This window comes from Corvus moneduloides, chromosome 2 (genome assembly GCF_009650955.1).
Source record: "Corvus moneduloides isolate bCorMon1 chromosome 2, bCorMon1.pri, whole genome shotgun sequence".
In the NCBI taxonomy this organism is placed as follows: Eukaryota; Metazoa; Chordata; class Aves; order Passeriformes; family Corvidae; genus Corvus; species Corvus moneduloides.
In genome coordinates, this window is record NC_045477.1 from 5,921,167 (window position 1) to 5,992,827 (window position 71,661).

At 42.8% G+C, this 71,661-nt stretch overlaps 1 protein-coding gene across 3 annotated transcripts; it reads left to right on the forward strand.

The window, feature by feature from the left end:
- Nucleotides 1-564: 564 nt before the first annotated feature.
- Nucleotides 565-28,023, forward strand: VGLL3 (vestigial like family member 3). Of its 3 annotated transcripts, none has more exons than XM_032096851.1 (4): nt 565-705; nt 9,774-10,026; nt 15,216-15,716; nt 22,084-28,023. In XM_032096851.1, exons 1-4 carry the CDS (start codon nt 613-615, stop codon nt 22,125-22,127), a joined length of 891 nt encoding a protein of 296 aa, XP_031952742.1. In that variant the 5' UTR covers nt 565-612; the 3' UTR covers nt 22,128-28,023. The 3 variants fall into 3 exon arrangements, with proteins under 3 accessions (XP_031952742.1, XP_031952735.1, XP_031952750.1); XM_032096844.1 differs by having other exon boundaries at nt 566-705; nt 9,771-10,026; XM_032096859.1 differs by lacking the exon at nt 565-705 and adding an exon at nt 779-929 and having other exon boundaries at nt 9,771-10,026.
- Nucleotides 28,024-71,661: the final 43,638 nt, after the last annotated feature.

Sequence of the window (71,661 nt, forward strand, 5' to 3'; positions counted from 1 at the left end):
TGCACTTAATTTTTTTTTTTTTTAAAAACATTTTGGACCAAATGGGGGGAGGGAAGAGACATTCCGGGCCAGTTCAACCTGCATCCAACGTGCATCCATCCTCCTATGGAACACGTAGGTTCCTCCTTCCTCCCAGATGAATTTCCAGGATAAATCCCTGGGGAGCTGATACAGGTGACACCTATCCAGGGAGCCCTCGCTGCTTAGGCTGGGCTGAGCTCCTCACGGACCGCAAAGCGGCACCGGGGCGCTTCCCGCTCGCAGCCGGGAGCGAGGGGGGCCCCGCTCCGAGAGCCAATAAATGTTATCCGCGGGGCGCTCGGAGCGGCGGGCGGGGCCGGGCAGGTGCTGCGCGCCCGCGGACCGGGCGGGCGGGGCGCGGTGCCGTCCCCGCCCTCCCGGCGCTGCCGCTGCCGCCGCGGCCGCCGGGGCGCCCCGCGCAGCCCCGCCGCGCTATAAGTGCGGGCGCGGGGCGCGCCGGCCGCCGAAGATGCGCTGGCAGCCGGGGCTGCGCGGCGCCTGGCCGCGGCCGCCCCGCGCCGGGGAGCGGGAGCAGCAGAAGGAGGAAGAAGAGGAAGGGGGAGACGGCGGTGGCGCGGGGCGGCCGCGGCCATGAGCTGCTCGGACGTGGCCATGCAGCAGCCCGCCCCGGCGGCGTGCGGGGCGCCCCGCTATCTGGCCGCGCCCGCGGCGGGCTGCGCGCAGGTGAGCCGCGGGGAGGGCGGGGCTGCGCGAGTGGCCGCGGTGGGGAAGACTGGGAGGTGCGGGGGCTTTTTGGGGAGGCCCCCCCTCAGCGGGCTGCATGGCGCATCGCTGGCTGCCCTGGGCGGAGACCTCCGCCCCGGCCAGCCAGCGATGCGCTCCGCAGCCCCCGGCCTGATTTGGAGATGCGGGGAGCTGGTGAGGCTGCCCCAGAGCAACGGAGCCTGGTAAGACCTCTCCTGACAAGAAAAAAAAGATTTCCCCCCAAATTCTTGTGTCTGGCGGGTGGATGTTGGCTTGCTCAGCTGGAGTGGGGCAGGGGGAAAAAGTTATTTCCTTACTTCTCTCCCCCTTCTGTCCGCCGTCGTTCCTTACTTGACGACTCTCCCCGCTCGCCCCGTTTGCCGGCACGGAGCAGCGCCTTCGCCCCGCGCGGTGCGCTGCGGTCCGCGGCCGCGCACACGGGCGGAACCTCCGCCCGCCGGCGGGACGGACCCGCGCCACTCCCCGCGGACGGGGCGCGCCGCGCCGCGCCGCGCCGCTCTCTCCGGCACTCCTGGAAGATCGTCGTCTCCGGCGAGTTTCTAGCTGAATTTGGTGATCAGATGTATTTTTTTTTTTTTTTTTTTCTTAAGTGAATCAGGAAATTCTTATCAGGCTGACAGCATTTTTAGACTATGCAGTGCGTGGGTGAAGTGGGACTAATATTGACTTGGCCCTGGTGTAGTCATCTGAGAATACATTTTTTGGTTGTTGCTGCATTCCATAAGGTTTTATCATTATTATCCGTGAAGATTGTTTTCTCCGTACATGGGAAGTGACCCCTAGTATCAACTTGCCTGGGAGACACGAGTATGGGCTAAAACATTAAAATTCCTATCGTGTGTTGCTGCTTTTTTCCTTTATTGTTGGGAGATAGAGCCCGTTTGCAGAAATGATACCCTAGTGAACTTATCCAGGTTGCTCATGTTCACTCTAAACGCGAGCTCTGGAAAACTTGTGAGTTCTGCCTCTTGCAAAGTGCCTTTGCTATTATTTCTCTCTAATCTAGGTCACAGCTTGCAGAACCTTCCATCTGTTCAGTAATTTTGCTTATGAAGTTTGTCTTTGGATATCTGGAGCTCCAGTTCGTAGCCTCTGTGATTTGGAGGGAAAAATAAATAAAGAATCACTAATAGCCTGATTCTCTGACTGAGAGACCTAGAAGTAGAAAAGCACAATTGAAAATTTGCTGAGCTTTCTGACGTTTAACTCTGGAAGTGATTGTCTGTATTTCTCTTCCAGATCTGTAGAACACTTAGTATGGGGAAATCTATTAAGTGATCATGTCATGTTCAAGTGCAAGTGATTTTTCTTTTTAAGAATAAGTATGAAATTTCTTCCTCATCCAAAAAACAGGGACATATGTAAAATGTCCCAGAGGCACTCTAATGAGCAATGAAGTTTCTTGAAATTTCGTTTTAAACAAACTGAGTTCTTTTGGGTTATGCTGTTTAACAAGTAGAGGTAGATAAGCAAGGCAAGAAAAGTAGATAGCCCTGATGAGCCAGTACAGCTCATGAGTCTCTCCTGGCACCAGATACTACATTTCCACCTAAAAGCTTTTTACACATGGCTGTCCTACACCTTATTGTCAATTTAGTTTAATTAATCCTGATTGCACTGGTTTTCCTGGCACACTTGGAGCTGAAGGGTCCTCACGAGCTTGTTTGATGCCAGACTGAAAAGCTGAGCTCTTGTTGCTGGAGAAAGTGTTACACCCTCTAATTCTAACAGCTGCTGACTTTAGAGCGGTTCATGTATTTTCTCTGAATCCAATGTTTTCTAAATTAAAAAAAAAAAAATAGTAAACATAAAATGAGCTCCTCATGCATCTGCAGTCATAGTGGAAAGATTTATTGTTTGGGTAACGAATGACATTTTTGCAAGTCTCTGTTCCTTGAGAATAGTCCTGTCAGGGATGTTTAATCAACTGGTAGAGAGCGTAAGAAAGAAATATGAAGAATCTGTTGCCAGGTTTTTGGTTCTTACACATGTGTTCAACATGTAAAACACTCCTGCACTCTTTGTGAGGATGATGACCATTTTAAAGAATGTTCCTCCTTGCTGGAATTAAAACCGTGGTTTAAAAATAACACTGAGGGAAGATGAATTAGTGGGATATCTTAAAAATAAGTCTCTGCATTGGAGATGATAAAATGGAGCTCACCCTTAAAATATCCGAGGACTCCACCGAAGCATTTTTCAGGGTTACTGTACTATGCTGGTGTCTTTCAGTTTGTTTTCTGAGAGAGGAAGCTCTTCCATGCTGTGCTGCTCTTGGCTTTCCTTTTCTTCTCAGGGCAAGGAGATGTAGGTGTGTTACTCTAACTAAAGCCTGTGCATCTCCACAGGTATTTGTAGCAAAGCCATCTCAAAAGTGTAATTGTTATGCCAGCTTTGGACATCAGTTCTGTGTGCTTTAAAGAGCCAAGCAGCTCTTTAACTGTGGAGCTGCCATTGCAGGCTCAAGTTCTGGGCCCTAGGGTCTCTCTGGAGAGCCAAACCCGTCGTGTTTCTGTGGGTCAGGGCCAGTGACTGCAGCAAGAGGAAGGGGGTTCAAATGGTTGTTTCCTTTTTTTTTTTTTTTTTTAAATTTTTTTAATGGGAAATCTCAGGCTGCTTTAAAATGATGGACTGGTGTGCACCTGGGTTGTGCCGAAGTGGTGGTGTTTTTTTAGGGGGTGGTCCATCATGCCTTTTTAAAGTTTCCCCGCCCTAAAGTTTTATTATATATTATAGATCATAAATATAATATAATATAATTTTTTAAAATATTTATTATATTTATTCCCGCGTTTCTGTGTCTGTATTTTTTCCTCCCTTAAAATCAGGACAGAATTGATTTTTGCCTTGCACAGAAAGGCAGAATTTCTGGAAATGTAACTTTCACTGGTCCTTAGCCAGGAAAGGACTTGCTGGCAAATTAATTTAGATGGGATTTTTTTTTTTTTAAAGCTCTTAATGGACTGAAGCCTGAATTCCTCTTGAATGTTAATGGGAGTGGAGGCTTAGCACCTTAGATCCTTGAGATTGCTCAAGTCCAGGGTGTTTGCTGGAGGGAAGTAAGCAAAACATGGATGTATGCATGCTCATATGGTGCCAGAATGAACTGATGAAAGTGGGGTGTGTCCCTAATTTTACAGATAAATCGGGATTTCCGTACTCCTTTGCCAAAAGACGGCGCGAGTGTGTGCCGGTGTTAGGATACGAACGTGTTTCCGTGTCTGGTGGGAGCCATGCAGGCGTGAAGGTAAAACCCTGCAGACTGGCAAAATTAAAATGCTTTCTGCTGTCCACTTTCCTGAGGGGCTGTGCAGCTGCAGGAGGGAGCTTTGGCTTTCCTATGGGCTGGGTGAGGAATGGGTGTAACGGAATTCGGAGAGGCTTTGGGAACACGTAATTGGAGCAGAATCCCATTGTATTCCCGGCACACAGGGGCGGCTTGTCCTGTCACGTCAGGCTAGGCACAGCAAGCTGCAGGGCTGAGGCTCAGGTGGGACTCACCCTGGCTCTCTAACACACCAGCTCAAGACCTTTGAAATGGGAAGTTCCAGTAAATGGTAGTTTTGGAATTTCTCCATGGTATGTAGAGGCAAGCCAACATCTAAGCCAACACCATCCTTGCCTAAATCAAGTCTTGCATAAGGAGTTGTGATACACTCAAGTCAGACTTTTTGCTGGCAGTGCTGTAGACAGACTTTGTCCAGATAAGGGCTTGTCTTCATTAGCAATTTAGGTCACTAACTCGGCTCTTCCTTCCAAACTGACAGAGTTGCAGACAAGGACAGGTCGCATTTGATGCTGTGTCAGCTGGCTGTGGCTAAACCCCAGTCACATACTGTAACTTGTTTTGTCAGTAAAGTTCCTTGCATCATGGGCTCACAACTTTTGAGAATGGGCTTATACTGCTTATGCTGCGTGGCAGTCCGCAGATAACAGCAGAGCATGGCTTCACATTCAATTTTCGCAGTTCAGCTTCTTTCTCAAGGCTATTCCTTTGCTGTTTGCTCTACTGGCTTCTCTGGAAGCTGTATGACCCATATAACTCACCTACTCTCTGATTTACAGGATGTAAAACCTGGGTTAGGTCTTGCCCTGTGTGTGAGGTTTTGTTTGGTTCGATCCCATGAGATACCACTGATTTAAAAAGTTTGGTTTGCTTCACTCTATCATTCTGACTGGGACCAAATTCTATTTGATATTCTTCTAGCTACATAAAATTAGACCTTTACACTTTAAGGGTACATCTCTGTTTACATGTACAGCAAAAGATGTATAAATTCATTCTTTTTTCACCATTTCCCTCCATCAGCAGAGCATAGCAAGATTTCCAGGCTCTACTGCTACAAATCCAGTGGCTCAGCTGGAAACAAGCTCTCACCTTGCTCATTTGTGTGGGTAGAAGATGTTTCATGTTTTTAGGGCAGTGCCATAAATACATCTCTCAGGCCCAGCATTCAGTGCCCTGATTGCTTGGAATGATCTTCTTCTTTGAATACTTTCTGTGTTATCAATCGGAGCCTGCTTGGCAGACAGCTCCACAAATGGAGGCCTGTCTGAGGATTTGCCTCGAGTTTGTTGCTGGAATTCCTTCTCAGAAGCTTATGTCAAATGACAGCCTTTTTCTCAGGATAGGGTCATATAGTGTTTCCTCAGTGTAGTTATTCTTTATTTTTGGTTCCTGTTCTTTTTCTCATAATGGAAAATCTGTAACAGGTGGCCACAGGCACACCAGACTTTCATGCTTGGGAGCGTAAAGGACCATATGCTGTATGGTGGCATGTATGGAGATAACAAATTGTAGGAACAGGCAACCAGTTTATATGAAAAACAAGAGCTGGCCTGAATTTTTGATTCAAACTTGGCTAAAGCAAGATCTTCTCTGTTCTCAAAGTGTGGTTGTTTTGGGGGTTTTTTGTTGTTGTTTTGCTGGCTACTAGCTGTTTTCTGCTGGAAGTGAATTTTTTCGGTTTGTGAAGAGGAATGTTCTGACATTTTTACCAGACACTCTGGGTGAGACCCGGGACCCTTGAAGTCAGTTGGACTTTTGCCACACGCTTTCATGTGGCCAACATTTCGCTGCATGAGAACCGTGTTGCTCGGTTCTGGGTAGGGTATGTCAGAAAATAACAGGAATCTTCGAGGCGGGGATTTTGTGCGAGATTTTGGACTACACGTTTTCTTGGTCTAAAAGCGCTTGGGGAGACAGGATAATGGTTGTTCAGAATAAACTTTCTCTTTAGTATTCCCATATCAGCAGTGATACACTGTTGACCTTTAGTTTCCTTTTGTTGTACGATTTGAAGTGAAGGGTTGAGGTTTTCTTTGGAATTGCCTGTTTGTGAGTATATAAAATAAAAAAAAAAATGCAGTGTTGGTTGAAGCTGAATTCAGCCTGGACTGTACTGCACTATTTACCCAGAGACTGTGCCATTTCAGCCATGAACTAGGATCTGTTATCTAAGGGATCTAGACACTGAATTTCACTGTTTTCCTTTTAAATTCTGTATTCTGAATTTAAATTCTGTATTCTGCATCTTGGCCAAGAGAAGATTCTGCGTGTTTGTTTTGTTTTGCTTTTCAGAGGCTGCCTAATGTCAGTCTCTGGTGTAAGGAAGGGAGAGGTGTTATTTCATGAATGTATTGAACAGTGACAAGAGATAACACCGTGTTTGGTCAGAAAATACTCTTTGTAAAGATCTTACTGAGGTTATTGGGTGCTTAAATACATGCCAGAACTGTTCAGATGAAAAAGTACAAGTGAAACTGGACTAGCTGAGGTTAGTTAACATAAACCGAACTCGGTGGTTGTGGATTTTTTTGTTTTTGTTCCCTCGCTCCCCGTGATTGTGGGACAAATTCATTTAGCAGCTGATGATCTTGCATAGTTTTCCACTCACACAACTGCAGTCAGAAATACTATGAGAAGATTACTGTTAAGGTCAGAACAAAAATTAGGGAATTCGTGTGCAAACAGGGTATTTTAGGTGATTTGGGGGGAAAAACCCTCACATTATCAAAGAATGTATACAGTGGAAAGGATATATATACATTGCATAAAAGGAAAACTTGTTGAGTCACTTTCTCTCACTGTAATCTCTTATTTAAAGTGTTTTGCAATTACAGGCTGATAATTTCTTCCTGAAATGCAAATTAATTAGATCTTTGTCTGATCACGGGCTTGCTGCTTTGAAAAATCTTGTAATATAGAACTCTCATCCTTTGCAGATAACTCACTGCAAACCACAACTTTGCACCGTAAGTAACTTCAGTCTGCACACAAGGCCTTGTGCTTGTCCACCAGTCCTACTGTCTTTTTTTTTACATTAAAAAACGGGTCAGATTTAGTGTTTTCCAAAGGAGCAAGTGCTCAGAGCATCTTGTAATGACTGCCCATGGACTGGAGGGGAGGGAAGAGAGTTGAAATGGAAAACGAATTAGATTCTTAAGCTGTGGAAGGGAGAACATTCCTGCGCAGAGAAGCGACTCTGGAGATAAGTTTTAATTTCCTGAGCTCCAGTCCCTGTATAGGAACATTGAAAGACTTCCTTCCTGATCACCGAGTCAAGCCAGGGGCTGTATTAGCGGCATGTGTCTGTCTATAATTGCGTGCTTGTGCATGCATTTGCATAACTGCAGCATCAGTACGAGCACCTGTAGGGATGGGAGTCAACTTTTAACATGTGCTGCCTGTGTTCAAGGTCTGGCATGTAACAGACCTATTTAGATTTCTCTAAAGGATCTCTTTCATGCATTGTCTCTACTCGAAACGCAAAGCCCAGCCGAAATCAAAAATGAGAAAAGCACCCTCCCCAGCCACTTGCTTGCCTTTTTAAGAGGATCTGAGTTGTGGTACAAATCCAGGAGTGGCCAAGTCACTGAGGTAGATGCGTTGCAGGTTTCCAATGTCTCCTGTATGTGCAGTGTTGCTAGAACTGTTTTTGTCTTACCGAAGTCTCAGTGGTCCGTGGTTACTCGGGCAAAACCATGAAGCTCACTTTGAGTGATATCCTAGTTAAATGTTTGGGTAACAAATATTAGGGGACCTCTTCTGAGACATTTGTTTGTTTACAAAAGGCACAAAGCATTTCCAAAAAATGTACAGGTTACCCCAAATTCTGCCTTTGCAAAAATATGTTTACAGCCTCTGTTTCATTTTAGCAATTCTAGTTTCTAGTGAAACTGCACCGTTTTGCTGTTTCCGTGTTTTTGTTTGTTTTATTTGTTTTTACAAGTGAATCCCAGCGGTTCTCCCCTAAGTCTAAGTAAGTAATATTGTGCTAAAGTGAGCCACAGTATAACTTGCTTTGTGAAGCACAGATTTACTTGAATTCCAGGCCATTGCCTGGATATCCCCAACTGAAATAACATTGTGTACGTCCCTCACTGCAGTTTGTGCAGCAGCATCTGAATTAATGGTATCACTGAGATGTTTTACATTTATCAGTTAACCCACTGGAATGTCAGATTAAGTTGCCATGAGCTTTTAGTATAATAGGTTTCAATACCACTTGTCAATAGCTCTTTCTTACAGTTATTTTTTAAAATAACCGTTCATAATTAGGACTTCGCCCCAGAGCATTTATTTCGAATTGCAGTGAGAGAGTTCATATCGGATTATATGATTTTAGGAAGCACCGAATTTAAGTGTATTGACGGTACACAAGGTCAGAAAATGACTTTCAATTATTTTTAAAATGTACAAGCCTATTTGCTGTAAAAATGAAACTTTATAGACTGTGTAGTTGTTTAACTTTTTCTATAGAACTTCTTTGGAAAAAGGGTAAAAAAGCCATAAACTTAAAGAGATTCTGATGGCGCTAGAGTGTTGCCAAGCAAACCATTAAAGATAAGTCAAACTGTAATTCTATAGGAATGCTATGAAATACTTCTGCATGTGGACTGTAGTTGTTTTTGGGTTCCTGAAAGTGCTTGTGTGTAAAGTCAGCTGTGGAAATGGCTGGCTAGCTAAAAACTGTGATTCCTGCAGCTTGACTGTTCTGGGGAGAGGGTTTTTTTCTGTGAAAACTGTTGTAAAGTGGAACATCTGAAAAATATGTTCCATGCAAAATGGATCTTCACACACATTTATTTTGACATTTAGGTTTGATTTGAGAGAGAGAGAGAAGATTCTGAAATAGCCATTCACAGATGGCTTGTGAGGGTTTTACTTTTTTATATGCTTCTCCGTGTTTTTGGTTTGGGGTGGATTTTTCTGCATGTGTTTGCGGACTTGTCAATCCCCCTCTTCCCCCAGATCACGTGTTTAATTTTTTATGACTTGAATTTTTTGTCCTTTTTCCCAAAAGCTGGTGTTAAAAAAAAAAATAAAAAGGAAAAAAAACCCTCCCACCCCAAACCAACCAAAAAACCAAGATCTCAAGCCCCTGATCAAACCCCAATCACCAGCCCAAGGTATAACTTCCTGTGATAAAAATTCTATTGTCAGTGAGTGAAAACTTACGCATTTTCTGGAGTTTGATAGAACAGCAGAAAATTTTTCAGGAAGCAGGAAACTCTCCCATCTTTACCACTCCAGCAGTAAGTGTGGGGAATCCAGAAGGGCCCTGTACACTCAGCTGGAGGAGTGTGGCAGGACAAAACCTGGTGCTCTGGATGTGTGAAATGCAGATGCTGAGTGTCTGGCCACCCTTCCGCAGGGCTGGGCTCGACCTCTGTACCCTTTATTGATGGGAATATCCTCTCCAGGTGGGAGTCAGGAGGGAATTGTGTGCCTGTCTGCTTTCTTTTGAAAGTATTGAGTGAAAGCTGGTGCTGATAAGTGGTGGTTGTGAAACATGCCTGAGAAGCAGGTCCATGTGTGTGAGAGGAATAGAGACTCTTAAGTGGGCACTGGTATTCTCTTCTTTGTGAAATGCCAATGTGAAATATCCTGGTAGCCCAACTTAAATCATGTAATGAATATTCAATGTATTCAGTTATATTTTGTTAAGGAAGCCATATGTTGAGCTTCCACTGAATGCCATCACTGATACATCTCTTGTTTGTTTTGTTTCTGATCCCAGAAGAAGTTAGCTGTGTACAACAAGATGCAGGAGTCTCTGGAAGTGACCCTTCCCAGCAAGCAAGAGGAGGATGAGAAAGACCAGCCTGCGGAGATGGAGTACCTGAACTCTCGCTGCGTCCTGTTCACTTACTTCCAGGGAGACATTGGTTCAGTGGTGGATGAACACTTCTCAAGAGCTTTGAGCCAAGCCAGTAGCTTCAATTCAGAGACTGCCCTTTCCAAGAGCAAGGCAGGGCTGAATCCTCTGTGGAGAGGTAAGACTTGGGCTGCATTGCAGTAACAGACATTGCATTGCAGCTGAAATTTTACTTCTCTGTGGAGGTGGAAAAATCCCCCTCAAATCTCCAAGAACCGAGGAACTTCTTGGGTTGAGTGATCTGAGGTGTTAAAGGGGGAGAGAGCAGCCAAAGGCATGGAAGGAGCAGGCGTCTCCCGCTCCTGCCATATCCTGTCTCTGCCAGGGGCTGGATGGGAGGGGGCAGAGCTCACGTGGCTTCACAAACGTCTGCTGCAAGGTTGGAGGCTTTTTTTTTTTCGAGCTCCAAGTGTGAAACTTGGCCTGTGAGGCAAGAGCAAAGCTGTTTGGGATCCTGGCCTTGGACATGAAGGAAACCTTCTTGAGTGACTTTGCCAGGTGATTAGGATTTGTCCACGGCTGCTTTCCAGGTGGGGAGGAGCCAGCACAGGATGGAGTAGGCTGAGGGGCAAGCCCTGGCTCCTGTGGCTGCAGCCACGTGGTGCTTTCCATTGCAGCCTGCTTGTGGGAGAGGTACAGATGATGTTATGGCTTCCTGGGTGTAAAATGGGGTTGACATTACTCTGCCTCCAAGCAGGGAGCAGAAATGTGGTAGGTTCTGTGAGGCATTTACTCGCTGTCCCAGCGCCTACCTCTTGTTATGCACATAAATGCTTGTATACGTTTCATGTATTGATGTGACAAAGAGCAGATCTTGCCAGAGGCACTAGGTCGCCCTTACAGACGAGATTTCCGAACTGGTGACAGGAAAAAGTGTAACAGTGAGATGCTGTTTCCATTTTGTTGGATGTGGCAGTCTGGGTGTTTTTTCAGTTACCCACAGCTGCATTATTTCTGGTCACATCCTTATGTGGACTGGCAGAGGGATGCAATCTAAGCATGGTGAGCAATGGCCTTACACTGGGTTGGTGAGAGAGATACTGGTGGGATCTGAGCAGGAGCAGTGGTGTTCCTAGTCAGTGATGTGGAGGTGAGACTGCGTTGATGAAAGCCACGGATCCTAAAGAGAGATGGGATTTTTGGAAACAACTGTGAAGAGAAAAATAGCACAGAAGGATTTGCTTTCCAGAAGGATGATGACAAATCCGAGGAAGTTTAAGCAGAGGTCAGTAGAAGTGGCTGGGGAGCTAGAGGAATTTATGGCTTGAGCCGGGACCATTAACGTTAATGGGAAATTTTCCGTTGACTCGACTGAGAGCAGGATTGAACCTATGCTTACTAAAAAGGAGACTGGAGCATTTATAAATGGCCCAGACAGGCTATAAATGTTTTAGCAATGGGATCAAGGCAGTCCCCAGAGACCCCACGCCCACAGCAAGCCCTCTTCAGCAAGCTTGGGGACGTTCCGTGGGTGGGGTTGCGCGTCTCCCCTTTGGCCTCAGACATACCCTGTTGTTTTTCCCTGTCTCCCCCTGTGGTTTCACAACCATGCCCAGAGGACTCTGCGGGGGACATGGGTGGCCTGGTGTGAGGGTTCTCCAGCCATGCTGCCTCCTAACCCCATGTGCCCCATGCCCTCAGTGGGGAATGGAGGTCTGCGTGTCCTGAACGTCTTCCGGGAATAAAGTAAGGAGATACGCCCTGTGCCTCCCCTGCACCTGCTGAAGGGTCATGGAAATCCCTGGGGAGGCTGCTGGGTGCTGAGAGAGCTGAGGGCATTTTCTGCTTCAGAGAAGAGAGCTTTATCAGGCCCAAATAGGTTTCTGAAATATTCCTGCTTGAAAACAATGGAGAAGGAACAACGCTGACAGCTTGGTCTTCTGGTTTACGCACGGTGGCAAAGGTGCTCAGTTACAGCACACGAATGTGAATTTGTATCCCATTACCTAAAGAAGTTAAAGTATCATTAGCTTGGAGTTCTTCCATAAATAACCTTCATGGGTAGTCAGAATTGCTGTCAGTTTCTTACTCAGAGATAAATGAGAAAGAAAAACGCTTTTGCAATCGCTGTTTTGGGAGGTACAGGTTTCAGTGGAAAATGTGTGAGCATGAACTGGCTCCCCAGCTCACTGCATTTTCTCCACTCTGAAAGGAGGGATTAGCAATGATTTTAACTTTTTTTTTTTAATCTTTTTGTGCTTATTTTATTTCTTTTTTTTTTTTAAGGTGTTCTCATGAAAGTGCAAACTCTGACTTTATCATTAAGGTGATATTTCAGGGGGTTTTTTTGTTTGTTCTGAGGAGGGATTTTGCTTACGTGCAAAAAGTAGAACCTGTTGTTCTGAAAAGAGCAAGTTTTCATCATTTGTATGTTGAAACTGCTGATCAGTTTAGGCTAAAATTAATTTGAAAACTGTTTTTTTAATAAAATAAAAAAGCCTTATGACAGGCTCAAGTAATATGAATATTCAATTGTAGGTGTAGCTGCCTGAAATCTTTTGCAGGTGCTAATGATACCTTGACACTAATGTTACCTTAATGGTATTTTTATAAACATGTTTTTCCTTGCTGAAAGCGTTGGGTTGTTTTTCTTTCTTACTTTTCTCCCCTCTTGCCTTAAGTGAGAGCTGATGTTGTACTAGAGAAAGCTCTATATGTTCTATCCCTCCCAGTGTGCACCTCTGGCATATTTCCAGTGTGTGTTGTGAACATTTGGGTTGGCCACCATGAACATTTGGGTTGGCCACCGTGAGCATTTGCATCAGCTACAACTTCGTGGTCCCTGGGATGTTGCCTTGTCCCAGCCTCCCTGTACTTAGGGTAGGAAATTGTGGTAACTGTATTATCTTTCTTGGCGGACAGTTTTTGTTAAATGCCTCCCGAAAGGCCATGGAAGCACAGAGATTTTTTTATTTTTATTTTTTTCCTTGCTCAAGGACAGTGTGGAAAAGGCTGTTTCAGCATGTTCCATGGAGGCCAGGTATCCCTGAACACTCGGGGTGGGTGAAATCTTCCTGCATGTTTGTATAACCTGGATGGAGCCTGTATCTCCAGTGGCAGAACTGACCTTTCCCCAGTGAGGGTGGCCACACTCAGTGATGCCAGTGCGGGCTGGTCCGTGACAGAGCCAGACAGCACCGATGGCTTTGTGAAACCTGCACAGGTTTGAAAAATGGAGATGACCAAAAATGTTTTCTGTGGCCTAGACCTCCTGCATGACTGGCAAAGCCAAGCTGTTATGCAATCTGGGATGAATTCATGTTGGCAAATTCGGTGATTTAAAGTGCTCTCTCCTGTTATTAAAGCTGTCCTGCAGATACTTTGTGGTTTTCTGTGCCTTTTTGAAGTGCAGTGCTTTGGATTTAGGGCTTTTCCATGTAGATAACAGCCAGATAGTTTTCAAAAACTTGATTACAGAGGTTAATTTTTCAGAATACTGGCAGAGCATTGTCAAGCTGTGCTCCTCTGTTAAGCAACAGACTGGACATGAAGTTGGCTTTTTATTTTTTTTTGTGTTGGCCCTGCTGCCAACAGCACAAGCCATACACACTCGCCATCTCAGTGTAATCCCTTTTTACAATGAATGGTTTACAAACAAGGAACTATACCAATTTTGGAGGAGTGCTGGGGCTTCTATAAGATGCTTGAAGCTCTCTCCAGTTTCCAAGCATGAATTGCAATAGAAATACATTGCTAAAAACAACACAACCTTTTGAAGAAAACCATGTTGGGGTGCAGTTTGCCAGATAAGCTTGCAGCCTCTGAAGCATTTTGGCACAAAGCATCCTCTGCATTTGTCCATGGTACAATTGCAAAGTTTGTTTCCAATATTGGAAGTTAATCAGAGTCTATAAACTGCCTAAATCAAAGCCAACTGATGTGTGGAAGAATTTCTGTTTTAGTGGATTTTAAAACAGAGACATGGGTGTCCTAGTGATGCAGTCAGAAAACACTTTTAAGTTTTTTGTTCCCTAAATATTTTTGTATAAGCAAAGTTCAGAGGCAGGCAGGAGTGTTTGAAGAAATCTGTTCATTCTCAGTGGTGTCTTCACCCAAGTCTCGTTCCAGCTGCTTATTAAACAAAGCAAAACAAAAGGTGATTTAAAAAAAAAAAATACTTCTACAAAAGTTATGAGGAGCAGAGGATTCCTTGCCTCATCAAATATTAAACTTCCCTGGCTTTATTTCTCCATAGGCTATTTTTATGACTGTTCTTTCATCAGAGGCGAAGTTCTGTATTTTTATGTTTCCATCTTTGACCAAAAAAAAATCCTGTTGGAGCTGAGACATATTGCATGGAGCAGCACTTTCTAGCATGAGCTGGCCAAGAGGATTGTGAGAATGGAGATGCCAAGACTTTCCTACACATCAAAAACACTAACTGCTTCTTCAAAAGAGGAATTTTTAGAATGTGATTTCATAATGTAGAGGTACTGGAATCCATTTAAATATAAGCTGAGTCCTAGCTGTAAGAAGCAGCAAGTCTTATTTCTGACAAAAACCTGTTTGAGCTACAGAGATGGTTCTGCTTGTATGCTCCTATTGGGTACAGGGCATCATGGTGCATTCTGTAAGGGACTACTAACATAAGCTGGGTTAGATATGACCTTTATCCCATCAAAGCATGCAGTTAGTTTGAGAAGATCAGGTATTCTTTTAGCCAAATGTTTCTTGTTCTGCAGTGTGAGCTGGTTCTCTCTCCTCAGAAGCATTTGCAACCACAACAGCTGCCTTTCTAAATGATGTGCTAAATGATGTGCTCTGCTCTGGGCAGGAGTTAGCCTCTCCTCACAATTCCTGTACCAAGGTCCTGAGAGGGCTCTGACTCTATGGCCTGAAGAAGAAAAGTCTTCTTGGAGGGGATCTTATGTTTATAAAAACGTGATGGGAGGGAATGAAGATGGGAGAGCCAGGCTCCCTTCAGCAATGCTTGCTGACAGGACAGGAGGCAATAGGCAGAGATTAGAAAACAGGAAATTCCATCTGAATACAAGAAAACTTTTTGTTTTGTTGGGGTTTTTAGGCTGGTTTTTGTTTTTGGGGAGTTTTCTTGAGAGGCTGTGGTGTTTGGATCTCACTCAAAATCTGACTGGACATGGTCCTGGACAACCTGCTCCAGGTGACCCCACTTGAGCAGGGGAATTGGACTAGACAATCCTCCTGCTTCAGATGTCCTGTGATTCTGTAGTTACTGTGGAAGCTGAAGTTCAGCGTTACAAACTTGAGAGTAGCAAATCATTGTGGGGTTTTTCTCACGAAGTGTGTTGTTCAGCTTCAGTTATGCTTCACTTCTTTCCTTTCTACCAGAAAGCTCAACGATTTCAAGCCAGAGGAGCGGTTTCCCAACCTCGTTCTGGACCAGCTCTTACCAGCCTCCTCCTCCACCCTGCTTAAGTGGAGTACACCCCGATTTCCCCGTGACTGCACCAGGCACCTTCCCGACACCAGACCCCAGCAGCTGGCCAGGACACGGCCTTCACCAGACTGCCCCACCTCCTCCCCCTGCTGCCTCTGAGTCCTGGCATTACCCTTTAGCATCTCAGGTGAGCCCTTCGTATGCACACATGCACGATGTGTACATGCACCGCCATCACCCTCATCCCCACATGCACCACCACCATCCCGGCTCGCACCGTGACCCCCGCTACGGCTCCCTGCTGGTGCCGTCGGTGCGCGCCGCCAGGATTCCTGCTCCTCAGTGTGACGTGACAAAGTCAGACCCCGCTGCTGTCACCAGCGCTACCTCAGCTTGGGCTGGAGCCTTTCACGGAACCGTGGACATTGTGCCAAGTTTCGGCTTTGATACAGGTAAGACGGTTTGATTTTTTTTTTTTTTTGTGTGTGTGGCTTGTTTTAGCAGAGATGTGAGCTCCCTGCAGCTGGAGCTGGGCTGGTTCTCAGAGCCATGTCCAAATGTATTTTCAGGGGGGAATCCCTCCTGTGATTGCTGTCAGGGCAGGTGAGCTGTGAAACATCCAGCTCTCACCTGTCTTTTGCTGAGAGACCTTTGTCTGCCTTGGTCCCATTCAAGCTGGATGAGTTGAGACATGATCTGCATTTTTTGTTTGTTTGTTTGTTCTTGTTTAAATCTTGTGGGAAAATATTAATTATGGTTCCATGGGAAAGTTCTCAGCTTGTTCAGCTAGTTCATATGTACATTCACCAGCATACAACTCCAATGAACTAATAACTTGCAGTACATGAGGATTGCATCTTGAGGTGGACCAGCTCAGCATTTCCTTCCTCTGTAGTATCCAGGTGTCACATGGAGAGTAGAGGTGCTGGTTGAGCTGTGCTCACCATCAGACTAAACATTATAGGGTCTAGGCAGAGACCTGTGAGTTAAATTCATTTTATTGCAAGGTCTGTAGTATGAACTGCAGACCATGAGCTCCATCCGTGTCTGTGAGCTTTGAGTGGCAGGCTCTTGTCTCAGTATCAGGAGCAGCCTGGCAGCCCTCAGTGTTTGAAGTTTCTTGCAGTCAAGTGATGGGTGACTGACAGTTCTCAGTGTGTCCATCCTGGAGCTCATAGGCCCCACCGAGGGCTCCTTTTTTTGTTTGATATTTATCTCACCAGCAGCGATCTTTGCAGATTAGTACTTCTTAAAGACAGTATGTTACCTGATTGAGGGAACACTAGGTTTGTAGCTTTGTTCCCTTTTCCTTAAAGTATCTGTCTCCCTTTTGGATAGCTCTCTCTGACTGGTTCCATGTGTGAGAAGCACTTCTTTGCCTTGATTAGTGGGCAGGGGGACAAAAATGGGTGGAGAAAAAAAAGCTGTTTCGTAAAGATGAAATACTATGAACCTAATACAGATCTCCCTCTCTTCCTTTTAAAGCAACTGGGAACCAATAATCTCTCCTAAATACTGTGCCACTTGTTGTCTTGATGTCAGTGAAATTAAGAAAATGCTTATTAGGATTCTTAACACTGGACAATTTATGTATGAATAACATTTCCAGCTATACCAGCGAGACAAGAATAATTATATTTTATGCTTTTGGGTACAGAATGATAGTCTAACCAGACTGGGGTCTTGAGTTTTTCCTTTGTGACAAATTCCGTAAGGGGAGTGAGCTGCGTTCTCCGAAGCACAAGCAGACTGTCACTGCCGCTGGTTTAAGGGACGCTTCCCCCTGGACCAACCCCAGCAGTCCAGCTGCAGTGCCCTGGTATTTGACTAAACCTTTTGGGGATGGAACTGAGAACTAACTGCATGAGGAATTGTAAGTCAGGAAAAACCACTACCTGGCTTAGGTACAAGTCCAGCCTAGACTGTGAGTTGTTTTTCTCTTTAAAGAGCAAGTACCTCAAAAAGGACTCTGGGTCTTAGCACTGCCTTAGAGAACAAACGCAGCTTTGGCTTGGTGCTGCCTGCTCCTTGTGGAAATCCCTGTGGAGGGGTACAACTGGGTGCTGCTTTTGTCAGGATCCTGATTTGGCAGTGCCTTGCATGTCTTTTGGTTGCTCAGCGTGGGAGGCAGTGGAAAAGATCTGAACTATTAACTTCTCCCCCATGCTTGATGTGTGGGTTTTAGTCCATGAGTTCCTGTGAGGGAGAAGAAAGAGGAGAAATGTATGGCTGAAGAGACAGAGAATCTCAGCAGACCAACATCTCACTTGTTTGAGACTATTCAAAGGGGTCACACACTGAAACACAACAGCAAAACCCTGTTAGGCAGCCCCAGTTCTGGAAACAAGGGTGCAAGCAGTGAAACACAGCAGGCAGTGGAAACCTGTGACATTACAATTATTTGCTCTCTTTCCCTGCACACTCATCTCTCCTGTGCTTTCCAAGCAGAGGCTTGCTGGGAAGGGCAGGAAGTCCAAGCTCCCTTTTCAGCCTTGCCTGCAGCTTATGCAGTTGAGACAAATGCTGTGGTTACAGGCACTTGAGGCGTGGAGAGAAGAGGGAGCTTCATTGCCTCAGTGTTTTGTGTCCACATCCAGCAGTGTCATCACAGGGACAGTGTGGGGACAGGAGGGGCCTGCTCGAGTACCACACGGAGGCACATCCAGCACTTGCTTCATCTGCACTCCAGGGAAAGTGGATTATACTGGATAAATCTCCACATCACACAGGATTTCATTACATCTCACTCTAACGTGAAGCAGCTATCTCAGCCAAGAGGCTACAAACTCGAGGGCCTGGAGAGAGTGAACTGGCTTTTAGTGACATAAAGTGGTTTCTCCAGAGTAGGGTAAAGCCATAGTGGCAAGAATATGTCAGTTCTGAAAGTGTTTGCTCGTATATCCCTGGAGAAAATCACCTGTGGAGCTGTTAATATATCAAATTCCACGAGTTTCAGGTGATTTATGTTAAAGAAGTTCATTTGGTCTAGACGTTGCTTTTTGGAATCCTTTAGATACAAACCGGTTCTTCCCCTGCTTACCATGGGTCACATTTCTTGTGCTACTGTCACATGATTATAGGAACATTTGAAAAATTCCTCACGCTGAATTATGTGGAATGATAGTGTTGGGATCAGGGCAGGCTGGCTGTAATCTTAGCCTCTTCCAGCTACATCGTTGCATCTCGGCCATGCTGAACCAAATAATCGATCTCATGAATGGATGATGCTGAATCACTTCAGAGGTTAAGAGGAGGTTCCCAGTGCATGCACAGTGTAGTTTGGGAATTTATGTTTCAGAACACATTGTGTGGGACATCAGCACAGCGCCCTTCACAGAGCTGGCAAACTATTGATCTGTCTTGCACATCTGTTTGAACTTACATGGTCCTGTTTTGGGGGATGAAGAGGGATTTAGCTACCTGATTGCCATAAATGTGGCTTAATCCTCACAGTGTAGGCTGCAAATTAACCCTTTTAGAAGCTTCTGTATCAGTACAAGTGGCATTAAAGAAAATGCTGGTCTGCATCAAGAGCTATTAAAACCTGTTAGGTTTGTGTCTGCTGGTGTGTAGCATCTTTCCAAAGTGCACAAGCTACAATGCTCACTAGAAAAGTACATTTCATATCAAGCATTGATATAATCACATTGGAATAAGCACAGATTGTTTGGAGCTTCGGCCTCAGTTCCTTGCTCTGCTGATGTCAAGCAAAGCAAGGTTGGGCTGTCACCAGTGCTGCCTTTGGCTCAGGCCTGCAGCCATAATCCAGTGTCACCACTAAAGCCACCTGCTCACGTTGAGGGTGCACAAGCCACGTCCAGCACTTGAGATCAGAGCTTGAGGAGGGGAATTTCTACCTTGCAGTGTTGCTGGTGGTTGTAGCCATCAGTGCATCCCTCAGGAGCAGGGTGGGAGGTTGTCCTGCACACCAGGCCCTTCAGGTGAGCAGTGGGATCTGGCTGTGCTGGCAGCCCCTGGGGAGGAGAGCAGAGCAACTTGCCTGGCTGTTGCAGAGCCCAGGAGGATATCCTGTCCTGCTGTGGGACAGATGTGCTGGAGGAGGCTTCCTGCAGCCCCAGCACACTAAAAGCAAAGCAGGACTTTGGCATGAGTGATGCCTGTAAGTCTATTAAAATTAAGGTGCACATTCTTTATCCTGTAAAGTTGTGCACATTGAGATGAATAATTTCAAATTTAGGTGAATCAATCAACAGCCTTTAGTCCTGACTTACTACGGAAACTCCACTTTTGGAAATGCCTGTACATCAGTGCGAGACATTGAATTTGGAATTTGAGGGGCCAGTCCGATCCCTTCTGTACATTTGTCTCTGTTCACACACATCCCCCAAGTTTGTCACAACTCAGTAAATTTGGTTAGATGTTCCCACAGAACCTGCGTAATGTCTCTGTGGCAATTAGCTCTAATGTTGGTGTCCTAGGGAAGGGGAATTGTGCTGGAGTGGCAGTGTTGGCTCATGCAGTGCAAGTGAGGATGTCCTTGCTAAGAGGAAAGCACTGCAGCACTTCCACTGCAAGTGGAAGCTCTGGGTGAGTACCAGAGTTGGCCTTGGTTTCTGTATTACGACTGCAGATGGCCTTGCCTTGAAGGAGATAGGAATTTAATGAGGAAAAGGCATGGAAAGTGTTTCGCATTCATAAATGTAAATAGGGCAACTTTGGTTTTTTGGATTGTTTTCTCTGGCTGTGTAGAGCCCACAGCTATGTCTTAAACCTCCTTGTAAGAGTTATTTGTGTCTTGCAAAGACACCTGCCTAGGAAGGTGCCTGTTCAGCTGGTTATTCCTCTTCTGCCACTTGCTGCTGTCAGGTGGAAGATCTCTTAAACAGGTGTGTGCGTCATTTTTTTAAGCTGCAAGGAACCATATAACCTGTTTCTCTTCTAGGCTTCCATTGCCTCTGATGTCCTTTAGTGCTCTACTGGTGAACTTAAATGACTTTTTTATGCTCTGAAAGGTTTCTGCAGTCTGACTCCCCTTTTTTTTTTCTTTTTTTTTTATCATCTTTGTTTAAAAAAATTGGAAGCAGCAGGGGAAAAATAGGCCCAAATTGTCATCACTAACTTTGAGGGAGCTTTGAAGGGAACTAACAGCAGTTCATTATGACTGTCTGTGTACAATGCTGCCAGGGAAACAAATAGCTCTTAAGCAACAAGGAGACATCTTCATTGAATAAAGAGCCTCTGAGCATGTTTTTATAGGCATGCTCTAGCTGAGGGATATCCCAGTTTTCCAATCTGAAGAAATAGGTACAAGTGCATGTGAAATGGAGCAGAAAGCACTAAACAAGGTTTGGTGCACCACACCTGTGGGCTCTGCTTTCCCTGTCCCTTCACTTCTGGACACACACGTGTTTGTACCCTGCTTGGGAATCCTCACATGGATAGAGCCATATGCTCTCATCTTTTATGTGAGTGCTAATTGCTTTGCAGCTCAGCTCTCAAGTGTTGATCATCATTAAATATTTAACTGTTTGTACTCTTAATGCAAGGAGGTAGCTGTCAGATCTGAACCCTCCATGCCTGTTAGGCTTTCTGAAAACTTACGGGTTTTCTTTCGTGTTTCACTGTGTGACTGGATATGGAAACGAGATTCATGCCTAGCACATGGATCTGCCAATTTTCGCAGGGTGAACATCAAATGAACATGGAGCTCTGATGGTTACAACATCATTGAGGCCTGGAGTTAGCTAGTGGTGAAATTAACCCTAAATTCTTAGCAGGTCAGGTGCCTTGGTACACAGGGCAGTGTATAGGATGACACAGTAGAGCTTTGCTCTCGGTGTAGGAATGATGATTTATAGTGGGAAATGGACCTTCATTTCGTGAAACGTGGTTTACTTGCCTCAAAATACCGAGGGGCAGGTTTTAAATGGTTGAGACTTGAGTGCCTTACTACCTCTAAATATACGTGCCTGCATCTCTCTCCTTTACTTTCCCTATAAATGAGCAAGAATGTATCTTTGGGAAATGTAATCCTCACCTCCCCGTCTCTTGTCTGGATTTGAGGTTTACGCCCTGTTAGGTGTGAATCTAGAGGAGATTGAATCCCTCTGGAGCAGAGAAATCCCAGATTATAACACAAGTTCCAAGTCTATAATGCTAAAGCCACAACACAGCACCACATTTATTAGATAGTCCTCACTTTTTACAAAGGAAAATGTTAGAGGAACTTATAACAAATGCAAGCTGAAAACCATTAATTTTTCCCATGTGGAAGCACTAGCCATTCTTGGCTGAAAATCTTACACTCTGTAGGTGAAATTGTTTGGGGTTTTTCGCATGTTGCAGGAACATTTTCCCTCCCTCCTCTTTGAGGTAAAAATGCCACAGAAACTGTGAAGTCCTGAAGTGTCTCAGGCCTTTTCTAGAGGAGATGGTGTCTGTGGCTGGCCTCTGGCAGGCAATTTGCTCTGCTGCATACTGGATAATTGATGCAGACCTTTCTGGAGGGGTTTTTCACTCCGTGCCATGCTCCGCATTAGCTCAAACCAAGGAAGTGCGTACAGGAATTTTATCACCATTTCTGAGCTCCCTGAGCCAGAATCAAACTTCACTGTGGTTTAATCTTACCTCTCATAAACTGAAAAGTTTGGAGCAGTAACACTGTTGCTAACAAGTCCTTTAAACTGTTATATTGTGGGGTTTTTTTAATTTTCATTTTTCTTTGTTTATTTATTTTTTTAATCAAAACGTGTTTACTTCAGTTGCTTGGGGGAGGGGGAAGAAAAAAACCATCGAATTTATTAATTTAACTAGCATTTACTAATATTAATTATTTCCCTTTTCTCTTCTGAAATGTAGGTCTACAGCATCAGGACAAGAGCAAGGAAACTGCTTGGTTCTGAAGTGCAGAGCAATTAAGACCAGCTAGAGCTGGAGTCGGCAGAGCTGGGCGGGTGATACAGCAGTGGTTGACTCCTTCTGCGTGGAGCAAAGGACACACATGAAGATGAAGAGCCAAAACTATTCTGGTTTTGCTATTGAGCCTTTTATTTGTAAGGCCGTTTATGGGTCCCACAGTGTTGGAAGAAAACCAGAAACCTAACTTTTCTTTCTTTCCTCATCTGAGCCTGCTGCAGCTGGGCAACCTAACTCCTTTCTGCTCCTTTAACAGTGTTTCGTTTTGTTCAGCTTGATATTTTTATGAACAGTCTCAATAGTCAGGAAAAAGACTCTCCCTTGACTACAGTGCGCCTTCTTTCAGGAATACAGTATTTTGTAGCTCTTTGTGCATCTATTTTTGTAGAAATACAGAAAGTTTGGGTAAGGATTGATGGGCTATTTTAGGATGACATATTTTTTTAAAAAAAATTGTAAAATTGTTAAGTTCTGTTTAAAGAACTTGCTCTCAGAGAAGCACTGGCAAAAATGTATAAAATGCTATTTTGTGATGTGTTTGTGCATTTTGGGTTTTTTTGTTTGTTACCTCAAATGTCTATCTTTCCTTTCTTTTTAAAGAGCTAAACGCCTTTGTTTCCACACTACTAGATTCTGATGTTTTTGTCCTTTTGTTCTAGCCTAAGCAAGTATAATTCGCACCTGAAGTTTCAGCCAAATATTTTTTCCCGGTGTTAGATTATAGTAAAAGTGTTTTTGTTTTTCTTGCTTCTAAAGGTGGTTTTGTGCTGTGCTGATTGTCGGAAGCTTGCAAACACCTTTAGTATAGAGCAAAGCTTGAAGTTACAGAACTGCATTTCCAACTCATCCATTCTTTCAAAATGGACCAAATACTCTTAAATCAGACACGAATATGGGCCTCATCTATGATCCATTGAAGCTGTTGAACCCAGTGCCCTGTGGGTTATGTTGCAGGCCCCTCATAGTGCTCATAAATATCAGTACAATCGTACAGGCAGGACTTCAGGTAAGCCATTTCAAGGTGGTAACTTACAACATCAATATTCAGGGAAAAAAAGAAAAAAATCCAGGTTTATAAAAATGTGTGGCTTGTGGAAACCAAAGCATTTCGACTGGCCTGATCCATGTGCTGAGCAGCTCAAGGAAAGCACTACCATTCTCAACTCCTGTTGACTTCAGAATGTGTTTGCCTGACCTCGGCTGTGCTGTGGGGCTTGCTGGACCCCAGCTGCAGCTCTGCAGTTTCGTAACCAGCTGCACGTGCTGAGCGTGCACACACCGGGGCTTGGTGGCTGCCAGGGCCAGGGCCTGGCCTTGGAAAAGCACCATGGCCACATGGAACCACAGCCTTGTGCTTGGGAAGCCCCCCTGGCCTGGGCCTTGGGTCTGACGTGCATAATAAAGGCTTTAGTTGGAGCCAGGGTGATCAAATCCTGAGTAAGGGCTGTGAGGTCACCCTGGGCAGCCGTGGGCTGGAGCTGGGTCAGTCTCCGTGCCCAGCCCTTGGGGACTCCAAGTGTCAGCGTCTGCTTAGATGGGACTGAGGTGGGCCCGGGATCAGGACCTGGGTTGCTGGATCCTGGCTGTTGCTCAGAGATGTTGCCTTCCTGCTCTGTGCACTCAGGGTCCCTCTGTAATATTTCCTGAGGCTCTTACAAAGCGTTACATTTCTGTCACCACTGCTCTCAGACATCCCTGTTTGAAAGACGCACCGGCCGAGTGGAAAAACCAAGATACGAACACATGGCTGAGATAAGAAAGAGTTTAATTTTAAGGCACTGAGCATTGTAAATATAGTTTTGTCAGGTGGAGACCACATGGATCTGTGTGTGAAAGGGGAGGGGGGGCGTTGGGAAGTGCATGCCACTCCGAGGTTCAGGGCTCCTTCCTTGCACTGCTGCTTCCCTCCAGGCTTTTTGAATTTGATCTTATGAGGTGTTGAGCATTCTCCTTTGTCAAGGGAGAGGGCTTGACATGCTGGCATTGGAGGCATTAGGATTATATCACAATTTGGCAAGACCCTTAAGTCCCTACCTTGCTGATTTGAAGTTTTAGACAGCGTATAAATGCTGAATGGACTATGCTTAAATATTGCTTTAAAATAATAACGTTGTAGTCTCTGTGTTGGGATGATGAATTAAATGTGGTGGGGTTTTTTCCTTGTCTTTGTAGTCCATCAGTATTTCTTTCTCTCAATAAGTTTCACTCTCATGACAGTTCTACATATTATTGCTGCCTTGGTGGAGCTAGCTCCTCGATTTGTCAATAAATTCATAATGCAGTGGGAAAACTGTGTGAGAGGGAGTGGTGTACCAGCTGCCACAGTTCACTTTCTTATCAGGACAATACAGTTCAGGAAATATCTGAGTTCTGACTTAGGAATGTTGACAGTATTAGAAATACTGTGAGGGGAAAAAAAAATCTGATTTGTTTTTTATTTTCCTCTGGACTTGGCAAAGGTGGAAATTTGAACTTCAGGGATGGAGTGTTTGGGTGGCAGGGGAAGCAAAGAAAAGGCAGCATTTCTTTTTGAGGTGTGTTTGACTTCCTGAAACAGTTTAAAGCCTAACAAGAGCAGTCTGCTCACTGGCTTCCCCTTCACAAGCTTGTGCTGCAGGGGACCTCCTCTGGTTCCCTATAGGTGTCAAAGCAAAAGGGGACAGGAAAGAAACAGGCCCACAGTTTGCACTGGAATCTCTTTCTGGATTGTATCACTGAGTTGTTGGTAAGTGGGGATGAAGAAGTGGGGAAGCTGTTGCCTCTTCCACCTCCAGGACTGCTGTTCTGCACCCAGTTTCCACTGCTGAACCTGGGAGTGAGCTGGAGGAACTTCTGCGCACTCTGGGAGACAAGTGCCAATAAAAACCGGCTGTCATCTGTAGCCATTCATGCACCAGTGTGCTGACTTTGAAAGTGAAACAAATTCTTCTTTCCCCTCAGTCACTAACTGTCCCTTGTGCTAGCAAGTGAGCTGGAAGTAAAAGCCTAAGTGTGTAGCAGTAGCCCTACTTCTGTGTTCTACAATTTGAGGGATGGAAAAGGAAAAAAAACAAACCCTTCTCTGTGACAAACTTTTAAGTTCAATTCAGCAGATTTCCTTCTCTCCCTCTTCCCCGTACATGCACGCTCACACACACGCACAGAAGTGCTTATGAGAAGCAGATGCTGCCATGGTTTTGCTCTTGGAAGAGGAGGGAGCTCTCGACTGCAATGCTGCAGTGGTGGGGAATTGATGGCAGAGAGAAAGAATGGAAAGGTTGAGACTGGTCATGTTTCTGCAGATAGGAAAAAAAGGCCCTTGAAATCAGGTCACAGATAAGTTGTGTGTCTTACTGCATTACTAAAGGAGTTGTTTCATTCTTTTTATGTGGCGTGTTCTGATGCTGTCCCAAGAAAGTGGATGATTCATTTTGAGAGGGCTTATAAAACATGTTGTACTCTGTCACTGTTTCTAGGAGAACATAGGGAAATTATTGTTTTATTTCAAGAAACTCAAAATACTGACCTCCTTAAAGTTGTCCAGGATTTTATTTTATTCCTGTTAATGTTGAGAAATCTGCCATCAATTTTTATGTCTTCATTTGAAGACTGTGAGGGCTCAAGCTGTCCACCACTTTTTGAGAGGCAGATGCTAGTTTTTTTCAGCAGCTCATTGCCATCCCAACAAGCAGATGGAATAGTGCAGCCACTGACTGCCCAGGAGGCTGGAATTCTGGAGAGCTGAATAAGCTGCACTTGGCAGTAGTAAAATGGACTCTGTTCTGATTCCTGTTCTCACCAGACACACAAGTTCAGGTGGTCCTCAGTGAATGGCAGTTTTCTCTCCATCATCCACACCTGCATCAAAACACTTTCATGAGCAGATCTCTCATCACAGCTTTCAGAGAGCAGAGTTTTCTGGGAGGGGAGTGTCACATTTCCCCCCACCTGACCTTAGAGTTGCCTTGCTGCACCCAGCCTTTCTGCTTCCAGGCTGTTACTTATGTCTTGCTGTCCCCCTCCCACAATTCTTCATGTGTATGTTTATATTTCTCTACAAATATATTTATACACATCCACGTGTAGCTATACCTGGTTCCCTCCATTCCACTCTCGTATGTCCTTTGGAGATAAAGTGAATGACTTCACCAAGTCTCATCTGAGATGGAAAATGTAGGCATTTTATTTCATTCTCTGTTAACTCAGGTGTGAATAGGATTTTTCCATGCTTGTTAAAAAAAACCCCCAAAACAGCACAACCAAAACACATCAAAAAAAAAAAAAACCAAACTCTTTCAAATCACCTGATTTGTATCTGTAAAGATGACCATGGAATCAGCAATGTGGAGAGATGCAGTATGTTGCCATTCAGCAGACAAGCCTATCTCTGAATAAGATTATTTTATTTCATTTCAGGTACAAGCTTTTGTTCCATATCAATGGACCAGCAATATATATATCTCCTTATAAACAATTTAGAAAGATACCTATTTTTCAAGTGGAATTCTTGGTTTTAGTTTGTCAGCCTTTGAGCTTCTAAAGGGTATGTGGATGATAAATATTGTTTGTGTGTGGGTTTTTAAAAAGTTGATGCATGTTATTTGGAACTAAAATCTCATGTAAAGTGGGAAGGTATTTAAAAATAAATACTGCTTTTACATATTAGCCCTATGGGCACAATCTGAGAGTTGTGGTGCAGGGAGATGTCCCTTTAAAAAGTAAGGGTCTCTTGCCTGAGCAAATTCAAAATCCAGGAGAGGCAGGAGAGGTCTTGGAAAAGTTGATCTGGTGGAGCTGAGAGCAGAGATGATCCTCTCCAAAATTGTAGGTACATGATTGGGCAGACACTGGTCAGTGTACTAAATTTAGGCTGTGTTAGGAGGTTTGTTCTTATGGGGTGAACTGGTTGCCAAAGGGAATAGTAGCTGTCCCTGGAAAGCCATGTTTTAGCTGCCCTTGGTCTGCTCAGTGCCTGTGACCCTCTCCCTGTTCTTGCTGTGCAGTCTCCACAACACCGCAGGGGGGACCTATGAAAGCTGGGCTGGAGTTCCCTGGGAAATGCACCATTTGTTTGTTTTTTTTTTTTTTTTTTAAGCTCCCAATGAAGAAAGTTTAGGGATGGGGGTAATTAAAACACCCCAGTAATTTTGTGCACCTGCTCAAAGGCTCAAGCCTCTAAGATAAATCAGCTGTGCACCATGGCCATTTGCCTATAGAAGCTGTTTCCTCCCTTCAGTGTCCTTGGAAACCTTCAGTGGCGTCGAGATGGTTTGGACCAGTCTTGAAAGCCTGAATTGCAGTCCAGTGGTGGCCTGGGGGCTGGTCCAGCATTGATTCTGGTGAGCTGGGGCTCAGGTATTTGGTACCTATAGACAAGCAGTGTTTATAGGAGTTGAGGTTTACAGTAATTGACTGAAGTATCTGCAGAACTGTGCTGCACTTTCCCTGCTCGCTCTTTGTAGCTGTTGCTTAAAACCATCAGTCAAATCAGGGTCCCTCTCTTCCCCCCACCTGTTTCATCACCTTGCTTCCCTCAAAACTCCATTGAAATTTTTGCAATTTTTGCCTCTCTCATCAAAACTGAGGGGGGGGGGGGCTTTATATAAAGAAAAAGTGTCACTGTTTATTACTGAATAAATAATTTAATGTGAATTTTATTGTTATATTTTTTATGTAGCATTTTTGGTTTGGTCTGTATTTCTCAACAATTAGCTAATTCTTTCTTTTTATTCTTATGCAACTGGCGAACTCATAAATCTCTTTGTGAATTTCTGCATCCTGAGTTTCTATTCTTTGCACGAGATTAATTTTTAGAGCCAAGGATTTGTCTTCTGTTGAAAACGTTGTAAAACAAGTGTTCTAAACTGGTTCTGTACTAAAATTAAACAGAGCGAAAGCCTTGAATTGAAGGGATTTCAAGCAGAGATCTCATGAAGGCACAGGCTTGCCTTTTCAGATGCTGTCAAGTGCTTATGCTACAATGTTCTCTTTTATTCTGAATATCTTTTTTTAAATTACATTAACACCATTTTACAATCAGACCTAGTGGAATCACAACCTGAGACTTCTTAGTGTAAGGCTTTTTTAATTTTATCGTTTCCTGGCAGTTTTGACAGTCATCAGGCAGGGATTTTCCATGCAAGTTATTTACCTCAAATTGATTTTTTTTGGCAAAGTTCAGTAATTCCTGCTAAGGAGGTAACTGCCCTTGCTAAAATTATTTTACAACTGTTTAATTAAGAAATGTTTGCATGTCTGTGTTCTGGCTCGAGGGCTGAAGGTTTGGTGTTTTGGTCACAGATACATCATTTACTGCTCCAACAGTAGGGGAAAAAAAACCTCCAAGCTTTGGCCAAGCACTCAGCTTTTGAAAAATTGCCACTTGCACGCAATCAGCAGGGAGCTGTTAAGCATTTAGTTGCAAAATCCTCTGAAGATCCTGACCATATGGGATGTGCTCTGTTTCAGAGCATCGGGAGATGAGCAGGATTTTTCCCATACATCCCGCTCCAGGCCCTCTTTCCTGGACCAGACAGTGAGCACGGTACTTTGTGCAGAGTCACTGTGCTCTTCTTTCTCAGGCTGTGAGAAAGAGGTGTGGAGAGCTGTCAGCCAATAACTCCGGGAGAGGGAGGCCAGGAAAGGAGAAGAGAGGGTTCAAAAAGCTTTCTGTAGGAGAGAATGGGGTTGGGAGCTCTTGGGACAGGAACAATCTCCTTGGACAGCGGAGATGAAGATGGGATGCGGACTGCTGGAAAATAAATAATGCCTCATGATGAATGATCTGGAGTGGGATGTGACAGCTGTCAAAAAATACCAGAATAATGTGAGGACTTAGAAATTTGGAAGGAAAACGTAGGATAAGCACTGCAGAAAATTTCTTTGAAGTAAGGTGTGCACACCGTGGTTTAGTCAGTGAGAAGAGGCATGGGACCCCTTTGCTTTAAGACAACCACAGTTACCCACAGAGAGAAATGTGCTTTAAGGAAGCAGGAGTGTGCTAATCTGGGGAGTGGGATACCTGAAGTGCTTTTTGTTCTCTCTGTAGCTTCTGCTCTTGCCAGAGCTGGTCTCCAGCTGCATTGCCGCACACCTGGGTTTCCAGGTGAGAAATAACCTCACCTGGGTTTCCAGGTGAGAAATAAACCCAGGTGAGAAATAACCTCTCACCTGGGTTTCCAGGTGAGAAATAACCATGTACTCTCATGGCATCAAGACATGAAAGCAGGGGAAGTTATACATTGTTTTGTGATGGATTTTATTTACAATGATCCACTCCAATCACTGGCACTCCGTTGGCTTTAGTGAACTTAACACCTGTGGAGAATCTTACCAGTTACATCCGGATAAATCTTGTTTTGTGTGTTACCAACTGGAAACTGGGCCCTAGAAGGGTGCATGGGAGCGGTACTTCCTTCAGAGCCAGGATCTAGCTGGGTAGCCTCTGGTGCTCAATCCACCTTGCACAGGGGAAGGTCACAAGAAAGGAGAGGAGTGGGACTGAACTCCTCTGTGCTGACGGGGCAGACAAGCGTGGCTGGGGTGGCTGTGGCTGGGTGTCCCTGGTGGGACAGGGGTGTCACCTGCCTGTCATGGACATTCCAGGCATGGTGGGGCTGGCCGTCCTGGCAGGACCTCGGGCTCAGAGGGTTTATGCTGCCTGCGTGATGTGGGAGGCTGGGTGGGGACCAAGACATCTGGTGAGAATTCCTCACGGCTGAGCTGTGCGTTGGGCTGGGATGCCGAGTAATTTAGCTGATTTCTTTTTTGGGGCTGCTAGGAGGAGGAGGAGGAGGGGGGCTGGATGCCACAGCCTTCCAGTAACTGTCTCCAAAATATCACTTTTGCTTTCTTTGAAGACAAGTAAGAAATTATATTAAAAAAAACCCGAAACAACAAACCAACACCAGGAACTGCACCAATGTGTTTGCCTTGACAATAACTGTACATCTGCAACAGTTTATCACTATGGGAAAATGAGTCGGTAATAAAGTTTTGATGTTGGCTGTTGCATGTACAGAGGTATCACAGGCTTTGAAAATGATTTGTTACGTGAATGCCCATAGTAGCACCGATGTTCAAAGGGAGATGGTTTGTTTTTCGTGCCCATTTAGTTATGAGTAACACCAGCTCTAATTTCCTCCTCCCACCAGCAAGCAGAGAGTCCTGCATTGGAAGCCAAATATAGCAACAAAGATTTCTATCTCTGGCCAAAACCAAAAAATCTGTTCCCTTTTAAGAATAGCACTCTATTCTTTTCTGATGGAGATGGCTAAAGAGAAAATTCAACTTTAAGGAAGCCAGTTTCTCAGTGGGAAACTCCCTGGTCTCTCTCAAATGGCCAATGTAAAAGGTATGCACTTATTTTTTGGCATGTGTGTAGAAGCCAATGAGGAAGCTTCTGTAGAACTCCATCAGTGAAGCCCTTTTGGGGTGGCAGTCCGGATAAATCTTCCCTACTTGCTGGTGTGCTTTTCCTGCACTGCCCTGTCTGATTTGTGAGCAACAGAGCCCATGCTGAATGGGAATGCCACAAATTGCACAAATACCCCTGCTCGCTCTGCGCCCTTTACTTTCTGGTTTGCTTTTGTGGAGAAGTTAATCCCTTGGCGCTGAGGGACAGACCCCTGCTCCACCTGACAAGGCAGCTTGACAAGGTAATGTGGAGCAGCAGTCAGCCCATGATCCCCTTGGTTTTCTAACTGGGGGAAGATGTGAGAAGTCATCCCTATGCTCTTTTCTGTGGCTTTCCAGGTGTGTCGTGCCCTCAGAGAGTGACTGTGGGCAGTGGGGCTACCCAGTGCCCTTCCTGGCTGGCTGGGCTGGGAGAGAAAGGATGTTGTACAAAGAAAAAGCAGAAATGTTTATGGTACAGCACTTTGTCAGGCGGTGATCTGACCTTTTCTGGAGGTGAGTTAATACTCCCTGAAGATGAGCGTGCACGTGGGTGCCACTGCCTGTTTTTAAGCTAGGATATGCTTTTAGGAGGAGGCACACACCTACACCCACATCCCCTTTCTGATCTTGAAATGGGGTTTTTTTAAACTGCCCTACACCATCTGAGGAGGGCTATTCAGCCTTTCCTTCGAAGGATTTATTGCCATTCCAGCCCACCCCCACCACCCACCCATAAGCAACTGGCATGTGTGACATGTGAGCAGAAAAAGCCCTTTCTTTAATGTAGCAGCTGCCCTTGTTTCAGAAGTGTTGCTTCATTCATTTGCAGACTGTTTGGCTGAAGGCCTTTGCTGTAAGGTGAATACTGAAGGATTACAGTTAGGTGTTCCTCATTTAGAAAAGTATGACTTTTTTCCTTTTTTTTTTTTTTTTTGAGCCTTGGACCCCTAATGCATTTTAAAAACAATGCAGGGAAGTGTCATCCAGTAAATATATTTGCACTGGATCTGTTTTGCCAGACATGTTTCTGATGGAGTTTTAAATAAACACAAGGATGTTTGGAAATATCTTGTGTATGTAAATATGTAAAATATGCAAAACAAAGCTAACAGCTGTGGGGTGTACTCATTGCTCACGTGAGGAGGCTCTCTGTAATGTTTTTTTCCATCATCCTGTCTTTTTTTAAGCATCTGTGTCTGTTCCAAGATAATCTGTGATTCCCACTGGACTGAGAGGGAGGAGGCTGGATGGGCTGGAGTGATCCCCTGAAGTCTGACTGAAATTCTGTGAAGAACCTCTTAGTGAACGGGGGAACTGCTTTCCACAGGGCACCTGAGTGCAGCACACAGGAACCCCTTTCCACCAGAGGTGGGACAGTGCTGGGTCTGGTTGAGCTTGACCCTTCAGGAGGGGCAGTGGGAGAGCGGAGCCGTCCTTAGGCAGCGCCACGTAACGAGCGTGACAACAGCGTTAGTCACCCGCGCATGGAGCTCAATTTCCTGAGCTGGATCTGTTGCTTAGGAGAGGAAGACAGTTTTGCAACCTCAATTTAGCCTTTATTTAGCCAGGGAGAGTTGAAGCCTACATCCCTGCATCAGGCTTAGGGAGCACTGCAGTGAGAAGAAAAAAAAAAATCACCGAAACTCTTAACATATTTTTTTAAATTGACCATTATGCTGCTTTTTAGACACCCTTCCAGAGGGTAATTCATCCTCTATGCGTAGTAACTGTACCACTTCCAAGTTCTACAGGATATTTGGTGTGACTTAGCCACCTGTTGTTTTTACTGAGTTTTTTCCACCTCTTTCCTTGCTCTTGTTTTCCACTCCCACTGCTTTAAGGGCAGTGTTCCAAACTCCTGGCTGTCTGGCAGTGTGGATGTCCAGGCCCATGGAGCAGCAGCTCTGTGTCACACTTCTGTGTGCACACTGAGTTTCTCCTGTCCATCAGCTGGGACACTTGGATGTGTAGATGTCCAAAGGTGCAGAACAAATGGAAGCTCTTTCTGTTTGCTTGGTGGTTTCAGTGACAAAAAAGGGAAGTGCTTGACAGGAACAGCAGCCTGGGTGAAGGACAAAGTGGAAGCAGAGCAGCTCAGGAGACCTTCTGGCTCCCTCAGGAAAAGTCCCATTTACTCTGTCCATGGAAATAGTCTAAGTGCATCCTACACAGATTTGCTGCTGCTCATTCTCCTTGCTCCCAGGCAGGCAGTGTTAGCTGGCCTCTTTGCCTTGCTGTCACTGAGATTTCTCTGTGACCAGGCTTAAGGAGATCTTTATGAGATCTGGTACTGAACCTCATCATCACCTGGCCTGTGCTGTAATGTCACCTTACCGGTGTCCCCGTCACCGTGGGGATGAACACTCTGGCAATCTACAGCAATTTGCAATTCCTTAATTCTACATTCTCCTACTTTACAGAGTGACACATTCCTGAACTCTTGTTTCCTTGGCTCTTACCCCACATAAAATCTTCCTGTGACTTGCATATATGCCACCACCAGTTTTACCTTGAAATGACCAGAAATTGCAACCAGTCTGGATGATGTAGTAAAATTTTTGAAGCCACTGTTAAAGCCCATGACTGAAAAAATTTTACTTTTTTATGGCTCCTATATGGCCTGGTTTTCTGTTCTCTTCTGTGATGGAGAAATAGTTGCTCTCTGTATGAAAGTAGACATCAAAAGACCAGAAAACACTACTTGTGCCAGATTTCGGTGAGCCAAACAGAGAGCCAGAAACAACTCAAGAACAGAACACTGAACTTCTTTCTTTCCTCCTCCATCCGATGCCCGCACGTTGTGGTGAGACCAGCACGAGAAGACACAGCATTTCGTTCTTCACCCCCAGATCACTGGCAGAAAGGAATTTCTTTTAGTTGCTTTGTGTCTATGATACTTTGCAGTGTGTGCTGGTCCTGTCAAACATGCACTGAAACCGGTTGGACAGTGCCTGACAAGCAAAACCTTGATGAACAAACTCAGCATTCACAGTGGGCACTTGCAAAACAGTGTTTGTGGTGCAGGAGTTGATAAAAAAAAGGGAATTATATCAATTTTTCTTTTTTTATTTGGATTTGAAGCATGGAGAAACTTAACATTGAAACTAAGTTCCTCAAGCTTCAAATCTGTCCCTTCAGAAACAATTCCCTTGTAATATTTTGGGCTGCACTTCTGTGGTTCTTGACAAAGGTTCTCCCTAGTGAGGGAGAAGATGCAGCTGTCATCCGTGACAGACTCTGCTGATTATTTTTCATGTGGCTGTTTGCTAGCTTGCAGAGGTCTGAGAGGAAGTATAGAGAACCCAGATCCACTGATAAAACCTCCAGTTCTCCTGTGCACAGTTTAATTCACCATTACAAAGACTCTTATGCAAATCTCAGGCCTGAGATTTCATGAGATATATGAAATCAGTAATCATTATAATTTCATTTCAGCTGGAATATTACTTTTCCTTTTTTTTTTTTTGTTTTTTTTCTTTGCTGTTTGATGGGTCAGATTTAAACCATCTGCAGGCAGATGGAAAGGAAAAGTGGAATTATTGTTTTCACCAAAAAATTTTGCAGCTGTCAGGGTGTGTTTGACACAAGCCTGATGGCTGAAAACAAAGACGGGACACGTTGTCCCAGCTAGATATCAGAGAGCACAAGAGCTCTTCATGGCCAACTCATACTTGGAGAACTTGGGGCTAAATGAGGTAAACAAGGTCATTATTTAGCCATACTCAAGGGCTTTTCTGAGAGAATTATTCACTGAATTATGTACTGCTTCTGCTGGGCCTCAGTTGAGACCCTGTTGGTTTTGGCATGAGGGGGTGCCTCTCCAACTGATAGTCACAATACATCACATTGGCAGCGCTTGGTGACTGTCACACCACATGGCAGAGGCTGCAGCCATCGCTTCCAGTACCTGTCATGACATACTGCTTTTATAATCCACTTTAATTTATGGCCCCATCATTAACAACAGCAGCCAATGAAAAAGGGCTGGAAGCAGAGCTTTCTAGGAGGGACACCAGGAGCTGTGACTCAAGCCCTCCCAGCAGGGGTGAGATTGTTGCTTCATGGCCAACACTAGTGGCTCCTTGGGGATACCAGCACTATGACTGCTTTTGAAAGCAGGCCTTGCTGCAGGGATTCAGTCTTCGAGAGCTGGATCCACCGCTGGGAGCTTGTGCATCTTGCTGCTAGTGCTTTTGTTGTTGGTCTTCAAAAGAGTGGCCATTCAGTGTGCTTGCACCAAGCTGGCCATCTTCAGGAACCATAAATGAGTTTCCAAAGTGATCTAAAACTCAAATCTTCTTACATGCCTCAGTGTCTTTGCATAAAGAGTGCAATTCTTAGTTATCAAATTGAAGTTTATGACTGCTGGGCTTCCTGATACCTGTTTTTTTCCATTTAGTGGGAGATTTCTGCTGTGATGTTGTATGTTGGTTTGTTGTTTGGGGTCTTTCAATATTAACATCAGCAACATGGGCTAAGACAGTTAACAATAAAGCTTTTGTCCTTTTCATCATTAGTTTTGAGACTGCTAATACTATGAAGTCACTGGGAGGTGTAATTTTCTGCTCTGAAGTGACAATCAGGTATCATTTCCATCTCCTGTGGCCGACACTGTCATATTGGTGTTTATCCACATTGTATTTTTAACCCCCAAATAATTTGACTGTCTATATCTGTAGACAGAATGTTCTTGAACTAAGCTAAACCTAAGAGAAGAAGACATTTGTGAACTGTGAGCTATTATCTATCATTAAGCCATCTGAACCCTTGCAGTGCACAAAAATTGAGTTGCACTCCTGTTATTCTGTGGTTACTGGATGTGTTGTACAACAGCACAAATTGAAAGCAATTTTGGAAATGGTTTATCAGATATTTGTCCTCAATTATAGCTCAGAAGACCCAGCTTCCCATTCATCTTTGGATCCAGGTAAAATGGGACTCTGCTGCTGCAGTTGGCATAATTTGGCTACTGTGGGAGGAAGGGAAAGGCCTGGAGATGTTTCAGTTATTTTGGGTTATTTCCCCCCACCCATTTTGGGGGCCCGGATCCTAACTTCAACAGGAAACCCAAAAAAATCAGAGATGTATTTGCAATATTATGGCAGGGAGCCCCGAAAGGGTAGGACACACAGAACAGAGGCCAAATCCTACTCTCGCGTCACTCTCATTAATCTGGAAAGTACACTCCTGTTGGAAAGAGGAACAAGATTTAGGTTTAAGTGCATCAAAACTCGCTGTCACCGAGGGATCATTTCCTCGAGTACTATTCACAGCCTCAGCAGGATTTCGTGAAGGGTGTGTTGTGCTCCCTGCTCTGCACTTTGCACAGTTCTTTGCTCCTGCACCAAGTGGGTGTGAAATGTCCCCACTCAGCACTGCTTGTGCTCATTCACACTCACTTAACGCTGACGTTAAAGAGCATAAAAGAGGCCAAAAGGCAGAAAATCATCCCCAGCATCCTGCTGTCCCTGGCTCTGCCAGACTCCTCGGGACAGATGTGCCATTGCTATGGGTCGCATCCCACACCGAGCAGTGTGAGTGAGGTGAGGGAGCTGCATCCAGCCCGCCCAGCAGGATGCTGATTCAGGAGATCTGCTTTCTACACTGCTTTCTTTCAAGCTCTGGGAAAAAAAAAAAAAAAAGGCAAATATTCACTTTATTCCTTTGCTGCCCAGCACTATCTTTGTAAATTATACATGAAAAAAGGATACAAAATGCTGGCCTGGTCTCTCAGAGCTATACTTTTTCATGTGGTTTTCTGCTGTCTGTTAATTAAGAGATTAATTCCCATATGGGAAGCTGCAAGTGCTTTACTGTGATCTCTGAGCAGGTGCATCTGTAGCATTTCCTGTCCCTTCTTGAGAAAAGCACAAGAGGCTCAAGGAAGGAGAGAACCTGAAATAAATCTCAGGAAAAAAAAGTGCCTTAAGAGAGAGCAACTTACTGAGCTCTGAAATGACATGTGGGACATTTCAAGGAGAGAGCAACGTGAGACTATCCGAAAACAAATGGTAGAGAAAGTGTTGTGGGATCCAAACGCAATTTGTGTCTGCTACGAGCAGTGCTCAGCCTCTGAAAAAGACTCAGCTTTACACAACCCCTGCGAAGAGCCAGGAGCTGTACAGGAGTGCAGCTCTGTCAGTGCTGCTCCTCGGCCATATCTGTTTGTCTCCATATTCCTACCCTAGTCATGGCTTCTAAAAGTTCAAATGGGTACAAGAAAACAGTTCTCAGGTTATGTTTTCTCCCTCTCCCTATAAACTGACTCACTAAGAGGAAGCTGTCTGTGAAAACTTCCCAGAAGTTCAGCAAAACAATTCCTCCACTTTGTTCTTTCTGTCCTATTATGGAAGTGCTTTAATACCAAAAGTTATTAAAGCAGTTATCCAAAAGTTATCCAAAAAAAAGCAGTACCACCCTTGATTCTGGGTGTTTTGTGCACATCAGAGCCCTGTAACAGGTGTTGCCATTCTCAGTACACAGCTGAATATGGACAGACTTCTTAGCACCCCTGATGTAATGTCTGGAGGGAGGAAACAGTGGTTAGGAAACACAGAGTGATGGATGCTGCTCTGGTTTTATAGGTGTTGGCTCACTGAGTGAGCATTGTCAAAGGAGAGTTCAGTTCCAGGATAGAAATGAACATTATACTTTGTGATCAGTGTGTTGTAAGATACAGAAAAGCTTGATTTCAGAGTAATTACATAGAAATTCATAGTTGAGCTGACTGCTGACCAAGCTGAAGAAAGAGATTTTGTTGTATTTCACCAGACCATTCCTGAGAAAAGACTACAACTCAGGTAAGTTTTCATCTATCTTTTCACCAGTGAAATGGCCTTCTTTGTTTCAGTAGGGTCTGGCCAGGAGCACTGAAATCAGCTAAAGCTGATATGTGGGTCATATCTTCTGTGATTCTGTTGCTGAAGTTGAAGATGTTACTTGGCTTTGCAGTAACTTTCCTGCAGCTGCTCATTTAGGAAAACTTTCAAAAGTTACCTGAGATCCTTAAGTAAGAGGAAGCTTAGAGGCACACCATGATGTGTTTGCTGTGTTTTGTTGTACTTATGTATTTAGTTTCTTTACTGAGGCAATCATGCAGTCTTGCAGATTAGAGGTTCTTCCTATCCATTTTTAAAAAATATTCTTTTCCTCTTGGGAATTTTTAGAGAAGATTTCATTTGCATTGAATTCTTTAAGGGGTGCAGTCTTTTATTTTGGTGGATGCACAATAACAGTGTTTCTTGGAATGGGTAAGACAGCACAAGATCTCCTGCTGCCAGAGTCCTTGAGTAAAATTATAGCTCAGCTGAAGGTAAACAGCATTTTGATATTAATTTTGATCTGCTTTCCCAAGCTACTCCTATCTAATTGTGAGATGCACGCACATTCTCTCCACCCCTTCAGAAAAAAACTACCCATAACTTAAGGATTTAAGCTCATTATGAAGATAAGTATCTATTTTATTTTCTGTGGACAACATGTACCAGTTGCTTGGTTATGTATTTAGACTCTAAATAGAGACTGCACAGGCAAAAGGAAGTTGAAATGTGTCAGTGGACAATATTATCAATTAGTTCTCACACTGTAGTCTCACTCTGTGTTAACTGCTGCATGTAGAAGCAGGTCTTTACGCTGGAAAAATTGCCTGTAAGTGCAGCTGAGAGCAGCTGGGAGAACAGGGAGGTCCCCCTGCTGTCAGGAGGCAGGTGAGCACAGGCAGGGATGGTGTGGTGAAACAGCACATCGTAGTGCCCTGCGAAACGAATGTCTGGCTGATGGGCAAAGATGGATAACATTAATTACGAAGGCAGGAGATGTAAACAAAATGAGCAGATTGAAACCCTGAGAAAGGATTATTTAGAATTTACCTCTGTCAGTTTTTGTGTGGATGGTTATAATTGCAACCACTAGGCACAGCCTGAGCAACAGCTTGGCTGTTACCATTTACAAGCAATTATTAATAACACTGTTAAATTACAAGGTAATTTCCTCTAAGGCAGCTTATGCTTGAAGCGTCTGTGATTTAAATGTGAAACGACCCCATTATTCCTCTACTTGATTGATACTAACTGTGAGTAATTAACATACAAAAGTTAAATCCGCTTTAATTAGAACACCCTTGCTGCCACCTCTCTAATTATTATTGAAGGCAATAGCATTTTTGCTGGCACCAAACTGCTAACATGAAAAGTAGCTGTATGAACCACAGTGAAAGCAAATGGCTTTGGACTGAATATACCTGTAGAGGTTTTGTCTTCATTTTTTTAAGATCTAGGGATTTACGCTGTAAATCTACCCTTAAAAACTATGTACAGGCTCTCATATTTACAAACTACTTTGAGGACACCTGTATATGTATTTAGGTCTTGTGTGCACTCTTTCAGCAGGCTGCTTTTCTGTCCTTAACAGAGGAATTAAGATTGAGCTAATTGTCCTGAGTGACACAAACAAAGTCTCATTCACAGCAGGGTAAATCTCTCCAGCTGTTTATGAACTGGATATGAACAGCTGATCTCATCTAGAGAATTCAAGCTGGGAAACAAGGCTGGGGAAAGCTGTTGAGCAGGAGGTGAAATGGGTAATGATGTAACTTACTATGAAACTGGTCATTCAGTAAAGCTGAGTGCTTTACCTGTATCTGCTTTTACAGCACTCTTTGGTTTGCTTTGAGAATTTAATTTTTTAACATGATCCTTTTAACACTGCAGAATAAATCAGTGCTATTATAACCAACTTGTTACCCCAGTAGAGGTGCACAGTGTGGTCTCAGAAGTGGCCTTAAAAAGGAAATTCTTACATTGGTCAAAAACTGTGTGTGTGTGCAGGAAGGGGAATGCAGCAGGGGAAAGAATGGAAGTTGTATAACTTTTGAAGTGAGGAGACAGCTTGCTGTGTGGGATAGCTTCCCTGAGCTAGACCTGAAACACCAGGAAAGGTGGTGCTCGGGAGCAGCCTGTGCACAGCTCTGCTTCTGGGGAAGGCTGCCAGCGGGGGCAGGGCTGAACGAAGGGACCGCCCAGCCTCGTGCTGCCATCCGTGCCACCATCCTGGGGTGTGGATCATCATGTCCCGTTCCAGGTGTTCTTTGAGATGTCAGCCTTTTCTGGCAAAGGTTTCACTGAATGTGTTCAAACCCTCCCCACTCTGTCATTTCTATCAGTGTTGTTGTTTATCACTTTTTGGGTTTTTGTTCTGGAAAGATCCTGTTTGAACCTCTTTTGACTGGCTGCAGCATGATTAGAGAAAGCCAGCAGACCAGATTCCCTCTCTGACATGGTTTCTGTGTTATTGTTATTTGCAGTGGGTTTTTTAATTTTTTTTTTTCTTGTAGCTCTGTCTGTGTGAAACAAATAGAAACCATGATTTAACTAGTTGCATGGAAATCTCTGATGTATCAGTCCATCTCCAGGAGGTTTAGTGGAAATATACAGTCTTACATGCTTGAAAAGAGGAAAAAATACCCTTTGCATGCCTAGCTCTTTTTGAGCCTTGTGCTTTGTTCATGTTGGAGAGTAACCTCTTACACCAGAGCTGGGTTTGAAGCTCAGAAAATGTTGTAAGCCATTGGGATGTTGTGTTGCTCTAGGTTTATATTTGTTAGGAGATAAGCACAGCCAAGCTGACGTGCCTGGCTCGGTGGGTAGGACAGGCTGAGCACACAGCACGTCCCTGGAGGCAACCTGTCAGGGACAAGTGACAAAGATCTGGGTGGCAAAAGGGCTCACCAAGTGGCTTTATACAAGTTTGCCTTGTAGCTGTAGTGGGATTATCTCTTTTGGATTAAACTTTTAGATTAAAATTTTATGTATCATGAATATCAACTTCAGAAGCCAGCCTGGTGCAGCTTCCTTAGCAATCAAGGCCTTAGTAAGGCCAAAGTATCTTTTGATAAAGGAAAGGGTTTTACTCTTGTGCACCACAAATAATTTTTGAATCACTGTCACAGGGCTGCATGGGAGCAGGAAAGAAGCTGCAGAGTGTGGAAGAATACAATGCTAGTTTCTGAGAGCAATTTCAGTCTGTTCAGTGAGATCACTAATGGAAAATCTACATGAACTAATTAACTGCTTTCAGAAGCTAGGGTTCCAAAACCAGATGGACTTTAACTTCACAGCAGAAACTGGAAAGAATGTTACCGTGTAGGAAGGCATCTTGATAAGCTTTAAGATCCTTGCAGAGATTTCTGGATGCCTGTTGCAATGTTTGAAATAATAGGAAACACGTATTAGAGCTGTTTCAAGGATGTATTCTCTGAATGCCTGCTACGTGCAATGGTAAGAAAAGAGTGAGTGATTAAAAATTAATACCCATTTTAAATTTCTGTGATTTCTCTCAGGAAATGTCTTCCACTGCTGTAGCTGCAGATATAAATACAAAAACTTTGGTGACCAAAGGTATGCCATGAAGAGAAATGGAGCAATTAAACATTTATTCCATGCTAATAACTGATGGGCCAATGAGACAACCTAACTGATGTAACTTTTGTAGCATAGTCTAAATTGTAGCAGGTATTCAAGATGACATTCTCATCTCTTGTGTACATTCTCTCCTTTAATACTAATATTGAAAGCACTGAAATCAACCATGTACACCTTCAAGAGGCCATTACTTTTGATTTTCATTACAAGGCATTCAAAGATGTGTGGGTTTTATCATATCTAGACAAAATGGAGTAAGAAATTCATGGAAAATGGGAGCCTTAAAGAACTGAAGAAAATGCTGGTAGAAAAACCTTATTGAGAGATCAGTTTGGTTACTCCCTATATATTTTTTCAAACATATTTGAGTATAAACTGTAAGTGTATTTTTCTTTTATAAATTTACAGCCTTTCAGGCCATCATCAAAACTTGGGGCAAGTGTATAGCTTATATGAGTGATTGCATTTAGGCACAAGTCCTTGGCTGAATCAGAATCTTTGCTCTTAAGTAAAGTAGGATTAAGCCACTGAACAACCAATCAACCCCCCACCAAAAAGAGGAACCTCTCCCATCAGGAGTCGTGTTTGCAAATGCCAAATTAAAAGGATTCTTTTCGATAGGAGGCCAGAATTACTTGTGTGCCATGTGTGTTCATAGATAAGTGGTTCTTGCTAGAACCATCTCACTTTGAAATGACAGACAATACCAGCAAAACCCTTCCTCCAGCTGAGGCTCTCATTGTGCAGCTGTCATTGAGCAGAGCTTCTGGGTACAAATATCCTCAATGCAGGGATTTAAAAATAAAAAATGCCTGTTCAAACTTGGCTTTCTTTGAACTTCCTAGGCAAGTCTTCTCTGTGGAAAAACATTCTGTGTAATTTCAAAACAGAAAATTGAATTTCCAAGTATTGTGGGATAGACTCAGACAAGCACCAAAACCAAGATCTGAAAACATTTGAAAAGATTTATTTGCCTTCACTTAAATGAGTTTTGAATTCACATACTATTGTGCTTGTACATTGGAAATGTAATTCTATTTTAAAATGTCAACAACAGGGTGGTGGAAAAGACAAGGTATGGAAGCTACAGAGCAGTGGTAAAAGAAATGAAGCGGGGGTAAAAAGCTGTTTTCATTACAGAGAAAGTAATTAAGCCAAATCCAACTGCACTGGAGTGAGGGAAAAGATACCCATTAACCTCTGTGCAGCTGGATTAAACCTTGCACTGGGATAACTGACTTCCTTAGTGGACCACGTTCTACATCTCATTCTGTGTGTTGTTTTTTAAGCTGCCTTAAATAACACTGAGGGTGCTCAGCATTATTGTGTGTGTTATATTGTTTATATATAGTGTGTGTATACATATGGGTTTTTACTGCCTTAAGCATGGGAGGTGTCACTGAGTCTGAGAGAGAAGAAATGGGTCACCAGTGGATAGAGGCTGGATGAGTGCGTTGTAAACCTGTTCTCTGAATGCTGTGGGACTTGGATCATTTTGTGCAAATTTACACAGAACCACTGACTAAAACCCTTCAGACCGATCATGGACTTTTGGAAATCAGAATATCTTCGTTTATCATCAGGAACTCACTTTTAGGCTCATGACAGGTTTTGCATGTTTATAGAAACCAGGGGATATAATTGGAAAAACAGAAGAGAAGTGTTGACTGACAAAAAGATCTTTAATTTTGTTTATATATCATGAATGTGACCTAAATAAAGTTGCTGTAGCTAAAGGAGCCTAGATTTTTTGTAGGGGGAAAAAAAGTACTTTTATAACAAAAATAAGCCTATATCCCATTGCTGAGCAGCCATTAGTTTTTATAAGTTCCTTCCTTTTTCCAGGTTCTAATTGGTGGCCTGTTGGGAGCCCTGAGTGCAGAGCTGTCAAAGCAACCCCCTTTTTTAATTTTTTTTTTGTCACATTCCACTATAATTAGAGAGATGATTATAGTAACAAACACAGTACCAGCTGTTTGAAGCTTAACACAATTTAAGTATTACCATGCCTTTATTTTAAAGGTACCAAAACATATGGAAATCATAAACCATTTCTCTCCCTTTTCTCTGTTAAACTAAAGTTTTGTATTCAGATGTTAAGCCTGTGTTTGAAGAAAAGGGGAAAATAGAGAATATTTCTGAAATACCCTGTAATAACTCCAACTCATCTGTCCCACTCCTGCAACTCCAATTCTCCCTTCTACTCCGTCTCTGTCCTGACGTTATTTCTCTGGACACAGCAGAGTGACAATAATGCAGAAACAGCTTGGTGCAGGTCTGACAGCTTCAGAATCAATTAATGGCAATAAAAATACTAATAAAACTAATAAAAAGTTTTTGAATGCCCTTTTCCTTGAAAAACTCCTTGAGGCAGCAGATGTATCCTTTCTAGATGGGGCTGCATGGCTGCTTGGGCAGCTACAAGAACTAATTTCTCTCCCAGGATTCAAAATTTTTACAGTGGAAGTTGTTTTCAGACAGATACTTGCTTGTCTCACTTCTCCTGTATGTTTTAGAAGAAAGCTTATATAAAGAAAAGAAAGGGCTGTACACCAATAAATAATTTAAAGATATATAAAAAAAATTACAGCCAAACTTGCCCTGTGCAATATTACTCAGAAATCTGCAGAGCTATTCCAGGGATTAAACTAACCACAGAGCTTGCATTCTTAGTTATACAGAGCGAGCTCTCTGCCAAAGTACTTTAAGACTTTGGCATCTTTTGCTTTCATGTAGTGGGGTATCAGGTCCTACAGCTTTATCCCCTCCACTCAGAGCTCTGTTCAGCAAAATCCCTGGGCTTTGCTCTCCGTGTTTATGATGGGTGGGAGGAATGTGCGGCGGGAGGCTGGAAGGATGAGCAAAGCTGGGGGGTAAGAGCTGATGTGGTCCTGCAGGGGGGAAGCAGGTTCTGTGCTGGTCACTGGGACACTGTGGTGTCTCGCAGTGGTGGAACAGAGGGATGTGTGATCCCACTATTCCCATCTTCCACAACAATTCATTCTCTGCTGCATATGAAGACCATGGGTCTTGGTGATTTACTCTCTTTAACCACCAGCAATATTCACATACACACATTTCTGAGCCAGGAAAATGTCACCATGCTTGGAATCAAATGCCTGGGGTTGTCAGCAGGGGTTTTGTGGTGCAGGTTTGGCTGGACCCTTAGGAAAGCTGCCTTCCCCCTGGCTTGGGTGACAGCACGGGCGGCCCGGCTGGGAATGTGCAGCAGGAGCAGCCACCCCTTGTCAGCTGAGAGTCCTGCAGGATCCCCGAAACAGTTTTGGTTTTGCTTGAACTGGAGATTAAAATCTCATTGAATGATATCTGTTTTCATTTTTATCAGAGTATTGGGAGGCTAAGTCTGGTCTCCTTTTAAATATGGATTGAAAATGAGCATCAAAGCTGCTGCTGCTCCAGTCAAATGCAGAACATAGCGTCTGCTGGCTGTCAGAGGTGCCTGAATTCAGATGGTGTGACGAGGATTGCTCCTGTAAATTGTAATTAAGCCTGGTTGTGTCAACAAATGCTTTATAAACATTAGCTAGGAAGATGAAAGAGAAATTCAAGATAGCAGAAAAATATTTGCTTTATTTTGGGGCAAAAGAAGTTTATCGCATGTCAGTGTTTTCAACAGAGCATTATGAAGGGATATTGACTGTGTAAAAAATGAAGTGGTTTTTTCTTTTCTTTTTTCTCTCTCCTCACCTCTTTACTACTTTAAGTTTTTAAAATTAATCCTTCCCAAGAAGCTGATGATTTTTTCTTTTTTTTGATGTAGAGTCAGTAGACAACTAAACTATTTCACACTTGGGGAGCCAAATTTTGTCTCCTATTGCACATGTTCCAGCATAAATTTGGGCCTCAGATGTTTCAACAAGAGTACTGCAGGCACGGGGTGTAGAAAATTACACTGGAGCTTGTCTAGGTACTCTAGGGAGATAATACTTTCCAGGATGGGAAATCATTTCACCTTCAGTGACTCATTTCGTAGAAATAAATCTGTTTAAAACATCCAACAGATTGTGAGAATAGAAGATGTGGTTTAATTGCTTAATGGGAGGCTGAGGGGAACTTTAAAGTCATCCTCTTCAAAGGAAAACCAAACTGCTGGCATAAATCAGAGGAGCTTAAAAAGTGCTGGAGTCAGTGTTGAGGGTCACCACTGTCCCAGTGACACTCCTTTGCTCTGGCCTGGCCCTCCCTTGCCCCCAGGATGTGACCTAAGTCCCATTTCAGGATGAGAAATCCAACTCTTGTTCCACTGAGACAGAAATGAGGGAAGGCAGGGAACTGACTGTGGCCAGAGCTGGGGCAGTACAGACTCTCCCAATACATGAGACATTGAGAGATTATGTATTTATGGATAATACATTTATAAATATATTTTCTTTATATATATATATAATTGGATTTTAGCTGTGAACTAAATGCCTTCAACTTGTAGTTTGGCCCAGAGCAGCCCCTTTCATGTTGGTGGTGCAGAGAGACCTTTCAGACAAATCCATCTGTCACTCTGTGCTGAGCAGTTGCTCATGCACAGCCCTAAGCAAGCGAAAACATTCTCTGGAGGTGCTGGGAAGGACTCTGAGGTGACTCTTGTTCTCTCTGCATAAACTGGCTCCTACGAGACAGCATTCAGCAATGAATGAATAGATGGACCCAGTGTAAAACTTTATCTGAATAATGGTGTCTTTGCCAGCTCGGAGTTTTTCTCATTTTTTAAATTTTGTTTTCCCTTTTTTTTTTTTCCTGAAGCTTTTCTGCTAGGAATGAGATGGTCTCCTACTGGGATGATTAAAACCAGTTGGCTGCCTCTGAAGTGGTCACAGAATATAGTGTAGCACAAGACATGAGATGCTCTGAGAAAGCTTTTGCTCATATATCTGCTCGACTATTGCACCAATTAAAAAGCAAGCAAACAAAAAAGAACTGTAGCTCCCCCTCCCCAGCCATGTTTACCTAGAGGAAGCCATGCTGAACATTGAAACTCTTGAATTTTTCAGACATCAGTCTTAAAGCTGAGCTGTGGTCATTTTGGTTTAGCGTCTTTTAATTGTGCTAAAAGATTTTTCTTTTGCTGTTAAGTCTTAAAAATCTAAAGCAAGGAACAGAGATTGCTGAGAGAGGATGGATGTTGGTCCAAGTGGACTTGGATGGTGACTGTGCACGAGAAGTACAAGATTTGATATTTATTTATTTGTTTACTTTTAAAAAATTCTTTGTTTTGAGGATATGCAAATGCAGTACTACACAAATCCATGAAGGACGGTACATGGAGTAATATCTGCCTATTAAAAATACGCAGACTCTATATTCTCTCCAGTGCTTCCTCCTAGAGTTGTATTCTGGCACCTTTAATATGAAATGGAGTGAAAATCACAGCCAGCTATTCAACACTAGGAATGCAAGGGGGTGAGGTGCCAAACCAGAATTTAAGGCCATATGATTTGTGCAAATACTTTAATTAGGCTGCCCAAAGACTTTGTGTGAGGAACCTTACAAAATGTGACCTGTCTGTACGAGGGTGGTCAGCCAAGTGGCTTGTGGCACACCTGACCCTCAGGGGCAAAAAATTATTTCCAGTTTGGTGCACAATACAAAGATTATTGATGCTTGCTTGAGCCCTCAGCTGCATTTGGTGATACAGATTTTCTTATGGAAGATAACTGGAAACTTCATAGTATCTAGGCCATTTTCATAGCAGAAATTGCTCATACCAATATGAATTGTTCAGCATTTCCCTTACTGAAAGACACAGGCTTTCATGTCTGGATGATAAACCAGAGAGATCGAGTTGAGATCTTAAGTATGAACCTAAGGCATTAAAAACCCCTTTCTGGGGGCTGATCACAATGTAGCCAGGGACATGGGGGACCCAGGGCACTGGAAGCCACACAGACTGGCTTTAGTGGGGTCAGGCCAAAGTATGGGTGGGTTTTGGTCTGCATTGAACTCTGTGCTATTCAAATATCTGTACCTGAAATAATCTGGTTGTGTTCTGAACCAGCAAAACCTGCAGCTGAACCTGTTTGTTGGTTGGTTCGAGAGTAAAACTTGACACTTTGATTTTGCTTGGCATGGGCTCTGGTCAGAATTCAGAGATGTTTTCTCCTCTCCCTGTCTCTGAATGCTGTTAAAATGCACAATGGTGTACATATATATAATATAATGTTATGACCGTGATGATAAAATTTAGTATGAGGCCATTGTCAGACATCTGAAGATAGACAGCAATGTAACTCTTCCTTTTCAAAGGTATTTGGAATTTTCTGTGAATTAGCTTTGGTCCCACAACTCTCTGTTTAAAAGACCAGTACGGTTTTTCCTCTGTGCTCCATAGCATGACACTGGCTCATAACACAATATATTTTAACCATGAGAGGAAAGAAAAAGACCACTTTTGCTAAGCCACAAGCATTTTGTACAGAGATATGTTTTGGTTCAGCTTCCTTCATCCACCCCAGACTATAATTTGCTTGGCTGGAAGCTCTGTAGGGCTATGCACAACATGTGTCTATTTTTGGCTAGTTTTTTCAAAACAATCTTTAAAGCTCATAGGAGGCAACTTTGAATTTTAGTGGGGGAGAGAAGAAGAGACAGTGCTTTGGAAATAATCATGGTACATGTCCAGTTAATGCTTTTGTTCAGAATATTGGAGATGGCTCTGAAGACCTGTATGGACTTGGGCTAAGTCAGATTTTTCACAGAATGACATTAGAAAGGACCCCTGAATGTCACATTGTTCAACTTTCCTGCTCAAACATCATCACCTGGACTTGACTGCTCAGGACTCTGTCCAGACAGCTTTTGGATATCTCCCAGGTGAAGGCCTCCACAAGCTCTCTGGGGTGCTCAGATCAGAAGGCAACCAGTCAAGGTCTTTTTCCCATGGTTTCTTTTTTCTTTTTTGTATTTAAAAACGTGTCCTTCTGTTAGGCACTCAAGCACTTCCTCACTTTTAAGCAATCTGTCAGAGGTGCCCATTGTGAGGAGCGCAGGCCATATGCAGAAGTAGCATCAGCAATTCAAGTCTATGTGAAATATGTTGGCTGCTTGCCCTTTTTTTTTTTTTTTGCTCACGTATTTAATAGCTTTTTTTTTTTTTTTTTAATGTCCTGGCTTTCTGGATTAGCAGAGAGGCCTTGCAAATGGGAGCTGAAGAGCTCTGTGTGCATGCTGATGGGTGATAGGCACAAATTAGGAGGAGTGTGGGAAAGAAGGCCCCTGATGAACAGCTGCTGTGCCATGTGCATGACTGAGTTGGGAAGGGGGAAGGCAGGTGGTTTTCTGATCAATAAATGTTGTTCTGGCCAGAGCCATCTTGTGGATGCAGTTATGGATTATGTCCCTTTCACATAATATGAATTTATGCCTCTATCCCCACAGGAGGCTCGGACTGCAGTGAATTATACTTGCATAGCTACAGTATGGTTCAAATTATCTGAGTAGACAAGACTTATTTCCCGTTTTTAATGAAACAATAGGGACAGATCCAAAGCCTGTCACAATTAACGGCAGGATTCCTGTGGGGTCCTTTCCATTTATTCAAGAGCCACCTAAGAGGGCACTTTACCCTCTAGAAAGAATTTTAAATATAATTTCCTATGACTTGTGGGCTTATTTTCCCTCCCAGGCTAGCAGAGAGGACCCCTATTATTACTTTTGGGAGGAGGTTGAGATGCTGGTATTGGATGTGAATTCTTTGAGAATGTAATTAGGAAATACATCACTTCAGCATTTTTTATTGTAAACATACATCACTGTAATACACCACTGTTATGAAATAAATACCTGATATTCTGAAAATCTGGAACAATCCCATTTGTTTTAAGAACAGAAGGCAGGCAACTTCTCTTCAGGATCACAAAAATATGCTGAAAGCATGCTTTCCATTAAATTCTAGAGTCAGTGGGTCTAGGCCCACGGACGTGTGACTGAGGGTGTAGCTGTTGGATGTGTAGCCTGTGGAGATGGCAGCAGTGCTGCGAGGCTGATTAATGAAGACAGGCACCTTGAGAAGTAAAACCACCCTTTTCCTTCACAGTCTGGTAGATTTTTTTAAAAAGACATCTGTACAACTCGTACAACTCGCCTGTGTGCAGTGTTTTGTACTGCCTGGGTGTGCCTTTAGATATACCCTTCCTTTTGTGTCCCGGGGAACACAGGTATCTGATAATATTGCTGGTGCTCTATTTGCTCTCTGTACTCTGGTTTGCTGTTTCAAACTCTTCCAGTGCAAAACAAATCACTGGCCAAGTCAGAAATCAATGGCTTTTTGCATAAAGGGCTAATTATCTGACACGCTTAGTCCTTCTGTGAGTTAGTAGTTTAAAACACTTTTTGCCTGATCCAAGAGACAGACTACTTGAGCCTGAGTGTCTGTAGCAGATTTACTTGACCTAGTGTTTCCTCTTTCATTATTTGTCACCTTTGATCTTCTGCTTTTTGCTTATTTCAGTGCTGGGTACCGATGTAGTTATTATTTTTGGGCAGTGGGTCCTATGAACATAGTTCTGCCTTATGCCAGCACAGCTGGTGGCTGACCCTCTCCTAGAAAATGGTCATTTGTCAAAATAAAAGCATTTAGCAGAGATGAGTTTCAGACCTTGCTGGGGGGTAGGGGGGGTGGGGTTTGTATAGCATTTTTAAACTAAAATACTCTATTTCTTTGCACGAAATGCTTATTCACCATTTCTTCTTTCCTTCTGCCCTTTATTAATCTGTCACTAATTGAAAAAATAGTCACAATTCAGCAAAAGTGGGCTTTGTTTGAACCAAATGGACATTTATTTTGGGGCCAGACTAATTATTTTCAGGATTTCCTTATTATGAAAAATTGGATTTCTTTCAGTCTGAACCCACATTAATGGCCAATGTCAAAATGGTTGAGCTGACTTGCATGCCAGCATCTAGGTGCTTTTCCCTGAAAGCCATTTGTCTGGTGCCATGGTGATTTCCTGAGGCAACAGCCTGGCTGAGACCCTGCAGAACCCAACAAATGATGCTCTCCAAATGGAGGTGCTGCCATGAAAATTGCTGGCTGCAGAAACGTTGGCAAAGAACACTCAAAATTGGTGCTCCTGTCCACCCTGGAGCACAGGTGAATTTAGGATGAGCATGATCCTGGAAAGGTGTTGGTTCAGGCCATCCTACAAAAACTGCTGTAGCATCTTGCTTGGAGGGAAGGCTGCACTGAGAAGTTGTCAGATCCAGCTATAAAAACCATGCAATGTCCTGTGGTAAAGCTACAGCCAGGACATGGTTTCCTGATGAGAAATTGCAGATTATGGCAAAAACCAGAGCTTTCCTGGGCTGTGGCCCCAGTTCCTGCATGATTTCTGAGCAGCAGCATTTCTGGTTTGCTTCTGAGTCTGCCTGCATTACTTGCTCTGTGGTTTGCCTGTACAGTTCTTCTTGAGGAGTAGGATGAGGCTCAAAAATGAGGAAAGGAGGCAAATTTATTGCTGAATTAAAGTAACTCCAGACATAGTCCCCTGGGGAGGGGCATACACAGTGGCAGTAGTAGCCTTTGGCCAGGAAAAGGTTTTAAATGTAACCACAGGCTTTCCCATGCACTTTAAAATCCCATTTGAAGTGAGGGTTATCTCTAGCAGTGTTAGGAACTCACAGGCCCTTGTGCCACCCTGTGAATCAGAACCAAGCTCATCAGCCACCTCCTTGCTGTGCAAAAACAGGGGGATTGCAGGGAACTGAAGCAACAACCAAATGTCCAAAACACATCTTCCTCTTAGGGGTCATGTGTTGAGGAAAGGTGCCACACCTTTGCTCTGTGGCAGAGTCCATGTTTGCCCAGAAACCAAAAGGAAAATCCCTTCTGCTGTCCTGATTCCAGAGAAGAATATGGAGAAAAACACATTAAAAATGCTCCTGAAGTGACAGATGAGAATTGAGCTGTAGTATAATGCAAATGCACAGGCACCTTAAAATTATATTTGGTTATAGCAGGAGTGGTTTATTTTTACATCAGTCAGTCCCTCACTTGTTCTATCTCTTCTCACTAGCTTGGCTTTTATGGGAATAAAAGCTAGTGCATAATTGATTGTTTCCAATTAATTTTGGATATGATTTTCATATTAGTTTTGTCAGTTCAGAGTTAAGATCCTTGAAAGGTAGGCTTGGAGTCCTTGCTTTTTGTTATTATTTTCTTAGCAATTGAATTTATTAAAGCAGTCCATTGGGAATGGGATATTCATCTTTCAAACTGACAAAAAATCTTGGGAGCCCAAGGAAACTCTTTCCTAGAATATGTGGTTAACATGCATTCTTTTCTTCCCAAGGCCTGTGCTTCAGGGTGGGAGAAAACCCTGTGTTAAGACTATATATTATTTTATTATTTTACACGTGTTATACAGTCAGACATGCACCTTTACTTCATATAGCATTGATAGCTTTGTCGGGCAAGTCTGACTTTCTTTAGTGGTTCCTTTGTGCTCTTAAATCTCAGAAAGTGAGTATGCAACAAATTAAACACCGGAGTCCTCGGTTCCTGCTACCACCTGTTATGGACTTGAACTTCCTCAGAACAGCTACTTGGAATTTAACAAAAAAATGTAATTCAGCCTGACAGCCTGTAGTTAAAAATCCTGTTCTGTGCAATATCTTTCTTTACTGTGGTAGCATCTGAGTGCTCTCCCCTGTCAGGAATGAACCAGATGACCTCTGTTAGTCAACTTAAAGCCCATACAGTCTATAAAATTTTGTTACTATCTCTTTCCTTAGAAAAGTTGCTGAGGGATTTACTTACCTGATTGCTTGTTTTTTAAGATCTGTCTGTGTGCCTGTACAGACCCCAAAAGTGTCAGTGCCTTAGGGTTGTTGTCAGCATGGGTTCAGCTGCCGCTGAATTGCTTGGGATTTTGTCCTGAACCTGGCAAAGATGAAGCACCTCTATTCAAGTGCTGACAGTGCCAGATAGAGCTTCTGGTAGCAAATGAGAACACAGTGCAAGACATGAATGCACAGGCAGACCCAGGCCTAACCCTGAAGGCTGTCACTGAAGGGAAGACTTCCACCTCAGGATTCTTGGAGAAGCCACTGGGGACAATCTCAGGTCTTGCAGTTTGTTTTGAGGTTAATTATTTCTAGTTCTGCTTAATTCCACATCTGTAATCTTATATGGAAAGACAATAACTGGTGTAATTGGAGTCAGATCATCGCTGGTGAGGAGCTGATGGACTCTGACCTACCATAGTCTCTTACAGGCAGTGCTGCTGGTCAGTCAGACAGGAATGCACATCCTGAACTTGTGGTCTGTCCTTGAAGACCTCTTGGTGCACACCCTCAACCACTGGAGACAGCGCTGCAGCAACTGCCTGCCACAAAGGATGTTTTCTCTCGCTTGCAAAAGTAACTCCTTCTGCTTGGGCGTGATTCTGGCCAGCTGTTTCTGTTCACTGTGATGAGCTCAACCTGGCACCCGTGGGTAATGGGGATTAAACTCTGAGCCAAGTTACTCCAGAATTCCAGTAACATCCTTGACTTACTGTTCAAATTCTCCCAATTCCCTTGAGACAGAGCAATAAAGTAGTTGAGGAAACCAAGAAGGACTTGAGGTTTCATTCGATAACTCTTTTGTGAACCTGAACCAGAGTAAACTGAACACAAAATGATCTCCTCCCTGAGCGGGAGCAACATTTCTGTACAATGGTGGTGCAGGCGTTGTGTAGGGATACCAGAGCAATCCTTAATTACTCTCTTGGCTGCCCAAATTCTAGTCCAAAATTGGATTTCAACCCTGCTACTGCAGGGATTAAACCAGCTCTAGGGGCCAGTCTCTGCCACCTTTGCTCATGTTGACCCATATTTTGTAATACATAAGTACTACTCAGGATGAGGAAATTCAATAGAAGAAGGCCTAGCTGTGTATTCACAGTAATTTACGTAAGAGATTTGGCTTTTGGCATTCCCTGTATCCTGGAAATGTGAAGAAAATACTTGCTTTCCTTTAAATGAAAAGCGTGCTTATTAATTACAGCAGTTTAAAGAGAGTCATTAGATTTCCCTGGGATCACAGAGGACCAGCTGCTTTTTTTAGACTAATTTGATGAGAATTCTGAAAATTGTAGCTGCAGAGCAGGAAGCAAAAGGCAGGAGGTGGTTCTGCCTTTACTAGGGAGAAAGATGGTTCAGGGAACTGATAGTGCCATCTTGAGCAAATTACCAATCTTTCCCTAGGCTGTAAGTAGAGACCACACTGGTATTATTGACACACCCTATGGACCAAAAACTGCTTTGTCTAGATCTAAAGTTTGATGTTTTTTGGCAAACCAGACATCCGTCTGAAAGAATTGCAGAATTTTCCTGTGTATCAACTCCACTACATAAGAGAAAAAGACTTTTGCAATTATTCTTCCTTTTTTTTTTTTTTCCCAATGAGCTCAGATAACTAAGTTAAATAATTTTGGGGGAATATTTATTCATATTGGAAAGAGTGTCTGGAAGTCTTCAGGATATAGTGTACACTTGCATTTTGATAACAGATTCTTCCTTAGCTGCATAGAAATAGTAGTCACTAAAAAGGATCATAATGAGTTCAGAGGCTAATAAAGCTCATTACACTAATTCAACAGAAGAATGGGTTTTTCTGGAAAACATTAATATTATTCCGGGCCACAAATCGAACAAATTAATATAGGATTTACAAGGTCACATGAAATTTAGGGTTTTTCAGGGAAGAAAGGCTTTCTTTATGGTATTATGAAGTAAGGAATTTATTACCACTTTAATATTCTGTGAAAGTAACCTCAAGATTTACAGCAGACTGAAAGTTAAATATTGTCTTTGTTTGTGAAATACATAAATATATATACATATAAAGGAAATGGAGAAATTGGCCTTTGGAGTTTTTTAATCAATGAATGCATGTTTATGATTCACGTGGGATGGGTATACATGTGTGTGTACCTATGTGTTGATACATATTTTAAAAAGATATTATCCCCAGAAGCATTTTTGAATCATATTGATATATTACCAACTGGCTTTCTGACTTCAGGATTAGTTTTGATTGCTGAGAGTTACAGAAGCCAAAAGTTGTGGACAGCTAAAGATACATAGCTCTATAATGCCCCCAAATTCATAGCCCTATAATGCCCCCAAATTACACATACAGAAAGCTTAGAGTGAGACCAATAGTGTAATATGTAGTATTACTGTATACAAAGACCTTCTCACAATAACCTGATTTGCCATAATTTGATATGTTGTTTCTTGACAAATGAGAACTCTGTAGTTTTTATCCACCCAAACTTTACTCACACAATTCTTTAATTGTCTTTCTTTCAACAAATTTAACCTCTAGAATATTTTAAGACAGACTTTACACAGTCATATATCTAAGTTGCTCTCAGTTCAGAAGAATTATTAATATATATTCAGTCAATTTAAGCACTTCAGGAAATTCAGGTTAGGTACCTTCACAAGGTTTCACAGTTTTTTTCTTCATCCAGTAGGCCAACATCATGCAGTGATGCTCTTGGATGACTTTTTCAGTAGACAAGAGTTCCCCTGAGTGCAGGAGTTTCTTTATAGCAGCTTTTTCCTGCTTGCCAGACCTGGACACCAGCAGTGAAATTCCCCAGCAGGGCAGTGCAGTGAATGGATGCTGTGAATTTGAATAGTTCTAGGAATAAAGATTATTGATTTATTGTTGGGTTTGCCCATACATTGGAAGTATTTTGCAGACCCCAGCAATTATTGCCTCATCCATAATCTACAGGGATTTACTTTTCATTTTTCCTTCATGCTTATGGTCTCTTCAATCACCTACTTTAAAGGTGCTGTAGGTTCAGTGACACTTTTTGGTTAAAATTATTCAAAACAGAAGACAAATTGGAAAATAAGAATGTGGAGTGGCTTCTTTTGTGCTTATGAGGATCTGGATCTTCTATCCATGGATGCTTGACCGACTCAGAATAGGCCATTTCATGTTAGCAGATGTGTTAAAACAACAATCTCAAAGATGTTTATTTAACAATCAAAGTTAGTTCATTATTTTGGGTTTACTTTAGTAAGTTTTTAAGTAGTCTTTACTTTTAGTAGGTCTTTAAGCAAGCCAGGCTGCTTATTTTGACTGAAGTATCCAACTTTCGCCTCTCCTTGTGAGAGAATGGAGGGTAATCATGCTGCAGCCATGCCAAGGAAGGTCACAATTTGCTTTCAGAATGACTTTGTTATTTAGAATATTTGGGAATAAGGTCTGAGCCAATGTTTAGTTTTGCTTTTAAAGTGCCTGTCCTCAAACACCAAACACTTATACAGATGATTATAAATACAGGAAAAATACAAATAATGACAAAGCCTTTCAGATTACGCCAGATTCCCAAACACAAGTAACCAGCAAGAAGACAAATCTCTTCTAGCAGTTTGATGATTTACCTTGCTTCCCCACAGTTTTTTCTTACCAAGTGTTTCAGCAGGTTAAGCTGTTTTACAGGGTTCCTTGAAAGTTAATGGATTTTGGTGTGGACCTGAGATGGCTGAGGAGGGGATGAGTGACCCTGAGTGGAAACCTCACCCCTACCGTTGTCCTCTCTGCAGCAGGGAACGTGATAACATTGGTAGTCCTCCCTGTTTGGGCTGTAGCAGTAAATCCAAGATAATCTGCTAAGTTTCAGACCACAGCAGAACTGTCAAATCATATGTTCAGAGTAAGTTTTCATCCCCTAGAATTCCTTCCTGCGTCAACCTTGCCTTCCTGCCTGTTCAGGAGAGAAGAGAGTCCTCCAGATGTGACTTGAAGTATCTGTACTGGGAGGTTTAACTCTTGCTATTGTCACACGGGAGAGGTCAGTGCTCAGGTAACACAGCCAGAAAATGCAACAGCCTCAGTGTGAGATACTTGATTCACTCCACGTGAAATATGTCCTTCAGCACTGACTTTTCCTACTGGTTTCCATGGAGATGGCTGATCTATCTTCTTATTTTTAACTGCAACTCTTCTGAAAGGTGGGGAACAAGAACAAAAATGCACAATAACTTCAACCACCATGTTTTTTAGTTAATTAAAAGGATATGCCCTATTCTTGAGAAAAAGTCAAGAGATCACACTGATGATAAGCAAATTCTGGCCATGGTTGTTCTCTTAACTCTGAACGTGCAGCAGAAGGGTAACTTTGAGCATCTTTCTTTTAATGAAATAATCACAAATTACGTTTGGCTCCACTGAAGTCAGTGGCATTGTCCACAATGGAGTGGACAAACTCCACTGAGATCAGAGCAGCTGGGTTTTGCCCAAGTTGTAAATGAAGGGATTTCTCACAATGAACCTGTGCATGAAGATAAACATCTCTCTAGTGGGTCTTAGACATCAAGCAAACCTATTTGAGGTGGATAAGCTGTGACTGGACTGTGAAAGCCATCTCAATTGTAGAAGCACTGAAATAATAGAAAGTGTCACAATGACTTACTTGGCAGTGGGCTTGCCACGTATGAGTGCATGTGTTGTCACTATTCAGTAGCAAGGCACAGCAAAAATACACTTTGATTGTCAGCTAAATGAAGTTGTGCTTTAAAGTAATTTCTTTCTGGGTTTCTTGTCCCTTTCTGAACCAGAAAAGTCATGAAGAGTTTTTATCATTTTGGCCAGCGATGTGTGCATAGTACAAGTTTTCTCATATGATTCCCACTAAAACAGTCTTAGTACTTAGTGTTACTTGTGACAATAAAATTGTGCTTATTAAGCTCAGAGGTTTTAGGATATAGGTTGTTGGATTGTTTGTTTGACAAAGTTGAGAAGATTTGTTAAAATTGGCAGTTTTCTGATGAGTGATCGTGGTCACAAAATACAAGAATTAGACATGCAGAATACGGATTAACATGCTGAATTCAGGTAAATGAATGAAAAATAGATTTTTTTTTTTTTTTTTTTAAATAAGCTAAAATACAACTAAAGCAAGCTTGGAACAAAATGTGCACTAGTTTTTGCCAACATTTCTCCAAATGACAAACCAGGCTGTTTAACTTGTGAAGTCTGCAGGAAAGCCAAGGCTCTGCACTCCTTTTATCTACTACTTCAACGTCACTAAACCATCTCCTATAGCAATATGGCATGTTCACGCCTGCAAAACTGGGAGGGAGGTTGTCTATAATTCTGTAATATTGACTTAAGAATCTTGACTGAATTTTTTTTTTGGTAGTTGTTCATTCTGTGTGTGAATGTGTGTGACTGTTTCTTGAGGTGGAGGAAGGAGATCAAAATGAGAATGGAAAAGGTGTTTCTAACTGCAGCAGGAGGATGATTTGGAGGAGGGGGTAAAATTCCTGACTCTCCTGGGACAAGGATAGAAAGATTTTCTTTGCCAGCTGGTGAGACCATTTGCCTATTGTGACCCAGTACCTCCTTGGAGTCATGCACCTTGCTCTGTTTCCATGAAGTCCAAGTGAAAAAAGGAAAACTAATTGCACAGTTAAATTTCACTACACCTGACATGCTATTCCTGTGTTGTGTGAAATGAAAATTCTTCAACTGGGGCAAGGCATGAGTTCAGCATTCAGCAGTAGGTACCTGCCAAATCTGAAGCCTTAGACAAAGAGAGAGAGGAGAGAAGGGGAGATGATTTATTCCATCTCAAAAAAGAATTTAACCATATGTAACAGCTGGACTACCTGTGATTTTTTACATGTGGATGGCTTCAGACATGGCCAGAAAGAATTGCACACTTTGGGTATTCAGAGAGTGTGAGAAATCTTTACCCAAAACAGTAAAGAGAGAGGGGAAGCTGCAAGTCTTTTAAAGTGAGGTTTTGTGTGAAAATACTGTCCTAAATAGCTACTGCATGGCAAGAGTGATAAACTAATGCTGGGGACAGCCATTATGAGAATCCCAATAACCTCTGACAGGTGCCAAATGAAATCTCTAAATCAACCTCTGCCTTCAGAGGCTGCATATTCTCAAAAGGAACATTCACTCTTCTGCTCTTATCTCATGCTCCATCCTCTTCTACCTGCCAGCAGCTGTGAAGGCTGGGGAGCTGCCTAGAAGGCTCTTTTTAGTCTTAATTAAAGAGGCATGTTTATTTGGGAAGACTTCTTCAAAACTCTGGGAGGTGGTGGATATGCCATAATTCTGTCTAATTCATGTTCTTGTGAAGAAGATCATGATTGTTAAGAAGATCCTCTTTCAAAACTTATATATATTGGGGCACAGCTGATGGGCCAAGGTTGATTTTTATTTCCCTGTTTCCCAGGCTAATTCCCTGTTTTCTGAGCAGATGCTGGCAATCTGGTACCCAGCATTGTACCCATGCACAAATTTTATTTTATTTTTCTGGCACACGATTCTATTAAGAGCAATGAAACAACGTAGTTTTACAAAGGTGGGGATGGCTGTTCCCATAAATCTGGAGCTGGAGAAGGTGCAGCCAGGATGGGAATGACAGTCCTTAGTGAGCAAGAAGTCCTTTGGCCACAACTTAGAGCAGCCTTGACACGGTTGTAAGCTGTAGTATGGAAAGGTAAAATGTCTTCCAGCTGCCTGCTTGATCTGGAAGCAAGAAATTTCAGCAGCTCTCCCCTGTGAGGCCCTGCAGAAACTATGTGCAGTAGCAGAGAGAGCTGCTTAAAGGAAGAAAATATGGAAATTTCAAGAAAAGTTTCTGAAATTAATTGCTTTGGATTCTGAGGTTCAGAAGAAAGCAAGGGATGGAAACTCTCTGGAAAAAAAAATTAAAAGGGATCGTGCGAGCCTCAGTTTTGCTTTCCAAAGCTGCAGAGCCTGCCAGGGAGGTCTATGCAGGATTGCAGACCCAAGGGAACAACAAACCCAGTTGGATTAAACTGGCTTTCCTGCCAGCTCACTAAGACAAGTGGGAAGTCCGAGGTTTGTAATCTCCTTTTAAGTTTTCTCTGGACTTAAGTTGCTTGGAGTTTGTTTGCTTGTTCCCTTCCCCCCACCTTCCTGCCATTTAATAGGAAAACGAAGGATAAAATGTTGAGTCTCTCCTCTCTTATTAAAACACCCCAAAGCAAGCACGGAACCAAGCAGAGAGAAATAACCCCAGTGCCCACTAGCCAAAACTCACAAGTAGTATGTGCATATCTGAAATAGTTGGTGCGCTCGCGTAGGAAATCGCTGGATATTTTACACCTCTTGCAGCGGTTTAGTAACTGGCTGTGGAAGCTCATTCCCCACTTGAGAAAGTCATGAATTATACAGTTTTTACATCTGTTGAGCATGTTGTGCTTCTCAATCATCCAACTATACTGAGCCCTAAGTTTTCAGCCTTCACAATGAGATCACTGTTTTCAAGCACGTTCTAGTGGCATTTTGTCAAGCCATGTGTGTTTTCAGGATGGGGGCAGGGAGGGAGGAACAAAAGTATGCTGCTGTTTCACAGGATTACAATCTACTTTTCAGCCTACATAAAACTGTGGCTGACCCATCAGCAAGAAATATTCTTTGTTTACTACTTCTTTTCCCCCTTGAAATGGTCTGACTTTTGTTAGGAGGAAGAGCAGAAAAGGGAGGAATATGTTTTTCACTTTTGATTTCAATACCTGAATATCTTAGAAAAACCCAACCAAACAAAGCAATCACCAATCAAAGAAACAACAAACCAAAGCCACAAAACCTCATTCATCCTTAATTTTCCTCTTAATGCATTTATTTCACTCTGTGAAGATCAATTTTTGCTTCAGCTCTGTGGTGTTATGAGTTAAACTCTGCTATTGAATGAGGGCTGACCATGCTATCACTGAGAATAAGGGAGATACAGCATTCTAATTTTGTTCAGGTATAAGGGAAATGGCACACATTAATTAGCAGATGTTAGATCAAATGGCTCCAGGTTCACAATAGCAGGAGGTAGATTCCATACAGCTAAGAACAAACAGCTTGGGAAGGGCCAAGGAGGGAAAAACTTCGCAGAAATTATCCGCGGATAATCTTTCCAGTAGAGGCAAACAGAGAAATTAAAACATTTATCTTCAGTTACCCAGGACTCACTGAGATCCCTCCAGGCTGAGCAATTCACAGGCAGATAATAATTCCTTGCACTGAATGTGTTTGATCATTGCTATATTAAGATTTTTTTTAAGTTTTTTTTTTCCTGGAGATGGTCACTCCTCACTTAAAAGTTGGTCAACCATAGTAACACTTCTCCTGGCTAAAATTTAGATGGAAAGAACAGAAAAACAATAGATGTAATGAAGGTTGACTGCTCAGTGCATAGGGATAGCTTAAGATTTATGCATCTTTTGTACCAGCTTTTTGGATTTGGACTAAAATCCACTTGCTTGTATAGTTTTTACATTGTTTGAAAAAGATGAACAGGCATTCCTATCTAAGTAGATAACAAGCACTGGTAGAAAGGCACTGAAAATTATAGCCCTGTGTAAAATAAGCTGGACTAGCAGTTGGATCAAAAATCTTCTTGCTGAGAAATAACAGGCAGAGAAAACCATTCTTAAGGCAAAACTCTTCTAAAACACTTAGACCCTCAGTGCTTAATTCAGGTAGTCTAAGTGACTGTAATTCATCTGTTTTCCCAGTCCTGTGAGTGAGCAGGGCCAGCTGGGCCCAGCTGGGCTGTGGGAGCACGAGGAAGGAAAAGCTCTACTGCTCCCTGCTGTGTCCTGGGACAGATGTCAGACCTGCCTGTGGCTGGTGCTTTCCCTGCTGCCCAGGGCTGTGCAGAGGAAGAGGGAGAGAAGGAAGTGGGTCCAATAGGAGCCAAGGACACTGCTCTGCAGCCCCTACTTACCCCCTTAACCCCAGCGCTCTCTGCTTCTCCCTGAGCGTGTCCTAAGCCCATTCATGAAAAGCCCAGATCAGCTGCTGCTTTGTGGCTGTGTTGACATGTCCAGAGAAGAGTCTTGGCTGTGGGACTAATCTTGACAGTCTACAGCCCCCAGCTAAACCTGACCCTTTCCATTAGTTTTCTCCATTAAGCTCAGGGTATCCACACATTGTGTGGACTAGAGAAACTGCAGTGCCATATCCTAGCCTGTGTATGTAACCTAATTTTCTCTTCTTTGTCACCTTATTAGCATATTCTAGCTAAGCTCAGCAACACTTCAGTCAAATTTTTAGGAGGATCAAAAATGTGTTGTCTTTACCCTGCTGTGGGATGTGATTATGGGACCCTGAGATTGGCTTAGCTGGTTAGAGCATGCTGTTAATAACACCAAGATTGGGAATTCAGTCCCTGTATGGGCCATTCACTTATGAGCTGGACTTGATGATCCTTGTGGGTTTCTTCCAACTCTGATACACAGAGGGTCCTGGTAAACCATGTTACTGATCCATGGTACTACAGAGAGAGACCTCACACAGGATGTTTCCAGAGATGTGCTGAAGAGTGGTGACAAGTTATCACCCAGTAACGAGCTAGGGCAATGTATAGGAAAAAAAAATCCCTTTGGGCACAATATGGCTGTGGTTGATGTTCCTAAAAATGCTTGCCCACCTGCAGCTAAATGCAACCTAAATGCATTTTGTTTATATTCTAATTGAAGAAGCAAGTCCCTTTCCTTACAGAACATAAGAAGGCTGAGGTCTGCTACACCTAAGTGTCCTCATGCTGGGTTTAACTCACTTTGGGACTCTGATTAAACTTTAACATCTGTGGTGCCTCTGTCCCTTCTGTTTAGATCATAACATTCAGTGTTTCCATTGTATGTATGGGTACCCTTTTTTACCCTGTTGCAAAGATTCTGTGTAGCCAGTTTTGCCAGGATGCAGAAATACTATTAAAAGTAGGGAAAAGTAGTCTGTGACTGGAATTCTACTTGGCACGTATCAACCGAATGTAAATTGATGTGTAAAAATCAAAGCTGCTGGAAAAAAAACCCCAAAAGGGGATGAAACTCACCAAAGAAAATTGTTCACTATAAATCACTAAATGATATTTTTATTTTATGGTGTTTACATTGAGCTCAGTCATGACATAAGAAAAGGGGTGAAGACTGGAGGAGGGCCTGTGGGTTAACATTAGCTGCACTGTTTGCTTCAGGACAGTCACAGGGAGGATGAGAAGCTGAGGCATCTTTGGTATCACCACTTGCATGTTAAATGGGATTCCCTCCTTGAAGATATTTTTTGCGTTGTCAGAGGAAGGAAACAGCAGCTGTGAAGTCGGGCTCGTCTCATGCCGACCGCAGAGCCTGCCCCACCCCCCTGAAAATCTATGCCAGATGCAGGAAAGAATGAGCAAGGTTTTCAAAGTGGATGCTCAGCATATGGGAGGGAATATTTTAGCCACTAGAAAGCCTTGGATAATTTCAACAACTCTTGGTACTTGAAGTGGTTCTTCAAGACAATGCGCCCCAAGTCCCTCCATGGTGTAAAATAAAGAGCTGTATTTCTTCTTCCCATCTATGTGGAAACCAAGTTCAAGAGCAGGCTGCTGAAGGCCTCTTTTGATACTCTGTCTGCATGCTTGCTGTGAAGCAGAACTAGTAAGTGCTGGCTTTGGAGGAGCAGAAAGCTGAAGCAAGGTGGGATCTATGGTAAAGCAAAGATCTTTGACCAGCCTCTAAGACAATTAGGCCTTTTTGGGTTCAGTGTCTACAGAAGGTACCTTGATTCTTCAGCCCAAAGGCATAGCTGTAAGAACCAGGATTGACTAAAAAAATGCGGAGAAAATGCTACAGAAAAACTTAAGAAATGCTTTATTTGCAAGTATCAACAGAAAGGCTCAACCAGAATAGCTGAGCACTCAGAAGTCCAGCTTTGTTTTCCAATTATTTTGAATGTCTCCATAAAATCTTGTATTTTAGAAACACAGCTGAAATATTTTGGGCTCCTTTACCTATCTACAAAAGAGAAAAAACAGAACAAAACACATCTCCAAAAGGATCCATTTCAGGAGAGGCCTTTCCCTTCTTTTACAGAACGTGCTTTGGTGGAAAAAATGTGACTACCTGCATTATTGCCCTGAGTACAGAAAGTTAGCACAGGACATCTTGGCTCTGCCATGAGCATTTCTAGTGAAAGAACTCACTCCATCCCTCACTTTGGACCAAACCCACCAAGTGAACTCAGCCTTTGGTGTGTTGCACGGCCAGTGGTAGATACAAGCTGAAGACAAAAAAGAAGAAACAGGTATGTAAGGAGGCAAAGAATGAGAGCAGACACTGGGACAAGGTGAGACACAAGAGACAAGGACATCTGCTGAGAAAGAAGATGATTCTTCACCTAGGAACCAAATTGCAGGTAGAAAGGAGAGAGAGAAAACAAGGTCACACCCTTAAAGGAAAATGTATGTTTTCTGGTTCCTTCCTGGGTTTCAGTAATAGACTTAGGTTCTCTGGTCCTCCACCACAGCCATCTTTTTAGTGCTCTAATTTCTTGGCTCACTAACTGATAAACAATTTTAATGACATAGTACTAGGGATGTTTTCTGAAGAGCTTTTCATATTTTCTGTCTTCCAGTGTTGTAGCAAATTGCAGTTATTTAGACACAGCTGCTGCCTGCTCCAAGCGTGTTTATAGTGTCAAGGTAGGCTGGATGTTCAAATCTGAAGGTTGGGTCAGAGAACTCCTGCCATCAGTAATACACTTGTTTTTCTCTTGTACAATATGCACCTTATTCTTCCTCGTGAACAATGGATTGAAGCTATACCCTTATTTCAATTTACATCAGCATTGGATGCAAGTAGAAATACTAGGTATATCATTGTGAGTTGAGACATTCATTCTTATATTTGGTCATCTGTCTATCATGGATGTACTTCATATCTGAGCTGAACACAGTATGGGAAATTATATCAGGAATATCTCTTTTCTTGTGTTTCCCACATGGAAACCATCAATCTTTTCCTATAAGCCATACCCAGGGGATCCTGGGCACTCAAAATCAATAGGGTGCTACGTTCCCTGGTTGCAGAATTGGTTTTCATAAGAAAATTTTGCTCTGCCTTTCATAGTCAACCAGGTCATGGGCTGCTTTTCTGAAAATTACCCAGGCTAAACCATGTGTTAAAAACTCTTGCCCAAATAGTTCCTAACAGAGTTCAAATACAGTGCTCAGCAAACATTAGCTTTAGTGCTGTGGTCTGCTGGCTGAGAATTGCACTTCCAACCATCAGAAGCTTAAATAGAGGCATTCCCTTAGTCCAACACAAAGACACCCAGTTATTATAATGATAGAAAATGGTGTGCAGTCTGGGGAAAATAGTTATGATCATATGACTGAATGCATTAGTGAACATTAAGCATTAAACTGCTCTGCCAAGCCCTCTCCTTCTCTTTGTTGCCATGCCCATTTCTAATTTGGGTTGTACTTGGTACAAAACTTTCCAGCACCTTCTTGTGGATCTGTGGATCTTGTGGATCATCCTTGGTCTTCATTTGGGAAAGCTTAATCCTGTTATGTCAGGTTGTGGAAAAAAATGATACCAGTAACTAATCTGTAAACAATATATTTCTAAAAGACAGAACTGTAAGGGCATCACAGGCAGGATTCTGCTTTTATTTGATCCGTGCCTTTTTTTAAGCCCTGTTTCTTCCATACCTTTTGAAATCCCCACTTCTTTGCCACAGAGTCATAAATGTGAAGGTTGAATGAAGGGATACAAAGAAACATTTTTTTTCTGAGGAGCTTTCAACCTGCAATGTCTAGATACTGGAAGGTAGCCTAGCAAAACTCTCGGTGGAAACAATACAGTAGCATAATAGTATGTTTTGTCATGTCTAAATATTGTATTTCTCAGGGTCTTGATTACTTTGTATCATCTCAGATCTAGAGGACAAGGCACTTAAATTTTAAGTGAGGTGGGGTATGGAAATGAAGACTGTATTTTGACCAATAGCATATAAATATAGAATGATTCTTGTAAAAAAAAAGAGAAAAATATCCCAGAGAAAGAGCTGTTTCTCTTTATTTTTAATTCTTTGAGTTTTTTTCTTTTTTCCCCTCTTAGTAGTTTTAAGTTCAAAAACTTAATACCTTTCACAGAAAAAAATCCACAATATTACAATAGCAAAACCACCATGTCCTTTATAATGGAACACCTATTCAGGATATCAGTAAGTTAGATGAGCCTTTCATAAAAGCATAACAAAAAAAAGGGAGAGCTGTGCTTATCATCTATAGGAACACCTCCCAGACAAATTACAAATAAGGGCAACTCTGGTACTGCATTCCATTTCACTGGCTTCTACCAAATATATAGAAAAGGATGTTGAGCATACTCATGATCTGGATTAAATCAGGAAGGTCATCTAAAGACAGATTTAGATCTAAGGAGAACTAGGACTTAGAAAATTCACTTTAATCTGGCCTGTGATAGAGTAAGAGCTCTATAAAGAGTATCATTTGAGTGACTTCTGAATGATGCTGATCAGAAATCAGAGGACTTCGGGGTTCTTTAATTCTGTTATGAGGGATACCCTCTTCTTTTTAATAGATTGTTAAAAGAAAAATTGTTTTGCAAACCACAGCCTGTAGACAATAGAGTATTTCCCTGAAAATTATTAGTGGAAAAAACTATGATTTCCATATTCTTCATTCATTCTCTTCTGCCTTTAAGAGAAAAGGAAAATCCCACTAACATTATCTGATTAAAATAATTCTCTTGGAAGAAGAAAGAGTCTGCATGAACTGTGGCCTTGCATTGCTTTTAATATGAAATTGCATTAAGTCGTGACAGGGGTGGAGTAGTGACAGTGAATTCAGCAGACATTACACTTCCCTTGGCCTGTAGCGATATTTGCCATATAATGAAAGGGCTGGAAGTTCTTGCATGTGGTACTAAAATCTTGAGGACAATGTATTCAAGTGAAAACAAAACAGAATCAAAACCCAGAGCCCGAAACAAGCTGGAAGGGTTCTTTCAGTCATCAGCTGCAAGAAAGATGATCAACATAATCTGGTTTGGGTTTTTACCCAGCGGATATGTAATTAATCCTCTCTGCACCTCCTTCTAAGTCCCTCTTCCCAGGATACTTGAAGAACATGGGGAATCAGGCCAGGTGGAAAGCAGATTGCTTCTTCACACCCTGCATACAGAGTTACTCCTATGTGTAACTTCCTCATGTGTTACAAAATTAACCTTCAGATGGTGAGCTGAAATTTCTCTATAAGGCCTTCAGACACCGGAAAGATCCAGATGGAGCTGTGTAGGGGCCAAGGTCTTGGTATCACCTAGTTCCTCTTACTTCAAAATACTTCTGAGCATTCCCACTTCTGTGTCTGTATTAATGCCCCAGGTGTGATTTCTGGGTGAAGCCTCATGCTCAAATCTCCTTTGCTATGGGATCTGCACTTCAGCATGTTGGCTTTGGTGTGAAATAAGCACGAACTAAAGAGCTGCTATGAATGGGCCCTTTTCCAGGAGAGGGGCCTTCCCTTAACATTCAGAACAGCCTTTCTAAGTGGCCCCTGTGATTATTCTCTAAGCTCAAATAGCTTGCCTTATAAAATTGCCAAAATCATGGATAGCATGAGTTTTTCCTCACGTACTGTTAAATCAGTCATGCAAGTGAAACTGAAGTTCTGCATCCAGATCCGCAGGAAGTTTGAAGCACAAACTGGATCAAACTTTCTTGGATTTAGGTTTTCTTTTCTTCCTGTTCTTTTGGGCTCACACATGTTCTCACATATGCCACATGAGTATGGTAAAGCAGAGCCAAAAATTAAAGTGGTAGTTGGTGTGCCATTTTTGTTTCTGCCAAAATTAAAATTGTTTGGCCCTACACATGCTTACACAAGATGTTACTGCTTTTAGTTTAAGCCCTCGTTGTAGTAATAACTTATCTCTGATAGATAATTCATTTTTGAGTGTATTGAAACCAGGACTTGCATTGAGAAATAGTCCCAGTCAGAGGAAAGTTAAAGGGTTGATTTAGGGATTAGGTGATGTCAACCTGTGTCCTCTGTTAGCCCGTGATGAGTTGTTCACTGCTGTGCTTTCTCACTTGAGCAGCAGTGAATCTATGAACAGTAACAACACCAAGAATTCAACTTGGCTTCAGCTGTGCTCCAAACCTTGTCTGCAAGCAAACTCATCTGCACTTACATTTTATACATCTCAGTCTTTGTATTTTTCCTGCCTAACGAAACGCTAACTTTCTGTTGTTAGAAATGAAACACCTCCATCCATCTGCTGGCAAAATCTGCTGTCACGTTTTGATGGTACTTGCACAGGTAGCTCTCCTGAGGAATGCCCCTCCAGTGAGAACAAGGGAACCTCAATACCTCACAGGGTATTCTCACACCCTCTCTGTTTAAGTCATAAGTGATAATCACCAGGAAGTGATTATCACTTATGCTCATCAGCAAGTGCTCCATTTATGATATGAATCAACCCCATAGATCTACCTATTTCCCCAAAGCTTCTGAGGCTACCTGAGGATTTTCCCAAGCTTCATCAGGCTCCAGATGGTGCCTGAACAGACTTTGGTCTCAAAAAAGATTAATACCAGTCAAAACCACTGTATAGCCCAGCTGTCCTTCAGATATCTACAGCAGTATCTTTGTCAGATGAGCATTGGTGGACAAGGAGAGGGACAGAACAGCTGTCTGCTTCTTGGGCCAGTTGAAAAAAGTAGTTAGATAAATTCCTGGGGTATACTGAGAAGGTGTGCTTTTAAACACCCCTGGTGATTGCAGTGTAATTAGTGTGCTTTAATTAGGCATCAGACAAGTTGCTGTTTTCTGCCAGTGTTTTCATCCCTCAACAATATCTCCCCGGCAGCAGCGACATCAAACAAGTTTTATTTTCACAGCAAAGGTGTACTGAAAAAGAGAAAAAGAAAACAAACCCACCCCACAAAAAAGTACTAACTTTGCTAAGATTGGCCTGGCTGAGGGGTGAAACTCCATCATCAGTAACAACAGAAAACACTGGGTAGGGGGGAAGCATGATGCATATCCCAAGAGGAATAAGAAAGTATGCTCTGCTTATATGGTTAATCTTCTCTGTAGGCTTGCTCTGCAAATTTAAGGAAGATTAAATTTCAGATATGCTGTTTCTTGTTTTTTCTGGCAACAATAAACTTCAATTTGAGGGAGGTGGGGGAGGGAGAGGCTGAGTGGGGAGAAAGAGCCACAGTAAAGTGTCTGCTGTCCATGTAGTTTTGCCAGACTGCTGTCTCAATTGAGAGCTGTGATCGAGATTTATTGGGCTTAAAATATGAAACAGATCTTTCATGTTGGAATTCTAAATATCTTCTTAAGCAGTAGTGAGTACCACCAAATGCTTAAAGGCAACACACTAGAGTTCAAATCCACACAATAGTTTCTTCTCTCTTGTGAGCCAGCAGATTGTAGGAATCTTGCTCCATCTTCTTATTTTTGAACTGGGGAAAGAGTATGTTGAATGTTATCATCGTTGTCTGAAAATCACTTTGTCTTTTTATATTAGATTTTGGCTCAGATGGTTGAGATTGCTTGTATTTGAACATGTGCATTGAACAGGCAGGTTTATCACTTAAGTTAATAAAGCAAATGCTTGAATGCATGCAAGATGTTTGCAGCTTGGTAGCACATTTTATTAAACTCTTAGTTACGTAGTTGGGAGCAGGAACAGCTTGGAAAAGATCTGGGCTGTTTGTTTCATGCCATTTTGCCAGCATCCTGTTCTTCTGTTATGCCAACAGCGATGTTCTATGGGAAAAATAAAGCTGCCTGCTGGAGAAATAAATCCAGAGCCAAAGCTTTCACTGTGGACCTCAGGGGTTAGAGAGCAAAATGCAAAACCTGCCTTCTCTCGCTATCATTATAAGTTCAGTCAGAAGAACTCATCTTCTCCTTCAGTTTATTTAGTAGGTGCAGCAATGAGAATATATTAGGATTGTTAGGCTGTACAGCGTTGTTCATGCTGAGATCTGACTAGGCTGCAGGTCAGGTAGAAGTTACATTGAACTTTAGGTATCAATTATTTGATTATTTCAGATTTAATCATTAAATGGAGCTCTAACCAGCAATTAAAGCTTGGATCATAGGGTTTTAGTAACTTACAAGAAATGGGTCTTCTGTAGCAGTTCTATCAATGACATGTGGACCAGGTGACCTCTTGAGTGTCCATTGCACCTGTGCTCAAGGGCTTTGTTTCCACCATCTGTCCCAGTGGCACAGGGTAAGAGAGAAAACATGGGAGAACAAGTACTACAAGCCATAGGAAAAAGAATGAGTAGAAATTTCTGTATCTTTCTCTACTTCATGAAGAACATCACTCAGAAAGAATGAAAGAGGTAGAGATGAGTAGAAAAGCCCTTTTCTCTGCTGACTGGTAGATATATAACATCTGATCCACAGGGTTCATCACCTGAATTGAGTTTCTCCTTTGAAGATGCTGTATTTCAGCTATGCTCAAAAGACTGTTACATCCCTTTTCATTGCCAGGCACACCCTTTCAGAAATGAGGTTATATCTCATTTGATTAATCCATGTTAATCTTCCATAGTAGACAAACATGGATGCAGAATCCCAGTGGTCTTGTTCCGAGCAAATCAGTTGTTAGCTCCTGAAATAAACAATTTTGACATGACTGCTTGGGTTGAAAGGGCCACCAGTAAGATCGTGGAGGTGTTATCCAGACCTCTTCTAGCTGGAGATCTGATGATGCCTGTGAGGCAAGGACAATTTGGAAGTGCTGTATTCCTCATGCTTTAGGGTTCTACACCAAGAATGCAGCACACAGGGGCTCTGTAGTTTGCCCTTCTTGGGGAAAAACTGGTGGCCTGAATTTAGATTTGCTTAAAATAGCTTGAGATGTTTTTTAGCTGGAGAATGACGATACTTTTGAAGCTGACTGAAATCCTATGAAGGATCCTTCGCTCTGTAGTTCACTTGCCACCACTGCTCCAGGGCTCAGGTTTGTTAACATTCCAGACATGCTGCAGAGCTCATAATTTACACAGTATTTTGACTTGGAGTGGGTTGAAGAGTAATGAAGATAGAATGTATTCAGTATAATTGTTGTTTATTTTAATCAGTTATACATCTCTTCTGGTTTGGATAGCCTTCATTGGGCAGGTAATTTGTGGTTTTGCATAGTGAGCTTTATGCCTTTTCTCTATTTGCATTTGTTGGGCCAGATTTAGAGCAAAACCCATTGTCCTCATTAGTTGGACAGAACACCATTGCAGGATGTACTTCAGTTTTGTTTGTCTTAACTGGTATTTCAAGTCATGACAAAATTACCTGGTTTCTCCAAAATGAGTGTATGGGTTTTTTTATACCATACTTGATACGCTGTTTCTGCCAGGGTACAAAAAGTACTGCTTAACAGTGAGCAAGTTTGATATGAATAAAAAACCCCATGAAAATGCAAAGTCCCTATGAATGCTATAGGAATGGAGAAATATGAGTTTTCCATGCATAATAAGCACTTTAGATGTGCTGCATTATTCATTCATCATCACTGGAGGTTTGCTGCAAAGTAAATAAATTAATTGTGAGGAAAATTTTTTAAAAAAGCATAGAGAAAGCTCCATGTGTGTTTGATTTATTCTCTGATTTGATATGCACAACTGAGTAGTTGGTGGTCCAATTATTGGTCCAAAATGTTAAGTCTGAGATAACGAACATACTTTGGACTCATTGCATTCCCTATGCAATGACCCTGATCCACTTCTCGTTTCTTGTGTAATGTATGCTGCGTGCCTCTATAGCTCCACAGTGGTCTGACATTTGCATTGGCAGCAGTAGGATTCCTGGATATAGGAAGAATGACAATAGCCAGTGTGGGAAGGAATTGGTGACAGTCAGGACGCCAAACAGATGTAAAATATCTTGTCATTCCTCTTAACAGTTGTCAATCACAGCCCCTTCCTAAATCAGACACCCCTGAGGGTGAGAGACTCTGTTGTCTTCTCATTTTCACAGAAGCTTCCCAGCAGGAAGCATTGTGGGACAGCTTACCTGGGAAACCCAGGCTCCTGCAACCTATATCTTTTTGAACAAGTCTAAAACCAAACAAGCATGGAAAGTGGGAGCTCCTTTCTCTTTGGGAAGGCCTCTTGGCACATATGGCCTCACTGGAGAACTGGACACAATGGAATTAGCATCCAATTTGTATCAATTCCCATTAGGCTCAGATCAACTTGTGTTATCCTATTAGCTAGCAGCAGCTAGAGAAACACACAGATGGGTCTGTGTTCTGAAGACCAGGACAAAGCCTTGTTATGCTTTTTTTTCCCCCCCTCTCCCCTCCAATGGGATTACAATGGTCCCTGTTGTCTGTCTTTGTTTCAGTACTCCTTGATTGACAATACCCTGGGAGATGTCACTGTCCTTGCTCCGTGCATTGTAATAGCCTGGAGTACCAAGGGTGCTTTAGGACCTTCGTCCCCTCTTGTTTTTCAGGTGTTGTAAACATCTGTCACTGCTCCACAATGACGACCTCTTGTTGAGCTTACATGTCTGATGCTCTATCACTCAGTGTCTGAGGAAGATGCAAGAGAAAACTTTAGGTAGTGACATGAATAGAGGGCAAAGAAATAGGGCAACTTTATTATGGACTATCATCTCAAAGTAGCATGTGTGGAATGTCAATTTAATAATAGAATTGACAGCTTTTCTCTGGTTTCTGCAATGCCACAAGTGTTTCTTTGACAGTTTAAAAAATAGGCCCTTTGTGGCAGGCAGTGAGTGGCACTACATACATTTGTGAATGCCCTGCATAACTGAGATTCCCCCAAATGCCACTGTCCTAAGACCAGCCCCAAGAATCCTTCTGCATTGACTCAGGGTAGTGGTGCATGGAAATCTGGTGAACCTAAGCAATGTAAAATATGGTGTACAGGAGCTGGGAGGAT

What these genes read in the sequence shown, in the direction of transcription:
- VGLL3 (XM_032096844.1), top strand. Translation starts at nt 613, where the DNA reads ATGAGCTGCTCGGACGTGGCCATGCAGCAGCCCGCCCCGGCGGCGTGC. An exon ending in CCGCGGCGGGCTGCGCGCAG is followed by an intron (nt 706 to 9,770) that starts GTGAGCCGCGGG and finishes TTCTGATCCCAG; the next exon opens with AAGAAGTTAGCTGTGTACAA. An exon ending in AAGTTTCGGCTTTGATACAG is followed by an intron (nt 15,717 to 22,083) that starts GTAAGACGGTTT and finishes TCTGAAATGTAG; the next exon opens with GTCTACAGCATCAGGACAAG.